This window comes from Terrapene carolina, unplaced genomic scaffold (assembly GCF_002925995.2).
Source record: "Terrapene carolina triunguis isolate 2854851 unplaced genomic scaffold, T_m_triunguis-2.0 Scaffold23, whole genome shotgun sequence".
Classification (NCBI taxonomy): domain Eukaryota; kingdom Metazoa; phylum Chordata; order Testudines; family Emydidae; genus Terrapene; species Terrapene triunguis.
The window spans coordinates 22,248,352-22,320,440 of NW_020664374.1; the positions used below are offsets into that span (position 1 = coordinate 22,248,352).

The 72,089-nt window shown below is 42.2% G+C and overlaps 2 protein-coding genes across 3 annotated transcripts in view; one reads left to right on the forward strand and one right to left on the reverse strand.

The window, feature by feature from the left end:
* Nucleotides 1–8,560: 8,560 nt before the first annotated feature.
* LOC113406163 (putative uncharacterized protein CXorf58) lies at nt 8,561–42,907 on the forward strand. The gene is made up of 8 exons (XM_029910954.1): nt 8,561–8,600; nt 19,178–19,317; nt 20,955–21,049; nt 23,661–23,772; nt 27,362–27,493; nt 28,580–28,809; nt 39,049–39,199; nt 41,441–42,907. The coding sequence occupies exons 1-8, from the start codon at nt 8,561–8,563 to the stop codon at nt 41,636–41,638; spliced, it is 1,098 nt and encodes a 365-aa protein (XP_029766814.1). The 3' UTR covers nt 41,639–42,907.
* Nucleotides 42,908–55,546: 12,639 nt separating this feature from the next.
* The window catches only part of LOC112118064 (kelch-like protein 15), a 33,608-nt gene continuing 17,065 nt past the window's right edge, over nt 55,547–72,089 (reverse strand). Inside the window, exons 2-3 of one of the 2 annotated variants that reach the window (XM_026649882.1) lie at nt 58,002–59,054; nt 55,547–55,930 (exon numbers count right to left, since the gene is read on the reverse strand). In XM_026649882.1, the coding sequence (XP_026505667.1) occupies nt 55,928–55,930; nt 58,002–59,054 (1,056 nt within the window). In that variant the 3' untranslated portion in view covers nt 55,547–55,927. Of the gene's footprint in view, nt 55,931–57,697; nt 59,055–72,089 lie in introns of those variants that run through there. The other variant, XM_026649879.1, reaches the window with a different exon arrangement.

A 72,089-nucleotide genomic window follows, 5' to 3' on the forward strand; every position in this document is an offset into this window, starting at 1 on the left:
AAAACCTCATTGACTATATTATTTCCAGATTGTTCGAGGTTTCTTTTTTCTGCAGTATCTTATTACAATAGAAAAAATAATTTAGAAAAGAAAACACATGGATGCGAGCTATCGGGACTTCAAAGGAACTTGGAATTAGGAACAGTAAGTAGGAGTATTACCACTCTTTCTTTGTTAAGAAATTAGATTATGTAGCCATAACCAATGGAGCACAAGTATTAAATCTAGTATAGTAGATTTAAGTAGAACCTCAAAAGTTACGAACACCTTGGGAGTGGAGGTTGTTCATAACTCTGAACAAAACATCATGGTTGTTCTTTCAAAAGTTTACAACTGAACATGGACTTAATACAGCTTTGAAACTGTACTATGTAGAAGAAAAATGCTGCCCCCCCCCTTTTTTAGTAGTTACATTTACTACAGTACTGTATTTACTGCCCCCTCCCCTTTTTTTTTTGGTCTCTGCTGCTGCCTGATTGCATATTTCTGGTTCCAAATGAGGTGGGTGGTTGACTGGTCGGTTCGTAATTCCCAGGTTCTACTGTAATTTTTTTATTTTTAAAGTGATATATAAAAAGTCTCACCAAAGTATATATTATATGGCCCCATTCCAGCACACCTCAGTTCTCAAATAAGACTCAATATTTATAGGGGTACACACAGACAGAGCAAGGGAGTTAGATTTATTTTTCATACTGTAGTAGTACCAGAAGTGCACCAGGCACTTTCAACCGGGTGTTTTTGTTCTCATTATAAAATAAACAAACTAATTTAAGCTACAGGACTATATTACTCTTCCACTTCTAAAGAGAGGGCACCCTTCAAGTCACAGCAGCACTGTAATGGCCCTATACATCAATAAAGTTTGTACCACACAAAACCATTACTAAAAGATTTTTTTTAAACGTTTTATATACATAGAAACATTATTTACTTTAGATCATGAAAGGTTAGCTTGTCCCATTTTCCGTTTTCAGAATTTACTTTAGAATCTGATTTTGTAATACTGTACTAAGAATAATTCCTAACTTATCTATTTTAGAAAGCATTCTGATATTAATTGTATCTTCAACTTGCGTCACTCTTACTGCTATTCAGTGGATAGCAAAAAAAGATTGCATAAATGCACAGATTTTCTCCAGCCAATGCTCTGTATTTTTATAGCTGACAAAAAAAAAATAAGTGACGCCTGTTGCTTTCGCAAATTGTGAGCAGAGTTCAGCTTTATTTGTAGAGCAAACTATATCAGCAAACTGGTGGAGGAAGGCTATCATATTTCATCTTGCATTGTTTTGTTTTACTTTCTACAGTCTCAAAAATATTTAACAATTAAAAAAATTCCCATAGGAAAATAAATCCTATTCTGTCTCACAAGATAAACAGGAAAAAGGAGCTAAGGGATAAAGTGGAGCTTTTTTCTCTGATGATTTCTTCTATGTAAATTTCCTAGGGCTTTTCTACACAAACACTTAGCTTGGGGCAAGCTGGAGTGTAAATCTACCCCACACCAGCCTGCCACATACTAAGGGTCTGTGTGGACCCTGCTGCTGCACACTAAATGTTCCCTAGTACTCTTTGATCTAACCCATTTCAAACCAGCGTAGATTAAAGTACACTAGAGAACTATTAGTGCAGGGCAGCAGGTTCCACATGAACACAGTGCACTGCAGGGTAGTGCAGTGTACAGTGGAGTCGCATCTTACGCGGGGGCTTAGGTTCTAAAGTCAGTGTGTAAGGAGAAAATTGTGTATAGTCAAAATTACCCTTGAAAATCCCTTAAATTGCCCATAAAGTATAGTATACTGTACATGGTTTTGTGTATACAACCCTGTACAGTAATATGTATATTATATACTGTACATTACTGTATACATTAAAGACTACATATGCAAAATATAATTTTACAGTATTGTGTTTTTAATTACAGGGTGTAATTACAGGGAGTGGTCGGGGCTTGATGTCGATCCAGGAGACGGAAGTGATGGAGACCTTGGGTGATGGAGAATGAGTCGTAGACGAAGTGGTTCAGCTCGAGAAGTTAATTGCGTAAGCTCATCTGCTGCTGGTTGTTTTTCCTTGAAAAACATGGTGATCGGCAACTGTTGCTGTTGTCTCTTGAGCTGCTCAAACATTTCTTGATACGGTCTCAAATCATCTGTAATACTATGTGTGATTTTGAGGCTTCGTTCCATAGAGGGATCGTATTCAGAAATTAAATCATTCAAGTATTTCGCTGCTTGAAACACTTCAGCAAATTTATGAAGATTCCAACTTGCTGGCTCTTCCTGTTTGTTGTCATCATCTTAGGGCTGGTCTATACTTACCCGTTAGTTCGACGGCTGGAAATCGAACTTCCGGGTTCGATTTATCGCGTCTGGTCTGGACGCGATAAATCGATCCCGGAAGTGCTCGCCGTCGACTGCGGTACTCCAGCTCGGCGAGAGGAGTACCGCGGAGTCGACGGGGAGCCTGCCTGCCGCGTGTGGACCGCGTCTGAACCACGGTAAGTTCAAACTAAGGTATGTCGACTTCAGCTACGTTATTCACGTAGCTGAAGTTGCGTACCTTAGTTCGAATTGGGAGGTTAGTGTAGACCAGGCCTTAGTCTTCTGTGGACGATTTTATCAGTTCCTTTAACTCTTCGTTAGTCAATGTTTCTCTATGGCTCTCAATTAATTCTTCAATTTCTTCCTCAAGGATGTCGACAAAGCCATCACCACCCACTTGCCTGGCCACCTGAACAATGCGTTTCACTTCTTTGTTAATGGTCGGGAAACCCTTAAAATCATTCACACATTCTTACCATAGATTTCGCCAACATGCATTGACTGTTTCAGGCTTGATTGCATCCACTGCCTGTTTAATATAAGTGATGCAATCGGCAATGTTAAAGGACTTCCAACACTCCATCACATTAAGATTGGAATCAGCATTCATAGCGCTACATATCCGTGTGAACGTAAGCCTCGTGTACGTGGCCTTGAAACAGCGAATCATGCCTTGGTCGAGAGGTTGGAGGGTGGAGGTGGTATTGGAGGGGCGGGGGGGGAAAGACGACTTCAACGTCGTTGTGTGCAAACCGGAGTGCCGCAGTCTGGCCAGGAGCATTGTCTACGATCAGCAACACTTTAAAGTCAAGTCCTTTCTCTTCAAGGTACCGCTTGACCTCTGGAATGAAACACTTGTGGAACCAATCCAGAAATAATGCTGCCGTCACCCAAGCCTTTTTATTTGATTGCCAGAACACAGGCAGGAGATTTTTGTTCTTGCCTTTTTAGGGCACGGGGATTTGCAGCCCTGTAGAGCAAGCCCGGCTTTATTAAATGCTTTTATTAAATGGCTTGTCTTTCTGATTTCGAAATGTAAGTGCGGTTGGGCATTTTTTTCCAAAAGAGCCCAGTCTCATCAGCATTAAAAACTTTTTCCGGAAGATAGCCCTTTTCTTCTATGATTTTCTTTAATTGTTCGGGGTAGGCTTTTGCTGCCTCTTCATTGGCAGATGCAGCTTCACCAGTAGTCTGCACATTTTTGAGGTTGAAGCGGTTCCTAAAACTTTTAAGCCAACCTTGGCTGGCTTTGAATTCCTTCTCATCAGAAGGCTGTCCCTCTTCGGCAGGAGGTTTGAACAGCGCATAGAGGCTAAGAGCCTTTTCTTGCAACGTGTTGCCATCGATAGGCACAGGTTTACGGTTCATGTCTTCCAGCCATAAGTTTAATGCCTTTTCAGTCTTCACTAAAGTCTTATCACGCACCTGGGTCGTCACCTTAGCAGTTATTGGAGCACTTGATGCCACAGCTTGATGAATTTCTCTCTCTCAAATCTTGATGGCATGGATGCTAGATTCGTTGTGGCCATATTTACGCACCACGTTGGAGACCAACATACCGTCTCTCAATAAGTCCAACACAGTCAGTTTTTCCTCCAGCATTGGAACAGGTGGCTATTTCTTTGGTTGAGCACCAGATGAAGTAGTTGGCTTGTGTTAAGGGGCCATGTTGTACGAAAAATACGTATCTTTAAACACTAGAATCACACTCAGCGTGGCTAGATGCTCATACTATGAGAGGCACACGGGAACTGAGACCGACTGAGGGAACAGCAGATTCACGTCTCCCATCTCACGCTCACTCCGGGGCATATGCTCATTGAGTGGAATGGTGGGTGGAATTGCTCACACTATTTACAGGTATCTTGTTGTTTTTCTTTTTTTTGCCGAGTGCGTATAGTTGAATTCGCATAAGTTAAATGCGCGTATGATGTGACTCACCTGTACATTTGTACTCCAGCAAATCATATGTTCATATAGACAAGCCCCAAACGCTGCTGGATTGCCTGTGTTTTTTTTTTTTAAACTGTCAGGTTCTCAAGACTGGAGAATCTTAAATGCACTCATAATGAAGGGTGGGCAATCACTGCCCTAGTACACAGAGAAGGTGTTCTTTCCCTCTTGTATCCTTGAGTACAAATATCAAGAAGGAACAACTGGCCATTTCCCCATTGCCTGAAGTCAGGGGGTTGGTTTTAGGCACTGGGATTTGCCCACCTGTGATGAGCCAGATACTCATTATCATCTACCATGGATGTATCACACTTCCTCTAAATTAAACATCTGTACTAGCCACTGTAAGAGAGGATACTGAACTGGATGCACCATCATGTGACCTAATATGGCAGATCCTATGTTCCTAAAATATCCCTTCAAACATTCGTTTTCTTCACTGAGATTGGTGTGTCATTATAGCGTCCTCTACTGGCACTGGCTCCCCTCCCCTCCCCCCGTAAACAAATTCTGCAAGATATGTTTTAAAAGAAAACTGCTAACTCTTACAAACAAAATAAAACAGACAAATAATTGAATGGCCAAGAGTGTAACATAAATTAAATGCTATTTATGCGTACATTATACATATTACTGTACAGGGTTGTATATACAAAACCATGTATAGTATACTATACTTTATGGGCGATTTAAGGGATTTTTTTACAGACAGCCCCCAAACCTGAAGCAAATACTCACCGGTAACTACACACCACACAACAGAAACACTAACCCAGGAACCAATCCCTGCAACAAACCCCGTTGCCAACTCTGTCCGCATATCTATTCAAGGGACACAATCATAGGACCTAATCACATCAGCCACACCATCAGGGGCTCGATCACCTGCACATCTACCAATGTGATATATGCCATCATGTGCCAGCAATGCCCCTCTGCCATGTACATTGGCCAAACCGGACAGTCTCTATGCAAAAGAATAAATGGACACAAATCAGACGTCAAGAATTGTAACATTCAAAAACCAGTAGGAGAGCACTTCAATCTCCCTGGACACTCAATAACAGACTTAAAAGTGGCCATTCTTTAACAAAAAAAACCCTTCAAAACAGAAACTTCAATGAGAAACTGCAGAAATGGAATTAATTTGCAAACTTGACACCATCAAATTCGGCCTGAATAAAGACTGGGAATGGCTGGGTCACTATAAAAAAGGAAAATTTCCCTCAGTTGATATTCACCCCTTCTTGTCAACTGTTGGAAATGGGCCACATCCACCCTGATTGAATTGGCCTCATTAGCACTGATCCCCCCCACTTGGAAAGGCAACTCATCTTTTCATGTGCTGTATATTTATACCTGCCTACTGTATTTTTCACTTCATGCATCTGATGAAGTGGGATATAGCCCACGAAAGCTTATGCCCAAATAAATGTGTTAGTCTCCAAGGTGCCACAAAGACGCCTCGTTGTTTTTATTATAATCTTATGACACAAAGTTTGTGTTCTACAATTACATGTATAAATTAGAGATCAAATCTGCTGTTGCAAGCAATTAAGTCTACTGAGACTGTGGGCAGGAAGTGATTATGTAAAGACCAAGGGGGAAAAAACAGCAGTTCAACATGTGATATGAATCTAACCAATGAAAAATAATTTCTAGTTTAGCTGCTCTAAATTTATCAACATAGTACAGTTTGCTCAGCTTTGGACTTGAGAATTTTGTCCTAAAATAATTAAAGGAAAAATAAACTTTCTTAGGTAACACTAGTTTCTTCATTTATATACAATGTAACAAAGTCTTAAAACAAGTGGTTTGATCTAGTGTAGTAATTTAATTGGAAACAAAGTATATACATTTTACATAACCTTCGTTTTTCTAACAGACAATAACTGGCAATTCTTTCTTGTCCTAACTGTAAAGCTACAACTAACAAAATATCATGCAGGCATATTAGCCAAGAGCAAATGGTCTCCTTAGAAAGTAAAAGCACCGAATAAATGTTAACCGTTTTTAAAACAAAACCTCATACTCTATAAGTATCTAAAGACTTAAATATTCCAAAGTTTGGAAATATCACGTGTATTCTGAGAAATGAAGAACAGACAGCCATGGAAATGCATGAATTTAAGAAGCAGAAAACCTCAACAGCACAGCATATTTTTTTCAGAAGTTTAAAAACGCCTACTACTGTGTACACCCTAAACCACTTTGAACCAGTACTGAATGTAGATAACTAGAAGGAAGGAAAATGTGATTAAAATATTAATGTGTATTTAGTATTTTTGTGCTATTTATATTTTAATATAGTTGGTAAAGAGAGCTCAAGGGTAACAGTAATTAACTTTGAGTAGTGAAATTAAAAATCAGTCTGAGCCTGAATCATGACAACTTATCAAGAAGTTGTTTTCACAGTGAAAAGCAACAGCAAAATAACATGCTGGTAAAAGTGTACAGATAATTCCAATCTATCAGAGCTTTTGACTGTAAACAACTGGAATTCAAACAAAAATTAACGAGTTACCACACATAACACCTCAATTTTCTGGAGTGAATTTTACGAGTGATTTTACAATTAAGTCTTTCACTTTTAATGCCAACTTTGCTTATTATCATCACTTGGAACTATGTGGCATATACAGTAGAACCTCAGAGTTACGAACACCACAGGAATGGACTTTGTTCGTAACTCTGAAATGTTCTTAACTCTGAACAAAAGGTTATGCTGTTCTTTCAAAAGTTTACCACAGAACATTGACTTAATACAGCTTTGAAACATTACTATGCAGAAGAAAAATGCTGCTTTCCCTTTATTTTTTTAGTAGTTTATGTTTAAAACAGAACTGTCCTGGATTTGCTGCTTCTTTTTTTTTTTTTTTGGTCTCTGCTGCTGTGTGATTGAGTACTTCTGGTTCCAAATGAGGTGTGTAGTTGACCAGTCAGTTTCGAAACTCTGGTTTCATAACTCTGAGGTTCCAATGTAGTGAAAAATATAGTTTATAAGGGAAATTAGTGCAAATCATCCATTCAAATGACTGTAAAATTCAAAGTCCCCACTTGACTTGGTGTGAATAGAGCTGGTCAGGAATTTTCTGACAAAACAGGTTGTCATCAGAAAATGCCACTTTGTCAAAACCAAAATGTTTTGGAAAAGTATCTGTTTCATGGAATCATAGAAATGTCGGGCTGGAAGGGATCTTGAGAGGTCATCTAGTCCGACCCACACACACTGAGGCAAGATATGAAACCTAGGCCTCCCTGACAGATATTTGTCAAACCTGTTCTTGGATCGCATTGACTCGGATTGCATTGGATAGGTGAATGGCAGCCTATAAGTCCCCCTCCCCAACAGTCTGTGCAGCTGTTTGGAGGGGGTACAGCGAACTCTTGTGATGGTAGTTGAGGGTTCTAGCAAGCCAGGGTAAAGGATTTTTGGATAAATGGAGAAGGAAGAACCAGGACGCATACCAGGTGCAGGGGTCAACCTGGGATGAGATTAAAAAGGAAATGGAGGCAGTGTTAGGGGACCCAGAGGGATGCGGGGTGGCTGAGGAGCCCACCCTCCTTCGGTATATGGGTAGTGGAAGAAGGTCCCTGCCCATTGGGACTGAATGCCTTCCAGGGAAAGGAGGCACTTCAGTCCACTTGTGAGAGGTTTGAAGTAGGGGCAGCATTATGGGAAGCTGCCAGTAATCTTTCAAGTTTGGTGCTGTTTCAGCAAGGGCTGCTGAAGGGTTGTAAATTAGTTGGGGTGGTTAAAGATGATTTGGCACAACAGGGTTTAGAGTCAGAAGCAGAGTTAACAGACCACCTTTAGAGACAGGAGCTGGGACTTGGTCCTGGGGGAGTGGAGAAAAAAAAGACAAGGTTTCAAAGTGAAAAATGGCAGGGTTTGCAGGAGCAGGTAACAACCCCCACTCTTCTCCCAGAGCCAGGATGAGAACCTGGGGGTAAGGGTTCCCAACTGTTTCAACCCGGGGAGCCTACTCTTGGTTCGGAGCTAACTATATCCTTTTCTTCTTTTTCTCAGTTTACTTAATTTGCTGCTGGTAGCCTATACTTTAAACTGACCTGACAGGCTTCATCGGTTTCTTTCTACTTCTTTCCCCTCCGCTCCCCAGGCCTTTCCACGCTTTTATTTTTCTGAAGTTTTAATGGAGGGTACACTTTGGATACTTATGTGAAATGTTTTTGGTTTTTTGTTTTCTTTGGGACAAAGTATGACAGAGGTCTGCTATATTCCACTGGAATTTTTTGGAATAAAAGATCCATGGGCAACCATGAAGACAAACGTTTTACTGCCTTTTGAACAGTCTCAAGGTAAAGACAGCACAGGTTAAGGCAGCTGTGTGGCAATAATTGTACTTGGTGGCTGAGATGTTAAAGGTAGTGCAATTTGTCTGTAAGAACTAAATGTAGTAGTAAGTGATTTAAAGAAGTAAGTGAAAAGTTACAAATACCTTTTGCAAAAATTGATAATACAGGGTTTGGAGGAAAGTAAACATTTGGGAGTTCTGGAAATGGTAAAAGGTAAGAGTTGTGGTATTACAAGAAGCAAGTTTTTGGTTTGATAATAAAACCCAGTTATATAAATGTAACTGTATGTGCAACTCTGTGCAGTCACATTGGATGGAACCTTGGTAATTAAATTATACCAGGGGGTCAGGTAGAGTGGCTACTACCACCACTATGCTTCTGTCCCCAGAAGCCTTTACAGCTATTCTGAGGGAAAATGGGCCCTTTTCCCACAAAAATGGTCTATAAGGGACTGCTGCAGGCAGCAGGCAGAGAAATAATCTGATCAAAATTATTTGACTATTGGGTAATGTAATCAAAATCACTAAAGGAATGTCAGGGGTTTCTACTGGAACTTAACTTGACTGCCCCTGGCTGTCTCTGGTTGTACAAGATGGGAGTGTAATCGGGGTAAAGTAATCACAGTGCAAGGGATGTTAGGCAAAAGATAATTTTGTGTGCGCGCACAGGAAAAAGAAAAGGAAAAGGGGAGCAATGATGGGAACACTGAGCCTTGGGGTGGCTCTGGGGAATCGCACTGTCGCTTTGGTGGGGGTGCATGAAAACTCTGGGCACGGGGGACGCAGTTACACCTTGTGTAGAATTAATATGGCTAATATAATGTTATGGAGGTTAAACTATTTCCCAGGACGTGTGCAGTGTATATTGGAAAAGGGGTAAAAGAAATGCAAACAAAACATGGTACTTAATTAAAATCCTATTAGGGCTCCAAAAGGAGCCACAATAGGTTGTGCTCTCTCTTTCAGATCTGTGTGTGTTTTGGAGCAGGAAATGAAAGTGAAAAGTAATCAGAACTCTGGTTGAAGTGGAATGCGTCCCTTTTAAGACAGTCTCTGAGCTGCTGAAAGCTTTGGATTCAAAAACAAGCCAAGAAAGCCTCTGTGTGGATGCAAATTACCTAGCTGATGGGGGAAGGAGGAAACTGCCCATAAGTAGCAGCACAAAGAACCTGCAAATAATGAATATATCTGGTCAGCAAACAAGCTACTAGAAGACTCAGATGATGGCCCTCCAGAAAAGGGAGGTGAAAAAACAAGTCAAGCCTGAAAATAAGGGGGACAGGTTAACCCTAAGGGTGTGTGTGTGTGTGTGTGTGTGTGTGTGTAGCAGAAATCTGAAGCTGTCTCTCAGCTATTACCTGAGAATGAACTTAAAGCTTGGTACAGCAGAGAAACTATTGAAAACCTGGTCTGTTGTACAAGAGGGGAAACTGAGGTACACTACCTCATGAATTTCATAAATGACCAGTGAGTGGGGTAATTCACTAGCCTGACTATAGAACAAAATAAGGACAGCCTGGAGGTAATTCTTCTGTTTTTCCTGCAGTTAGCAAGGAAATTTGTAAAAGGAATTGGTATTATTATTAAGCAATATTCTGGAAATTGTTTCTTTTGTATTTCAGACACTCTACAAGCATGCTGACGCCAGCGGAAGAATAACCCAGAATACCATGGATCTATGTTTTGTGTTGTTTGTCTGTAGTGTTTGTCTTGTTGCTAGTATCATTGTGTTTCAATGAACAGAAAACCTCATGACGTGGGTGGAGATGGCTTCAAAAGGCTGAGCTTGGGGGGCGGGAGAGATGTGTATGGGAATGCAAAATGCTCAACTAGGAGGCCAGCACCTGTGTAATAGCTACCATGGTGCCTGGAAATAGAATGGCAACTAAGGTGGGCCCCACAAGCCCTATGGGAATAATGAGAAGGGGAGGAGCTCACTGGGAATCAATGGAGGAGTGTGTAAAATGGTGTAAATCCAGAGAAGATGTTTGGATGTACCCCTCTCCTATGACTATGGAGAAGCAGGATCAATGGCCTATGGCAAGGGGAGGACAATTGGGTGTACTGTGTATGAGGTGTTTTGCTGGAAATGTACATATTACTGGGGGCACAATTACACCAGTCCTTAACCAACTACACACATCTACATGCTGCTATCTGGACGTTAGTGCACAAATGGATCTGTAAATTTTATTGCTGTGAATAATGGAACCAGGGCATACTGCCTGATTCCATACCAAGTGGTTAAGTTGGTTTGGACTATAACCCATTTCTCTGTGGACACTAATTGGAATAGGTGTGGTATGCCCGTACGAGAGAAGGTGCAGGGCACTATACTACATAAGGGGCAGTGGGACAAATGGAATATCGACACCTTCCACCTTGATGCCTGGCCCTATCAGGAAATGTGTCGCCATATGTCCTATGCTTTTCCAGGGATACCTGGGCAGGAGGATCCCAAAAGAAAAAGAAAAAAAAAGGGGTGGAGTGTTAGGATATAGATATTCAGGCCTGTCTGCAAAGGCCTATACTTTAAGAATTTAGGTGTATTCTTATCACTTAGCTAGTTATAGAGACATAAAAGAAAGAATCAAAATCACTGTCTGCCAGTGTAAGGGCCCTCTCTTACTGTGACAGTCTGAGGCCCTGTTCTTTGGCTAAGCAGCAGAGGCCAGCCATAACCTGGGAAGTGTATGGTCACATCCTTACATTTCAAACTAGTTGCTTTGAAATAAGGTGCTATTGGGATGTTAGGAATACAATCCTGTCCTGATATTCCTATCACCTCCAGAAAAAGGGAAGAGCCTAGAAGATATAAAAGGAAACTTAGTTTGATAGCATTCTGTCTGGCAAGAACTCACTTATCAATAGCTGGGATGTGAAATCCTCATTTCTGTATTGTTCTATCACTGTAGTCTCCACTTCCCTATTGTTTGTCTGTATAATCTCTGTCTGGTTCTGTGATTGTTTCTGTCTGCTGTATAATTAATTTTGTTGGGTGTAAACCAATTAAGGTGGTGGGATATAATTGGTTAAATAACCATGTTACAATATGTTAAGATTGGTTAGTTAAATTTCAGTAAAATGATTGGTTAAGGTATAGCTAAGCAGAACTCAAGTTTTATTATATAGTCTTCAGTCACTCAGAAAGTAAGGGGACGAATGGGAACAGGGAATGGGGGTGGGGGAATTGGAATCATGTTTCGCTAAGAGGGGGGGAATGGGAACAGGGACACGGGCAAGGCTCTATGGTGTCAGAGCTGAGAAGGGGGACACTGAGGAAGGAAACTGGAATCATGCTTGCTGGAAGTTCACCCCAATAAACACTGAATTGTTTGCACCTTCGGACTTCGGGTATTGTTGCTCTCTGTTCATGCGAGAAGGACCAGGGAAGTGAGAGGGTGAAGGAATAAGCCCCCTAACAGTATCTGTTTCATGGAATCATACAAACGTAGGGCTGGAAGGGATCTTGAGAGGTTATCTAGTCAGACCCACACACACTGAGGCAAGATTAATTAAACCTAGACCTCCCTGATAGATATTTGTCAAACCTGTTCTTAAAAACCTCCAGTGAGTAGGATTCCACAACCTCCCTTGGTAACCAGCTCTATTGCTTAACTAGTCTTATAGTTTGAAAGATTTTTCCTAATAGCTATCCTACATTTCTCTTCTGCAAATTAAGCTGATTATGTCTTGTCTTACCCTCAGCAGACATGGAGAACAACTCTTCACCGTTCTTTTTATAAGAATCTTTTACATATTTGAAGACTCAAGTCCCCGCCTTTGACTATCTTCTTTTCTTTAGGCCAAACAAACCCAGTTTTTTCAAGAGCCAGGTCTATGCTACAAGTTTGTTGGCATAGCTATGCCACTCAGGGGTGTTAAAAACAAATAAACATCCACCCCCTAGTCACCATAGCTATGCCAAGATAAGAGTGTTTCTGTTGGCCCAGCTAGTGCTGTTCCTGGAGGCGGTATTATACCAGGAGCAAACCTTTCTTCTGTCAACATATGCAGCATCTACAGCAGGGGGCTCTGCTGATATAGCTACACCAGTACAGCTGTATTGGCAGAACCCATGTAGCATAGACCAGCCCAACCTTCCCTCAGAGGTAATATTTTCTAAATCTTTTATCATTTTTGTTGCTCTCCTTCTGGCAGAACCCTGCCTAGTTTCCTGCCAGCTTGTCAGAAGCCCCAGGTCTTCCAGGGTCTGCAGCTCTGGGGCAGCCCTGCTATGTGCTGTGCCCCAGTGGATCCGAGAACTTTCAGGATCCCTGCAGCAGAGCTAGAAGGGAAAACCTATAATGGCAGCAGGCCATAAAAAAGACTCAGTTTGGGAATAAGAACCATTCAAGAAATATATGTTTGCTGATGCTGTTTTAAAGAAAGTCACACCAGTAAACTGGTGGAAGTCACTTAAGCACTTGGATTCAGAGACTGTTGAAGTGATAATATCACTTTTAAACAGCAGTAGCTTCTTTTGCCAGTGTAGAAAGAATATTTTCTTCCTTTGGACTAATTCTTTCCAAACTGAGAAATCATTTGGGACCTGAAAAAGCAGGAAAGCTTGTTTTTCTTTTCCAGATTATGAACAAACAGGAAAATGAAGGTGAAGATGACTGAGTTAGCTGCAGAAGCCAATATTTTAAGTTTCTATTGATGACCTGGCTGATGTAGACGATTTAATTTTTTTTTTAATATTTCATTTAACTATTTTAGTTAAAAATAATTTTAATAAAAACAAACCTGATTTTAAAAAACTTGAATGTTTAACTACATTCAAAAATTCATATGCTTCTTTTGTTAAAACATTATATGTTTGCTGTTGAAGAAAAAAATCCAGAATACATAATAATGTTGTTTTAGTTAAATACAACAATTTAAATGTCTGTCTGGTGATGTTCTCCTCCTAATACAGCATGGCAAGAAAATCCTCCAAATATTAATGATTAACCTATTGAATTGGAGATAGTTAACCTCCCAATGACTTCATAAATATATGCTTAAATTACCTTTGGTAAATGAAATAACCAATCATTCATTTTGATACAGCTGTAAAACTAATCTGAAAAGTTTTCAAAATAAATCACTGTTTAAAAATGTATAGTGTGTACCTTCTAAAAATGAAACCTACATCTATATGTATTAAGGTTATAACAACCAAGAATGCACCTTTATGTAAAAATCCATGATTAAATTGAGACTTCCTGACTAGTGATTTAAATCAATCATGATTTAAAGCTATTTGATTTAAATCAAATCCACCCTGCCTGGCTCCAAGGTAAGGGGTCTTGAAGCCCTGAGAAACCCTGCTCAGAGTTTCCTGGTAGGAGCCCAGAAGCCCTCAGAGCCACAGCTGAGCTGGAAGCCTCAGAGCTTAGGTGCCTAGTCACCGAGATTCAACTTCCTTTCACAATTTTTGAAACAAAATACATTTAAATTATTTCCAAAAGAGTTTAAGGTTCTCCCCTTTTGTGAGAAATTTCAAATTCTACATTTTGCTGCAAAACAGAACTAAATTTGTTTTCAAAATTTTGGAATTTCCCACAGAAGGAAATTTTGACTTTCAGCCAGTTCCACTTGTCAATTCCTACTACTTGTCAATAGATGGCACTAGAGACCATTGCTGTCATATTGAAAAAATATTACACATTTTAATGGAAACATTTACAAGTGTGGTTTCTGTAGCAATTCCACTTAAGATTGTAGATTGCTAAATGAATGTGAAAATGCAAGTCATATGACATCTTACATCTGTAATTAATTGTTATTTATCCTGAACGCTGATAATATGCTCAGCACTGCACAATAAATTCATTTAAAAAATCATTTTGAGGTCATCGATTAGCTACAATTCAACACCATATTGGATGTTTTAGGGTACTACTCTGTGGAAAATAATAAAGTTGTGCCAAACTCTGTGGGTCTTGTGACACCATAAGTTTTAAAATATCATGGGGGAATGTGACAGATGTAATTTACTATCATGTTCAATTTAACTTTTTTTTTTTTGGTTAAGAACCATATGAACTCTCTGAAACCTATGAACATATATTCTTTCTAAACATTAATTGCAGGCATAACTGTAACACCCTCTCTCTTTGGACACGAACACGCACGATACTCAAGCTATTTACAAGCTACCATTAACTAACTCCTAATAGCTCCCAATAACTAACTAAAAAGATTGCATAAGGAGAGAAAGTTAGAAAGAACAATGTCTAAAATGCTATCCTGATATATTTAACCTGACACAATTATGTTAAAATATCAGTATGAGCAATAGAAGTCTTGTAAAACATCCAGTGTAACTAATGTGAAATTAATCACTTTAAAAGTCAGTTATCTTCAGTTAATTCTGCAGCACTAGTTATAAAAAACATTTCCAAAGCTGTAACTGGATACATGAATAAAAATGCTTCAGGCACTACAGAGGATGGTAAGCAAAGACATGGACATGTTAATTTCACAACCATACAAATGAGTAAGAAACATTGTAAACAAGCAAATAGAAAGTAAAAGATAGGCATTGAAAGATTTGTATAGTACATTCATAAATTTCTAAGATCTTGAAAACTATTTCAGTATTTAAGGGCTGATCTTTGTAGTTCATTAGTAGTAAGAAAAATATCATACAAATGTCTTAGGCTTGGTCTACACTACAGAGTTAGGTCGATGTAAGGCAGACCTAATTATGTCAGTGTACACACTACAGCCATTGTAAGTGCCCTACTAGACCGCCATAAATCTATCTCCACAAGAGGCATAGGGCTTATATTGGTGTAGTTAGAGCGATTCAGTGTCCCTGTAGCCACTATACTTACACTGGCTGTTGACTGACAAGAAAGCTGGGCTGTCACAGCTGCACGCCCTGGTGCTGCACAGAGGCTCCCAGCTACCCACTCCCTGTGAGGAGTGCTGGTACTGCTTGGAGGTTCTTGGCTCCCGGCTGCTAGGAGCCCAGCTTTCCCCCCTGCCCCGGCCCCGGCCTCTCAGCTGGGATCCCAGCGGGGGAGTTCTATGTCCTGAGTCTGGGCAGCTCCCAGCAAAGAGCCTTGGGGCAGCCGCCGGGGAACCTTGGGGCAGCCACCAGACTCCCTGTGGGGAGCCCAGGGCGCAGCCTGGCAGGGAGCCGAGAGCCGGGCTACCAGTGCCCACACTGCCCCTTAAGTCAGATTGCACACCACTCACAAGAGGAAGGTAGCGTGGATATCAAACACGGCACTAATCACTGCTGTGGTTGTATGTCAACCTAACATAGGCTGACTTATATTTTTTAGTATATATGTGCCCTTAGACTTCATACTTGGCAGATTCACATGATATGCTAAGCCTGGATATTTCCCTGTGCTGCTGTATTTTCTTTTGAACGAAACCAAACTATTCTAATACACCTCCAATTAATTCATGCTGTTTATTACATTTGGAGCAACAGGTAAACAAATAGCTGCTCTGGAGGGATCTGTTCTGTAACCAGTCAATCCTGGAAAGGCTACATATGCATAGAGTTAAGCACTTGTTGAAATTTACATAATAATGGCCACACTGGGTCAGATCAGTGGTCCATCTGCTGTGGCAAGCAAAAAAAAAAGCCCAATATCCTTTCTTCTGACAGTGGCCAATGCCAGGTGGTTCAGAGGGAATGAACAGAACAGGCAATCATCAAGTGATCCATCCCCAGCTTCTGGCAAACAGAGGCTAGATGGTGTTGCATCCCTGCCCACCCTGGCTAATAACCATTAATGGATCTATCTTCCATAAACGTATCTAGTTCTTTTTTGAACCCTGATAGAGTTTTGACCTTCACAACATCCTCTGGCAAAGAATTCCACAGGTTGTCTGTGCATTGTGTGAAGAAGCACTTCCTTTTGTTTGTTTTAAACCTGCTGCCTATTAATTTCATTGGGTGATCCCTAGTTCTTGTGTTATGTAAAGGAGCAAATAAACACTTCCTTATTCATTTTCTCCACACCAGTCAAGATTTTATAGACCTTTGTCATATCCCCTTTAGTCATCTCTTTTCCAAGCTGAAAAGGCCCAGTCTTTTTAATCTCTCTTCATACAGAAGCTATTCCATAGCCCTAATCATTTTTGTTGCCCGTCCGGTACCTTTTCCAATTCTCATATATCTTTTTTGAGACAGGGCAACCAGATCTGCATTCAGTATTATATGGGTATACCATGGATTTATATTATAGAGGCATTATAATTTTTTTAATCTTATCATCTATCTCTTCCCTAACAGTTCCTAACATTCTGTTAGCTTTTTTGACAGCTCCCGCATATTGAGTGGATGTTTTCAGAGGACTATCCACAGTGACTCCAAGATCACTTGCTTGAGTGGTGATACCTTATTTAGATTCCCTCATTTTGTCTGTATAGTTGGGATTATGTTTTCCGATGTGCATTACTTTGCATTTATCAACACTGAATTTCATGACATTTTGTTGCCCAGTCACCCAGTTTTGTGAGATCCCTTTGTAACTCTTCACAGTTTGCTTTGGACTTAATTATCTAGAGTAATTTTGTATCACCTGCAAATTTTGCCACCTCAATGTTTACCTCTTTTTCCTGACCATTTATGAGTATGCTGAATAGGACTGGTCTCAATACAGACTCCTGGGGGACACCACTATTTACCACTCCCCATTCTGAAAACTGACCATTTATTCCTATCCTTTGTTTCCTATCTTTTAACCAATTACTGATCCATGAGAGGATATTTTCTCTTATGACTGTTTACTTTGCTTAAGAGCCTTTGGTGAAGGACCTTGTCAAAGGCTTTCTGAAAATCTAAGTCCATATGTTTGCTGAACCCCTCAAAGATTGATAAGGCATGATTTCTCTTTACAAAAATCATGTTGACTCTTCCTCAACAAATCATGTTCACCTCTGTGTCTGATAATTCTGTTCTTTAATACACTTTCAACCAATTTGCCTTGCAGACTCACTGATTCCAAGCCTGTGCTTGAGCATACATAGACGTGAAGCCGGGCTCACAATGGAGGAGGAACCAGGTCTCACAGCCATGCTAATGCCTCCCTCCTGCTTGTAGCGCTACCCCACACAGACACACCTGCAGCACCTGCCTCAGAGTCTACTGTCTGGCTCAATTCACTCGGCTGCAGTGAATTGCAGAATTGAGACCGCAAATAAAATAACAAATGCTACAAGTTATCAGATGCCTAACGTTAATGAATTTTGCTTGCCACAGCTTTAGCCTGTAGCACCCTCTGTTGACGGGCTGCACATAATAATAAAGCGCCAAATGGCCCGTACCCAATATTTTCAAACGCGATTCACACCCGTGTACTGAAGCGAAGGGTGGCCTAGGCAACACTCAGCGAGCACAGGCACCTGAGCTCAGGAATGAAATCCCTGACGCAGCAGGCAGTTAGCAGGGGAGCAAACGCTTTGCATGGGGACCTGAGGCAGATCTGTAACGAGGCCACCGGCCCTCCCGTGCACCCGGGGAGGCTGCCAACGGGTGCCTGGGCACAGGCTGGGCTGCTCCCGCTCGTTCACGCCGGGTTACCCAGTGGGTGCCAAGGTGCCGCTCACTCTCCTCAGCCCCGCCGGCAGCAGCGCGCCGGGCAGCGGAGGGCGAGGGCCTGAGCCCGGCCACGGGTGACATGGCGGCCGGGCAGCGGCCGGGCGCCAATAGGCGCTGCGCCCCCGGGACGGGACTTTCTCACCTTGAACATCGCGGCGCCGCTCCCAACCGCGTCGCTGCGCGATGATGTCAGAGCCGCACAGCACACGCGCCGCTACGGAGGCCGAACGACAAAAACGGCTGGGAAAAGGGCGGGGATGGCGTGGTTTCCCCTCTCCCCCCACACACGTGTCCCGGTCTCCAGGCAACAGGGACGCGGGGGCGGGGCCTCTGAGTAGCCGGGTCATGCTGCTGAGCGGAGCCGCGCGCCGGGCGGGAGGTCTCTCGCGGCCGTGAGTAACCGCGGCGCCCCCCCCCACCCCCCCGCGTGTTCGGGAACCGCCCGGCCTCGCGCGCTGCCCGCAGGAGGGAGGAGTTAGCGGGACTGTGAGATCCGGTCCCCTCCATTGCCAGCCCGGGGTCCCCGCCACGCCGTGCGGACGCCCAAGTAGGGGCCTGGAAACAGCGAGTCCGCACGGCCGGGTCCCCTCCCCCCTCGGCTTACGTGCTGTGTGGACGCGCACCCCGTGTCTGTCTGTCCCCGCAGCTCGCTGCCCCGGCGGCTCCGCTCCCTTCCCCCCGAACGGCCCTGGCGGTGTCACCCACGGGTCCGCCTGTCGGGACCCAGCTGCTGTGAGCTCGGGTGACCATATTTCCCAAAGCGAAAAGGGGGCCCCCCCTACTGCTCGCCTGAGCGCCTCCCCGCCCCGCGTGGGGCTGGCATCTCCCCTCCCCCACCCCCGCATGTTCCTCCGCACCCCACTTTTTTGATAAAAGTGAGCAGTTGCCAACTGACCGAGTCGGCAGGAGCACACTGGACAAATGCCCCCTTCTGCCACACACACAAAAACAGGTCGGGACGGCTGGGACAGGGCTTTAGAAAAGGACCTGTCCCGTCCAAAACAAGACATACGCTCCCGCTACAGTGAGCGCAGGGGCTGGTGCTGATCTCGTGTCTCCTGCCAGGGCGGACGAAGAGCTCGCAGCTAAAATCCTCCAGCGAGCCTGGTGGAGTCACATCAACAGGAGGCTGTTCAGGCTGCTAACACACACCATCCGGGCCGCGGTATGCTCCTCCGGAAAAACCCTGCCCGTCCGCGCTGTAAACTACCCAGGGCTTTGCTACGGGGGGAACCTTACCAGCACAACTCTACCAGTGCCTGGGATACTGCTGGGGCAGTTACACCACTCCAGCTTCCTAGGGGGAGACACTTCTTGTGGAATGAGCTCAGAAAGCAGTAAAACCAAATTGAAAAAAAAAGACCCTCAAGGAGTTACACTGGTATAACTGGTGGTATAGTAATATCTTAACAGTTATGTTGGTAAATTCTCTAACAGTGCATTAAATAACCATAAATTATCTTCTCCAGGGTAATGCAGTTAGGGTGAAAGTCTCTCCTGTGCAAATAGCCAGCACAAAGTCTATGCACCCTTTAAAGCCCATTAATCCCTCAGAAGTGTTCTGGCCCTCTTCACAGGGGTGCACAACTGTTTGCTGTAAACTTCACATAGTCCCTATTGATCTATCCAGGCATAGGATGTCAATAATTGCTGTCGTTTTTAGAGTAAACGTGCTGTCCATAAAAAGGCCTACAGTACGTAAGAAATTGCTGTTTATGAAGGCTTCCAGTTTCCCAGATATGGATCTAACTGCTCTTACACCAGTTTTTTCTCAAAGAGAAACCAGCCTGATGTATCACTGTGCCACTGTCCAATTAGAAGCACCAAATACAAATGGTGATTGCCACAGTCTCTTCTCCTTGCTTATAATTCATGGCTCCATTTTATCACATAAACACATCAGAGGAATAATTACATATGCTCAGGAAGATCCCCCCTACTCTGCCAAAGGTGGAATGGGCTCCTGACTGATCCATCCCTTCTGAAGAGGAAAGTAGTATTTCCTGGAGAAGTACCAGTACCCAGGTCCAAATTAACCAGCAGGCACAAAAGGTTTGGCCTTAAGACCCTGAATTCCAGTGGAGCCCTACGCTAGAGTGATGAAACCCCTCAGCTGTAGCTTTTGGAGTTAGGGTAGTATCACTCTTCTGAATCTGCTATGCAGGCAAGCAGACAGGCTAGCTCCTATCTTCTTGGACAGTTCTCCACATTCTTTGCTCTTACTGTCTGTGTGTCTTACACTGAGCAGAGCAAATATTAGAGTGGATTCAGAAAAGCTGTTTTTCCTCCTGCAATAATGTCACTCCATTGAATGGAATAAAAGGCAAGAGACATAGGGAGGTGTTCAGAGAATGGGGTGGAGGGAGAGATTGTTGATAGTTTAAGAGCAGACGAAAGACAGATGGAGAAGGAAAGAAGATGAGCAACTAAACAGTTCGGGGATTTAGTAAAAGGGAGGAGCTAAAATTGTATGTGAGATGTATTTCCTAATATTTGTTGTTCTTATTGAAAACTACTTTGGTTTTTTTGTAGTGCAAAGATGAGAAAATAAAACTCATAACATTGGAAAGAAAGGGCAAAAAGATAACTTCAGTAGAGAAAAGAGTAACATTGGGTAAAAGAATAAAATGAGTAATAAAAAAGAAACAATATTGCAATTCTATAGTAACTGCCATTTAAGAATTTCAAAGCACTTTAAAATATTAATTAACACTCAACTCCCATGTGAAACAGGTGTGGGGTGTATTATTATAGGAACCAAAACTGCTCAATTTTACTGAATAATGCCTGCATCTGTTTCAGGAGCATTGCATTACATATGAGATTATGAGGAGAGTGAGTCCTTTAGAAGCTGAACTTATAAAAGATCCTAGTATGCAGTGTAAAGTCAGATTCAGGTAAAGTAGGCATATTTGTTTATTCAACCTAGCATATATGATGACTTTTTCTAAAGTTAACCAAAAGTGCCATCAATTGTTTTTATTATAGTGTCACACTAGCAATGTTAGAGTTGATAGGGCATGTTGTTTTAGGTCCCTAAGTTCAGTAATACTCAAACAAATACCTTTTGGGCTAATATTTCTCATGTATTTTTACCTCACAGGTGAGTATTTTTGGAAAGTTTGATAAAGTTTTACTTGTTCATCTTAAAGTCACTGAAGCGCAGAGTGGGGGAAATGATTTTTTTGTTTGTTTGCTTTGCTTTTTTGGGATGGGGCATTATTTTTGCAATACAGTAGAACCTCAGAGTTATGAACACCTTGGGAATAGAGGTTGTTCATAACTCTAAACAAAACATTATGGTTGTTCCTTCAAAAGTTTGCAAGTGAACATTGACTTAACACAGCTTTGAAAATTTACTATGCAGAAGAAAAATGCTGCTTTTAATCATCTTAATTTAAATGAAACAAGCACAGAAACAGTTTCCTTACCTGATCAAATCTTTTTTTAAACTTTCCCTTTATTTTTTTAGTAGTTTACGTTTAACAAAGTACTGTACTGTATTTGCCCTTTTTTTTTTTTTTTTCTGCCTGATTGCGTACTTCCAGTTCCAAATTAGGTGTGTGGTTGACTGATCAGTTCGTAACTTTGGTATTCATAACTCTGAGGTTCTACTGGAAGTGATTGTTTTTCTTGTTTTCTAAAAACTGGAATTTTTTGATATGTGGTGATTAACTTTTCATATTGAAAGCCAGACAGGTAAGTAGTCCTATGTATAGTAGAAAAATTTCAGATACTTTTATTGCACACCATAAGCTATGTTTTCTTTTTAAAAATGCAAACTTACTATGGACTTGGATCTCATCTAGAATTAGTGCTCAATACATGCCTGAGGAAATGTAATTTAGAAATAAAATTATCTATTTTGCATACACATACCATTATTTTTGCTATTTTTCTTTTTTACAACACACCAACATGCAGCACTCCAGATATAAATATATATTTTTAGACATTCAAATAAACATACTGGGCATAAGTTGTGCCCTGTGTGGAAACTGACATTGAGGGAGGAAGCTGGTGGTATTTGCAGTTTTCACTACTACGTCCATAGCTTCAGGCAGAAGAGAGCAGCTTTAAATTGCAGCCAGGCTTCCACAGAGAGCCTTTCCCCAGTGAAGCCTGACCAGAGGATGAGCTGAATCAGCATATTCACTAGCTGCATTGTTCATGTCCCTTCTCTGGCTAGTCTGCACTAACCAAGTACAGGTACCTTAACAAAGGGGTATGATGGATACCTTGCATTTCTGCAACTCCCATGCCCTCTGGGCAGACTTACTGCCTCCAATTGCTCTGCATACAAAATCTGAATCTCGTATTGTTTATTCATTGTGTGATCAATCAAACAAATGCATTTGATTTGAGTTTGTCCTTTAAAAAAATTAATTAAATGCTAAATGCAAATAGCCATGAATTTCCAGACTTGTTTCTACATTTAAATAAGACGTTTTAAAAGAATTATTGTGTTTAACAATTTTTAAACTGTCAGCATTTCAATTATATTATTCCATTTTGGCAGGAATTAAGATTCCAATCCTGCAATTTACAACACGTAGGTGGGCTGACTAAGGTTGCTAGGCATCCAGTTTTCGACCAGAATGCTTAGTTGAAAACGGACCCTGGCGGCTCCTGTCAGCACAGCTGACCAGGCTGCTAAAAGTCCAGTTGACTGCAGGCCAGCAGCGGGGCAGGCAGACTCCATGCCCAGCTCCGCAGGGCTCCTGGGAAGCAGCTGGCATGTCCCTCCAGCTCCTAGGCAGAGGGGTAATCAGGGGGCTCTGCGCGCTACCCCCACCCGCAGGCACTGCCCCGAGCACGGTTCCACAGCTCCCATTGGAGCTGCCGCTTCGTGGGAGCACCTGAGGTCAGCACCACCCGGAGCCCGCACCCTGAACTCCCTCCCACACCCCAATCTCCTGTCCTAGCCCTGAGCCCCCTCCTGCACTCTGAACCCCTCAGCCCCAGCCCAGAGCCCCTCCTGCACCCCAAACTCCTCATCCCTGGCCCCACTCCAGAGCTGCACCCCCAGCCGGAGCTCTCACCCCTTCCTGCACCCTAACCTTCTGCCCCAGCCAGGAAACCCCCTCCCACACTCCAAACCCCTCGACTCCAGCCCCCCAAGCCCCTCATTCCCGGCCCTGTTACTAGTTTGGAAGGGATTCCAGGGATGATTTTTTTTAACATATTAGTCTGTTTTAAATTTATATAAAGAACTAAACGCAGCTAAAGCACACTTTACAAAAACACACTGGGGTCATGTTCTCTTCATAAAATACATATGTGACCATCCATGTTCATGCATTAGATTGTCTCATGAATTTGGGCAGCTGCAAGATTCAGATACAAAAAGAGAGTTAAGATACCATGATTTGGTATTTCCATACTGTCTAAAGTATAGGGTTGGTTTTTTTTTTAAATGTTTACCACAACTTCACATTTCCTATCTTTTCAATAAGGAATCTGCTCTTTATAGTGCCAGATAGTTAACTTTGTTCCTTGTTTCTTTAGATTTGCTGGTCATGAGTTTCCACCTTTCATTGTGTTTAAGATTTTTCACCATACTGGAGGCCAAGGCAGCAAGTACATAAGTGGAAAAAGAACAATAAGTCCAGCAAGTGAGGTGACTTACTGGATGTTTGTGTGATCATTTTCTCTTCACTTCATCTATACCTTGGCTCTGAATTTTATTTTGTAAAATCCTATAACATCTTTATCCTCAGTCACACATATTTCCAATTCTAACAAGCAACCGCTTCATTCATTAAACAACATTACTTTTGTTAGCAAAGAAACAATGATTCTTTCAGCATAGTACATAAAAACTCTTTGTATATCTATGCCCATATTCTCTATTTGGATTAATTTATTTCTAGGAAATTTAGTCACTATAGGCACTGTTCTGTATAGCTGTCTTTCACAATTCTTTTGTCATTCAGTTCTGCCTTTATTTAAATAGACATTAAAACTATATTTTTAGGCCCCTGAAATTAGTTACGTCAAAAGATTTGTTTTTATAAATTTGCTGAACAGGATTCCATTAACCTTGTTCTTTTGACAGGTTATCCTTCCAGTGATGATGTACTTAAAAACAAAATCACAACTTCCGATGCATTGAACAATAAGTTCTATTCTATATAGATTTCTATACTATGCTCATCTCTGTAGTATACAAATGCCTATAAAGATAAGCTGTGCGCACTTAGATTATAAGCTCTTTAGGGTCTGGATCGCCTTTTTGTTCTGCGTTTGAAAATTGCTTAGCACAGTGGGCTCCTGGTCCATGACGGTGCTACAATAATACTACTAATAATAATACAGTGTTTTTCTTCTTCAAGCATTCAAGCAAGTCCACACTCTAATGTATGTTATTCCTGTAATACAAGAAGCAAAAATTATTTTGGACCAAAACAAGAAGACTCCTGTAGCAATTGTGTGGTGCAGGTTGGGTTTCAAGCTGGATTTCTGAAAGCACATACTAGTATTTTTTTTCTTTAAAACTGCCTATTCTTTATTGACTGTAGTGTCTTGAATAAAGGAGGTTTTAAATACGTACCAGGTACAGCAAACATTTTTTACTTAGTGTATTAGACCCTTTGATTGTAGGAGAATCATAATGTGAAGAATGCTTCAATAATCTTCACCTATTCTCTCACCACTTTCTTCTGTTTCCTTGGAAATTCAACAAGGCAGCTAGTAGAAGAATGCAGACAATGAGAATGGTACAGATTTGCCATGTATCTGCCAACCCTTTGGAAAGTATGTAGTGCATGACAAATCCTTGAGGGAGATTTGACAAGCCTGCTGCAGCTGGTTGAACTGTATAACAAAATGGCAAATGGAATTCAATGTTAATAAATGTGAAGTAGTGCACACTGGAGAAAACAATTTAAATAGGGATTTCCGACCTTTCACATCAATACCCTTATCACTGTACTATGGGAAATTCTTATGTGGATCTGTCTCAATCTCTCTTATTAAAGCCATTCCACTTGGTATTAAGTATGCATTGGGCCAGAAAAATAGAGTGAGGATGACTCTATAGTCCTGTGGTTAGGCAGTCATCTGAGAGGTGGGAACCTCTTCTCATCAGGCAGAGAGGGAGTTGAAGTGGGGTCTCCCACATCCCAGGTGAGTACCCTAACCACTGGTTATAACTAATGATTATAAGGGCAGCTGCTGCCTCCTCTCTCTCCCCTCCCAAGTGTTTTGTGTGGAATTAGGCATGCTCTGAACACACCTACTGGATCAGACCCTACAAGCAAAAGGTGGGAGAATGCCTATGGTTAGGTGGCAGTAGAGCAGGGGTTTTGTGGATCTGGGACTTGGGTTCTTAACTCCCTTTGTAGATCTGGGATTGTCTACTTTATAAACATCAACTGTCAGAATCTTGGATCACCCTTGGCCTCAGAGCAGGCTGCTCACCTAGCTTTCCAGTTAGAAGAAACACACTGCCATGGTGGATACCAAACTAGAGGAAATAGTTTAAGAACACAAAATGACCACACTGGTGTTTCAAAAATGATGGAGTAAAGAAGAGTCCCATAAACTGCCTAAATTGGTCTGTAAGCACTATCCTAAAAATCCAAATTGTTAATTTCTGCAGTATTTCACTTTCAGATACAGTAGTATATTTTACAGAAGTTCTGTCATTGCATCAGTGCTGCTTGATACAGTTTACTGCATCATGACATTACACCTCATTTGATATGATATGTCTTAATATATTTATAGCACAGCATGATAAGTCAGAAATGCAAGTGGTCAGTACCTACTGATCTTCCAACCTATTCAGTTTAGCTTATATTTAACATGAGTAAGAACATCTTTATATTTTAAGCAAAGAGGCCCGTTTTTTAGGTTTATTCCACCCAGGTAAGGAAAAAGTTGCTGTGTCAATATAGTGTTATTGACTAATTCAGTCACTCATGAATGAATATAATTTCCTTTTTGTGAAATGAAGGAGGGTGGCAGCTTTGCAAGAAAGAATTTTTCTGGTGTTTGCATGTAGCTTTCATTTTTAATTTTTAAAAAATTATTCTTAATTCCATCACGTTTGGTGGCTGCTGTGGAGGCAGTTCCTCAGCACTCTTACAACAGAAAAATTGGGTATGGCCAAAACAATTATTTTTATATATAATAACTTTACCTTTCTTATAACATCTTTAATACCAAGAGATCCTAGTAATTATACACCATTGAAATACAGACATTTCTGTATCAGAGGGATGTTAAAGTTCTAATGTCTACTCCAAAGTACTAATGTGTTAAAGCTGTTTGAAAAAGTTTGCAACATTTAGAAGAATCCATTTTTTTATATTGGCAAAGTGGGGTTTTTTTATATTCAAAGAGACAGATCCTTAGCTGATCTGTCATAGCTCCATTGACTTCAATAGCACTATAACAAGTTATACAAGTTGAGGATGTGGAGCAAAATCTTCTGAATCAATGCTAAACAGAGTCTCAAACTTAAGCAACCACCACCCTTAGACAAAAATCAGACTTGACAAATTTCAGCCACAGAGATGAAGGTTTTAAAAAGCTGTAAACATCTGAAGAAGACCCTAACTACAGATCTTGTTGCCCATTCCAGCAATAATGCTGTCAGAGGGATGAGGAGGCAAATGTAACTGTCATTGTGAAAGCTTATATGAATGAAATAAGAGTTAATTAGATGCTGAGTAATTAACTTTTAATTTTCCATCTAAAAGGTAAATCCTAGATTAGTTACCTGGTGCATCTGGGGGAAGCAGCTGTGTCACTAAGCATTATTTTCAAATTTGTAACTGAAATTGTTTCACCATTATGCTGACCACTATTTTCTCATTGTTTACTTGCATTCCTCTGACTGTCTGTATCCATTTGTTGTCTCTTGTCTTATACTTAAATTGTAAGCTGGCTGGGACAGGCTTTTCTGTTTGTACAGCACCTAGCACAATGGCATTCTTGGTCCGTGACTAGAGCTTCTAGGTGCGACAATTGTATAAATAATAGTATTAATAATGCAGAGTTAGTGGACAATCCATCTCCAATTGCTGTGAGCTTTCTGTGTACTAATTAGAATGCCTTGTTTATTTTATTTTTTTTGTTGAGCACTGGGATTTCAGGAGGATTAAGACTTTTCCCTGAGTTGAAGTATGAGGACTCTAGGAATTTTGTGTGTGGTTTTTTTTTTGGTTTTTTAGCTACAGCATATTTCCTGTTTTTTATAGGCAGCAGCTGATGCTTGCAAGTTGATGGGACATCGGAAATATTATGATCAAATGATATGGGATGAACTTCAGTACCAAAACCACAAAATAATAGACGAAATAGATGTTGCTACAGTGAAAGATTACATGCAAGTAAGAAATGTTTTCAAATATTTTCTTACAGGTTTTGGTAATAAAAAAAAAACTTCTTTTGAGGAAAAAAGATTATGATATGATCTAAAATATAGATAGTGAGTATGACTGCAAGACTAAAATTTAAAGACCTAATTCTCAACAGCTTACACGTTGTGCAGCCATTTATATCAGCTCAAAATGAGTGTAAAGGGTACCTCAAGCACTTCCGTGTGAATGCAGAAATCTGATTTGGTAGCGTTTTACATCCACCTTGAACCGATGTAAATGACTACAAATTACAAGGCAGCGGAGAATGAAGCCCTATGATTGTGAAGCTCCAGAGAAGTTATTGAAGTTGTATGGATTAATTCCTATAATGTGTATTGTCAGGGTTACACAAGGATGGTAGAAATCTTTAAAAGATCAATCTGATAACAGTGATACTCTTTAAATGGAAAAAGTGAGAAGAGAATCAGTACCTTTTTTTTTTTTTTTTTTTAGACCAGTGTTAGTATATTGATTTTGATGGAATTACAGCTGATTTACAGTGGTATAAGTGAGAGAAGAATCATCACCAAGAAGTGCTGATGCTTGAGTAGTGCAGTGAAACCTTTTCTGGTTAATTCCTATATTTAAAAAATTAGGGCCAAATCCTGGATGACTGGCTATGCCACCCAGATTTAGGAAGGACGGTGACACATAAAGATGGCTATAAACAATACTCTAATTTCAAGTAATTATTTGTTACTATAGAGCAGTGAAGGAACTCAGGCTATTAATGTACATATGCATATTTTTGTGATCAGTTTAAATTTAGTGATTTTATTATAATTATATGTATATTTATGTAATAGAGGTAGATACAGATATCCAGAGAACAGATATCATCGTATTATAGGAATTTTAAAGCAGAGTAGGTCATTTCAGGGGTTCCAACCATTTGATTTACTCTGAATAAGGTTTTCTTTAATGTGCAAGTTCATCATTAAAATGATTAATGAGGACGAGAAAATATGAATAGGGGAGACTTGGGACCTCAATAAAATGAATTAGGTTTATTGCAAGCATTTTATAAATTAATATTATTATTTTGTGGCCTTATAGTATATCAGTAACCTGGATGAGACCCCAGCATACTTTGGTGGCAGGGATAACTGCTGGAGAAAATTGTCTCTGGAAAACTTTCCCAGGACAATAATAATGTATGACATAATGGATTATGCACAGTCTGGGACACTGTCAAACCGACTTAAGGAGAAACTGACATTTCTGCTCCTGAAGCCACAGAATGAAGAGCTACGGCATGATCAACTCATGACTGTTTCTCGAGCCAGGTAAAAAAAAATACCCAACAACTTATCCACAATAACAAGCTTAATTTTTATTTTGAATTTCTATACTTTGTACTTTATTTTAAGGATCTCAAAATACGTATTAATTAATGTTTACAAAACACCAGTGGTAAAATTATCCCCATTTTACAGATGGGTAAACTGGCACAGAGGAGTTTAGTGACTTGCCAAAGTTCATACACTAAGTCAGTATGGAGTCAAGGATAGAACCTAGGAGATACTCCTAGTGCTTTGCGTTATCCACTAAATAATATTGTCTTAGGGATTGTCCAACAAGTCAACATTTTAATTTTTAGTAGAAAAAGATTTGCATTATCATTTACTGGCAATATAACAACAAATATGTACCACAAATCTCAACATATAGTGGAGAAAATTGGATTTTCTTTTATATTCCTATTTAAACTACTGCTACCATTTTGTAACTTTTGCCATTAAACATCAATGTGTTTCTCACTAACACATACTGGGAAATAATTAGTGTCAATGCCAAGGGGCTGGCATGTCTTGATATTCTCTTTTAAATCACAAATCTACTTGATTTTAAAAGAGGCCTTACTCCAAATCTTTTCTCTAAGTATGTTCACTGAAATGGAAAACACAACACTGAGTCATGTCATTCTTGCGTTGATTGTCAGCACATCTTTTTTTAAACTTCCTTTTCTGGTCTTTTTAAAGTTAACTGATTTTTTTCAGTTTTTTTCATTTTAATTAAAGGAATATTGTCAAAATTGGCAGGCCTCTGCCTGTCCCCTAGAAAAAGTTACGTTCTCAGCTATATTACTGTATTGACAGCCATGAACTATGAAGTCATCTGTTCAACCAGTAGTTCACAGCATAGGTGTAGGCCAGGGGTTGGCAATCTTTCAGAAGTGGTGTGCCGAGTCTTCATTTATTCACTCTAATTTAAGGTTTCGCGTGCCAGTAATACATTTTAATGTTTTAGAAGGTCTCTTTCTATAAGTCTATAATATATAACTAAACTATTGTTGTATGTTAAGTAAATAAGGTTTTTAAAATGTTTAAGAAGCTTCATTTAAAATTAAATTAAAATGCAGAGCTCCCCAGCCTGGTGACCAGGACCCGGGCAGTGTGAGTGCCACTGAAAATCAGCTTGTGTGCTGCCTTTGGCATGCGTGCCATAGGTTGCCTACCCCTGGTGTAGGCAGTGATCATGCAAACTTCCCTGTGATTCCCCACCAATATACCTCAAGTATTTCGAAGGGACCATGTCTACTAGGTGAAATGGTAGTTGGATTTCTATTCCCATTCAGCTGTCATTTTTATTTACGTTGTGGCAGCACCCTGTATGCTTAGCTGCTTCCCCCAACACAGATGACGACAGTCTCTGCACTGCAGAGTTTATAATCTAAAATTATAAAGGCAGATGAAGGGTGAAAGAAATCCATATGTCATGCAAGCAAAGTAATCCACCTGATGACAGACACACATCTAACTAGTCACGGTTTTATTTTGACACTTTTGTTTAGTTAAGTGCATTACATTCTTGGTCTCCCACCTCCTTATTTTTAGTCCACAGCAATCCCCAGCTTTAATTCCAGAGTTCTTATGCCACTCCCTCCCTGCATTCAACACCTTTCCTTTGCATAATTGAATAGCTCACTTACAAGGTACATAGATTGTTGACACTGCTAGCCAGGGTGTCAATTAGTGCTACAACTGGTAATTTTCTAATGTGGTCATCTGTGTATTAATAATTAGAATGAGATCACATAGCCCACTGAACAGCTTTCTGTTCATGGCAACTGGCAACCATGTAGTCCAACTCCTTGTGAAGGTCAAGGGAGTCTTAGACTATGTCTATATGGTCCCACAGTTTGGAGCACGGGGCTGTGAATTACAACATCCACTAGCGCAGTGGTTCTCAACCTTTGTTTTCGCGGACCACTTGAAAATTGCTGAGGGTCTCAGCGGACCACTTAATGATCTTTCCAAATGTTGTTTGTACCGTTAGCTAACTATTGTAAAGCGCGCTGGATAAAAGCTCTATATAAAAAAAAACTTTAATAATAATTAACGGTTTTTTGTTCTACAAATAAAAGCACACAACTCATTTCGATATCAGCAGTCTTACCTTTCTAATGCGATGGCTGTGCCCTCTTTCTCCCGCTGTGGCAGCCCCGGAACTGGGGCTGGGAAGGAGGGGGGTCTCCCCCACCGTGACAGCCACTGAGCTGGGCTGGGAAGGAGAGGGGTCTCTCTCCCGCCACAACAGCCACAGAGGTGAGGCTGGGAAAGGAGGGTCATCTCTCCCCGGAGCCCTGGAGCTGGGGAAAGTCACCTCTTTCTCTGGCCGCTGCAGCCCTGCAGGTCCCAAATTCGCCCCACCCCCTCTTCTCACCCCACTGCCCCCTCCCACCTACGCCCTATTCCCCCCGAAAGCCACCCCCTTACATGTGCATCTTCTCCAGGGTCCAGGCACCTAATTAATGAAGCCATGCCTGCATGGTTCCACTAATTAGGTGGGTGGTCCTTCATTCCCTCATGTGCGGCCGCCCAGGCACGCACCTTAGAACTATCCGCAGAACACCTGAATGGAGCTCGCGGACCCCAGTGGTCCGCGGACCACAGTTTGAGAACCTCCACACTAGTGTGTTGTGCTGTAACTCCCCCATGTGGCTGCTGGTGGCGCAAACTAAAAGATATCTAGTTCATGTTAACATATTCCTCTAAGGACTAAGTGAATGCGAACCAGGACTAAGGCCTGGTCTACACTATGACTTTAATTCGGATTTAGCAGCGTTAAATCGAATTAACCCTGCACCCGTCCACACAACAAAGCCATATATTTCAAAATAAAGGGCTCTTAAAATCGATTTCTGTACTCCACCCCGACGAGCGGAGTAGCGCCAAAATCAATATTGTAATTTCGAATTAGGGTTAGTGTGGCCGCAATTCGATGGTATTGGCCTCTGGGAGCTATCCCACAGTGCACCATTGTGACCGCTCTGGACAGCAATCTGAACTCGGATGCACTGGCCAGGTAGACAGGAAAAGCCCCGCGAACATTTGAATTTTATTTCCTGTTTGCCCAGCGTGGAGAGCACAGGTGACCACAGATAGCTCATCAGCACAGGTAACCATGCAGGCCAATAATCGAAAAAGAGCACCAGCATGGACCGTATGGGAGGTACTGGATCTGATCGCTATATGGGGAGAGGATTCAGTGCTAGCAGAACTTTGTTCGAAAAGACGAAATGCCAAAACTTTTGAAAAAATCTCCAAGGGCATGATGGAGAGAGGCCACAATAGGGACTCAGATCAGTGCCGCGTGAAAGTCAAGGAGCTCAGACAAGCCTATCAAAAAACAAAGGAGGCAAACGGTCGTTCCGGGTCAGAGCCGCGGACATGCTGCTTCTACGCCGAGCTGCATGCAATTCTAGGGGAGGCTGCCACCACTACCCCACCTCTGACCGTTGATTCCGAGGCGGGGGTAATCTCATCAGCCACACCTGAGGATTCTGCGGACGAGGAAGAGGAGGAGGAGGACGAGCTTGCGGAGAGCACACAGCACTCCGTTCTCCCCAACATCCAGGATCTTTTTCTCAGCCTGACTGAAGTACCCTCCCAAGCCAGTATCCAAGACCATGACCCAGTGGAAGGGACCTCAGGTGAATTTACCTTTTAAAATATAAAACTTGTTTTAAAAGCAAGCGTTTTTTAATTATTACTTTGCCCTGAGGACTTGGGATGCATTCGCGGCCAGTACAGCTATTGGAAAAGTCTGTTAACTTGTCTGGGGATGGAGCGGAAATCCTCCAGGGACATCTCCATGAAGCTCTCCTGGAGGTACTCCAAAAGCCTTGCCACAAGGTTTCTGGGCAGTGCAGCCTTATTCCGTCCTCCATGGTAGGACACTTGACCACGCCATGCTAGTAGCAAGTAATCTGGTATCATTGCATGACAAAGCCTGGCAGCGTATGGTCCCGGTGTTTGCTGGCATTCAAGCAACATCCGTTCTTTATCTCGCTGTGTAATCCTCAGGAGAGTAATATCGCTCATGGTAACCTGGTTGAAATATGGGAATTTAATTAAGGGGATAGAGGTGGCCGTTCCTACTGGGCTGTTTGCCTGTGGCTAAAAAGAAATCCTTCCCTGCAGTTAGCCAAGTGCAAGGGGGGGGGGGGGAATTGGCCCTGAGCTTTTCGCGTTTGGCTAGCAGGGATCTTCCCTGATACCAGCCACGCGGTGGGGGTAGGGATAAAGCGATCATCCAGAGAATTGGATGGGGGGGAGGGTTAGTTTGTTTTCTGCTGCTGAAGGTTAATAGGAAAACCGCAGCACTCAACGGGCTTTGCTTGGTATGTGGGAAAGGAGGGTGCAGAAGCCGAAAGACAGTGGCTTACCATGGCCACATGCAAGCCGAATTCTGTTGCCCGGACCTGCGTCTGTGATCTCTAGCAGCAAAGCCACAGGCACTCAATATTAAGAGGCAAAATGCGACCTTGCACAGAAATCACATGTGCTATGTAATGTGAATAGTGTTGGTCACCATGAAAGAGTATAAGCATTGTTCTGTAAAATGTATCTTTTTAAAAAATTCTCTCCTTTTTTCCCTCCCTCCAGCAGCTGCAAATTTTTCAAGCCTCCCTCCTCCGTCCCGAAGGCTATCTCAGATAAGGCGGCGTAGAAAGAGGACGCGAGACGAGATGTTCACGGAAATAATGGAATGCACCCGCAATGAAAGAGCTCATTTGAATGAGTGGAAGGACGCGGTTTCAAAGTATAGGAAAGATGCCAGTGAACGTGAGGACAGGAGGGACCAACGTGAGGACAGGAGGGACCAACGTGAGGAGAGGAGAGATGCTCGAGATGAGAGGTGGCGGCAGGAAGATCAGAGGAGGCAGGATGCAACGCTGGGGCTGCTGCGTGAGCAAACAGACATGCTCCGGCGTCTGGTGGAGCTTCAGGAACGGCAGCAGGATAACAGAGTGCCGCTACAGCCCCTGTATAACCCCCCTCACCATGTTCCATAGCCTCCTCACCCAGACGTGTAAGAACGCGGAGGGGGAGGCTCCGTGCACCCTCCCATTCCACCCCAGTGGACAGCCCAAGCAAAAGGCTGTAATTTTTTTAACCTTTTTTTAGTGGCCTTTTCCTTCCTGCCGATCCTCCTCCCAAACCCCACCCGGGTTCTCTCCCTCTTTTCATAATCAATTAATAAAGAATAAATGATTTTTCAACGATAGTGACTTTATTTCCTTTGAAAGCAAGCTGTGATCGAAGGGGGAGGGTGGGTTCCTTACAGAGAATGAGTCAATACAGGGGGCGGGTTTTCATGAAGGAAAAACAAACAGAAATTTCACACTGTAGCCTGGCCAGTCATGAAACTGGTTTTCAAAGCGTCTCTGATGCGCAGCGCTTCCTGGTGTGTTCTTCTAATCGTCCTGGTGTCTGGCTGCACGTAATCAGCAGCCAGGCGATTTGCCTCAGCCTCCCACCCCGCCATAAAGGTTTCCCCCTTACTTTCACAGAGATTGTGGAGTACACAGCAAGCAGCAATAACAATGGGGATATCAGTAACGATCGCCAGCGACCTTTTAAACGTCCAAACGCACATTCTACCACCATTCTGCACTTGCTCAGCCTGTAGTTGAACAGCTCCTGACTCCTGTCCAGGCTGCCTGTGTATGGCTTCATGAGCCATGGCATTAAAGGGTAGGCTGGGTCCCCAAGAATAACTATTGGCATTTCAACATCCCCAACGGTTATTTTCTGGTCCGGGAAGTAAGTCCCTTGCTGCAGCCGCTTAAACAGAGTAGTGTTCCTGAAGACGCGAGCGTCATGAACCCTTCCCGGCCAGCCCACGTTGATGTTGGTGAAACGTCCCTTGTGATCCACAAGTGCTTGCAGCACCATTGAAAAGTACCCCTTGTGGTTTATGTACTGGGTACCCTGGTGCTCCGGTGCCAAGATAGGGATATGGGTTCCATCTATCGCCCCACCACAGTTAGGGAATCCCATTGCAGCAAAGCCATCCACTATGACCTGCACATTTCCCAGCGTCACTACCTTTCGTAGCAGCAGCTCAGTGATTGCTTTGGCTACTTGCATCTCAGCAGCCCCCACAGTAGATTTGCCCGCTCCAAATTGATTCCCGACTGACCGGTAGCTGTCTGGCGTTGCAAGCTTTCACAGAGCTATCGCCACTCGCTTCTCAACTGTGAGGGCGGCTCTCATCTTGGTATTCTGGTGCTTCAGGGCAGGGGACAGTAAGTCTCGAAGTTCCATGAAAGTGCCCTTACGCATGCGAAAGTTTCGCAGTCAGTGGGAATCGTCCCACACCTGCAACACTATGCGGTCCCACCAGTCTGTGCTTGTTTCCCGGGCCCAGAATCGGCGTTCCACGGATAGAACCTGCCCCATTAACAACATGATCTCCAAAGCACCGGGGCCCGCGGTTTGAGAGAATTCTGTGTCCATGTCCATGTCCTCATCACTCTTGTCGCTGCGCTGCCGTCGCCGCCTCCTCCTTGCCTCTTTTTTTTGGTCCTGGTTCAGCATAAACTGCACGAGAATGCGCGAGGTATTTACAATGTTCATGACTGCTGTCTTGAGCTGAGCGGGCTCCATGTTTGCCGTGGTATGGAGTCTGCAGTGTTCACCCAGGAAAAAAGGTGCAAAATGGTTGTCTGCCATTGCTTTCATGGAGGGAGGGGTGAGGCTGTACCCAGAACCACCTGCGACAATGTTTTTTGCCCCATCAGGCACTGGGATCTCAACCCAGAATTCCAATGGGTGGGGGAGACTGCGGGAACTATGGGATAACTACCCACAGTGCAACGCTCTGGAAATCGACGCTAGCCCCGGTACATGGACGCACACCGCCGAATTAATGTGCTTAGTGTGGCCGCATACATTCGACTTTATACAATTTGTTTCCAAAATTCAAATTCTGTAAATTCGGATTAATCCCGTAGTGTAGACATACCCTAAGTGAATGCGAACTAGGTACGCATTAACACCAGGATGTATATCAGGGGAGTTACAGCACAATGTGCTATTGCGTGCTGCAATCCACACCCCCTTAGTCTGAACTGCAGAGCTGTGTAGACAAGCCCTTAACGTGTAGTGGAGTTGGATCAAGCTGCTTCTTTGGATTTGAATTTACAGCATAGCTGAGAGGCTCTGCATCCCATTAGCAGCCTCTCGAGTCATCCAGTGTGTCATGGTTATCTTTTTAATTTCATAAAAATACAATTTAAAAAATCATTTTCAAAATCAAAACTATCCCTCAATAGTTTGTTTCCTAGGAAGAGGAAAATTGAATATTACTTTTAAACAAATCATAAACATAAATATGTTGATTGTGTTAGGCACTCACTGATATAACAATCTACACTGGAAATGCATACACACACTTAAATAGATGATGGTGCCTGCAAGTCTATCCATTTCTGCTCTCTCATTTAAGAAAGCAATCCTTTCTTTACTATTAAGTGCTACCTTTTATATGACTATGTAACTTTAGGCTGGATTACCATGTTCATGTTACTTTTGACTTTGAGTTTGACTTTCATGTCTTTTTTTTAGAAATTTTTGCTAGTGCATATATATATATATATATATATACTCTGCTCTCTCAAGGATTTGAATATGTTGGCTATTACATTTTTATATAATACTAAAAGTGTGAGTGCCCTACAGACAACTAGTTTCCGCTGAAAAGAGTTTACATTCTAAAACCCAGATTATAAAAATACTGTACTTATTCTCATGCTTAACTTTAAGCATGGGAAGAGTTACATGGAAGTCAATGGAACTACTCCCATGCTTAAAGTTAAGCATGTGTTTAAGTGTTTGCAAGTTTGGGACCTAAATAAATACATCTAGAGAATGGATGGGGAATGTCACAGCAATGATTGTTTCCATCTGTCTAACTGGTTCCATGATACTTTGTTTGTTGTTGTTATCATCAGTTAACATTTCCTTGAGAGGTGGGCTAGGGTTTATAGGCCTTGTTAACTAAATTTGTTTTAAGGTGGTCACCTTGGAGGAGGAGAGGATTGAGGCATGACAGAATAGGCTAGAAAAGGAGTTTTAGTCATCAGGGGCATGTGGAAGAAGGTACAGAGATGAGAGTAGGAAAAGGAAACAAAGGGTTGTTAATCATGTGACTTGGGCAGAAACACGAGTGAGCTAAAGGAAATGAGCAGACAGGTAGGTAATGGGGTTGCCAACTTTCTGATTGCAGAAAACTGAACATCCTTCTCCTGCCCCCTTCCTCAAGGCCCCGCCCCTACCCCACCCTTTCTCCAAGGTGCCGCCCCCTGGTTCACTCCATCTCCTCTCCCTCCATCACTCGCTCTCCCCCACCCTTGCTCACTCGCATGGATCGGGTTGAGGGAAGGGGTATGGGCTCTGGGCTGGGGATGCAGGCTCTGGGGTTGGGCCAGAAATGAGGGGCTCAGAGTGCGGGAGGAGGCTCCAGGCTGGGACAGGGGGTTGGAGTGTGGGGGAGTTAGGGCTCTGCCTGGGGGTGCGGGCTCTGGGGTGGGGCTGAGGGGCTTGGGGTGCAGGAGGAGGCTGGGCCGATGGGTTCAGAGTGTGGGAGGGGGTGCGGGCTCTGGGAGTGAGTTTGGGCGCAGGAGGGGGATCAGGGCTGGGGCAAGAGGTTGGGGTGCAGGAGGACATTCAGGGTGTGGGCTCTGGGTGGCGCTTACCTCAGGCGGCTCCTGGAAGTGGCCAGCATGTCCCACAGGTGCGGCCAGGTGGCTCTGCACGCTGCCTCCGTCTGCAGGCACCGCCCCCATAGCTCCCATTGGCCATGGTTCCCAGCCAATGGGAGCTGTGGAGCTGGCACTGCGGGCAGGGGCAGCACGTGGAGCCTCCCTGGCCGCCACTGTACCTAGGGACCGCAGGGCCGCTTCCAGGAGCCGTGCAGAGCTAAGGCAGGCAGGAAGTCTGCCTTATCCCCACTGCGCCACTGACCAGACTTTTAGCAGCCCGGTCAGCAAGGCTGACCAGAGCCCCCAGGGCATTCCGGTTGAAAACCAGTCTCCTGGCAACCCTAGTAGGTAAAAGCTAAATTATGAAGAAACAGTAGTGCTATACTTCCATTTGTATCACAACCCTGATTTTTAAATAAAGTTTCTCTCCTAATTTTAACAAAACTGAACTAACATGGCCTGAATACATTTGTGTGCTTCTCGGGTTTTTTAAGGAAAGTTTGGTGGTAGACAAAGTGTTGGAGATATAGGAGAGCTTGAAAAACTAGAGGTATTTATCTTTTTGCAAAATGGTGTGGTTTTATGTTTTGTTTTGGTACCTTAACTCCAAGAAAGGTAAGCTAGTTCTAGAAACTCAAGTTTGAAGTATTTGGGTATGTCTACACTGCAGAGAAAAAACCCTGGTACTGACTCTCAGAGCCTGGGTCAGTTGACTCAGGCATGCAGAGCTTTTGCTGTGGGGTTGAAAATAGCTGTGTAGACATTCCTGCTCAAGCTGGAGTCTGAGCTCTGAGACCTTCTCCCCTCTCAGGGTTTCAGAGCCTCGGTTCTAGCCCAAGTGGGATTGTCTACACTGCTATTTTTAGCCCCACAGCCTGAGTCCTGCAAGCCCAAGTCAATTGACCTGGCCTCTGACACTCAGCGCTGTGGGTTTTTCTTTGCAGTGTAGACATACTGCTTCAGTGTAGGCTTCAGTGAGCCCTGAGGCTTCTGACTGTTTTTTTGGAAAGACTATTTAGTTAGGCACAGTCTGCAAAATTGTAACCTCTGTGAGGTCTGGAACATAGCCACAAGAGAGGAACCTTAGAGGCCAGGAGAGGGGATAGTGAGGAAGATCTGTGTGTCAGAAACAACATAATTGCCAGATTGCCTGATGCACCCATTATACCATCTTTAAGGTCTGATGTGTGCACTCCGATCTCATGCAAGCTGTGTCTGGGGACACTAATACCTCTGGGCTCTGCTATGCGGAAGGATTATGGGATGTACTAAGAGAAGTGGGGCTCCTGATATAAAGAAAGGATTCTGAGGATTTAGAACTAAAATAGAATTTTCTATTTTTTAAACATATTCTAACCATTTTTTCCTGAAATAATGGATATGGCTTCATAACTTGCATTCATGTATGTGGTCTAGGAGGTTTTGGTTTTTTTAAATCTTTCATTGGTTTAAGCATTCAGCATTGCAGATCTGACATAACTTTCAAGATGTTTCATATTTAGGTTCTTTACATAATGCTCACATTTTCTAGGTCTCCTACACCTTGTCCTCCAACAGCCACCTCTTCATCTAGGTCTTATCAACCCTCTTCACTGCCTAGACCCTCAGTGCGTCGCTCTCGCCAAGCTCGACAGAAAGTAGCAAAAATGAAAAGAGTTCATGCACTTGAAAAAGAAAGAGAGGTAAATCAATCATTAATGATACAAAATAGAAAATGCACTGAACGTTTTTTCAGGCGAATACTCTACCAAGTCTGTACTGGAAATACTCATTGGCCTGCAATTATAGGCAGGTACCCAAGCAGCATGGGGGAGAAAGCCCGCTAATTCAAATGCAGCCTGGACAAAAAACAGACCTAAGGCATTGCAGGGACTAAAGGCTGGGAGCTGTAGGGAGGTGAGGCAGGCAGAAGAAAATCTGATCAGGAGCGGGAGGTGGGACTGATAGGGCAAAGAGACTGGGAAATAATGGCATAGGAGAAAGTAGAGAGAGATGTGACAAGCAGCCAGGATGCAGGGGGAGATCTGGGCCTAGCTGGATAAAGATACTGAACCAAGGAGCTGTGGGAGGAGAGGACACATTAGATGAGAAGGGCAGGAAGGGAGACTGGAACTGGGAGCCAGTAGAGAGACAACGTGGGCAGGCAACTCGAGGCTGGGGAGGCAGAGAGAGACAAGTCAAGGAGGAGGGAGGAACTGGGACTGGCTGGGCAAGGAGCCGCTGGCAAGAAGCCTGGAGGGGCGAGACTAGGACTAGGAGTAGAAATCTGAGGATGGAGGCTGGGAAGATTAGGTTAAGAGAATAGGACTGGGATGAGGAGCTATGGTGGGGTAGAGAAAGAACTGGGAGAGTGGTTGGAGGGATGGGGCGGAATGGGTCAAGCTGGTGAGGGGAATGGGCAGAAGAGTCTGTACCCGTAGAGCACACTTACCTCCAGAATCTGGACTGGAACCCAAGATTTCTGAGCCTCAACATTCCTCTGCTGTCAGCAAATATCTGTGAAATTCAGCGACAAAATGTCCAATTCTCTTCTAATCCCAGCACCCTCTAGTGCTGGTCCTAATAGAGGATAAAAAACCTACTATTGCTATCGGTTACTCAGCTCAAATGGCAGAGGTCTTTGCTATGGATCTAAGGTTTCAACCCTGCAGCTGTCAGTATAATGTCACCTAATGGAATTGCTGATTTTTTCTGTTTGTTTTTTTAGACATCTAGGAAATTATATACACAAGAGCTATGCTGAAATATTATGTCCAGCACACAAAAGTTAGGAAATGTCAGAATTAAAGTTGCCTGTGAAACCTTAATACACCTCTGTGTGTGTATGCAGTGTGATATAGTATTGAGCTACATGATCACACATATTTTCCACAGGACCCTAGCCTCATTCCTTGCATATGATGGACAGTAGTATCTTTAACTCAGTGGTTAGAGTGGTCACCTGCAGTGTGGAAGATGTGGGTTCATATCTCTGCTCCACATAAAGCAGAAGAGATATTGGAGCCTGGGTCTCCTAATCCTGGGTGAATGCTCTAACCACAAATCTACAGCTTAGAACAATTTGTGACTCTAGCCCTTCATTTCCTTTTGCTCTTATGAAAAAGGTTAAAAATACCCGAAGTGTTTCACTTTGAAGCAAACAAAAAAAACCCAACATTTCATTCAACCCAATTTTTTCCCCAACTAGTTGGAGTCATGAAATTTAAAAAAAAAAAAAAAATTAAGTAAAACCCAAACCAAAAAATTTATTCAAAACACAAAAAAAAAAAAAAAAAAAATCTGTTATTCACCCAGCTCTAATCAAAAGTCTTTCCAGCTCTTCATCATCCTTGCTTATAGCCTTCCCTCCTGACTCACAGTCCTTTGCAGACCTCCTAGCTTGGACTTCTCACCCAGTAAGCTCCTCAGTTAAGTAACAGTGACAAATACTAACAGTTAGAAATAGCAAATCTATTAAACAACAAGGAGGCCGGTGGCACCTTAAAGACTAACAGAAGGTGCCACCGGACTCCTTGTTGTTTTTGTGGATACAGACTAACACGGCTATCCCCTGATATAAATCTCTAAGGTAATGGATAGCAACAACTGAACAGACATACTAATATTTCCTTTATTTCTTAAAACTTAAATACACTTAAATATTTCTTTCAACAGTGGTGTCCAAAACCTTTTAAACGTATCTGTCCTAACATTCATACTCTGAATTAGTAACTGCAACACAATCCTGTCACAGAATTAGCTCCTCTAGATTTGAAAAATGCATGTCTTGGCTTTGCTTTGCATTCATGTAACAGTGAGAAATAGCAAATCTCTAATGTTGAGTTCTGTTTGGTGTATCTGAATTTACTACAAAGCTATATAATGTGATCTGTAGTAGACAATTCTTCCTGCTTTGATATAATAGTGTGTATAATGTTGTTCAGGAACAGAAATTGGATGTTACAAATAGAAGCCACTTCACTGAACATCAAGAAACTATAACTGCACCAATTGAAGACCTTGAGGAGCATTCTGTCTTTTCAGATGAAGAGTGGGAGCATGAGGCAGCTAAATTGTATGCCTGGTCTCAGGCGTTATCTCTTGAAGACATTGGAGAATATTCGCTCACACCTAATTTCTGAATTTTAATAATGGTTATTTCACATTAGCAGTAGTGGTAAACAGAAAACATTTTCAAATCTTTTCTACCCTGCTGTAAATATGTTGCAAATTTTAATCATAGAGAACATGGATTACATACATATAATTGCTTTCACCTTGGCTGTAACAGATTTAGAATTTGAGCTACGGACAGGTTATCTGTGAACATTGTATATTTTGTGTACAATGTATGATTACAGTAATTGTTTTGCTGTGCCATTGTTTATTTCATTTTCATTATGGAATAGTACTAGCTACTTAATGGTGAAGATTGCATCCCACAATAAGCTCAATTTCCAGCCTCTGCTCCCTACTTCCCAAAATGAAACCAGTCTGCCTGAAAATTCACGTGCAGCATTTCATTCCGGGGTAGAATTTTTCTGGGAAGGTTGAAATGAAATACTAACAGCAATTTTAAAGTTATAGGGCCAGATACAGGGCCATATTAAGGTTCTTTTGAACAGCTCTGGGAACAAAGCAACTTAAAACCATCTTAATCAATTATATGAAGATTCTACCAGCAAAGGACAATCCCCAGATGATGTGGAGCCAGCAAGCTAGCTTTGTGTCACAGTTTGCTGGTACTCTCAATGGACATGTCCATGCCCTTTTTCTCGATGAAGAAAGTGCGAAAATGTATAGAATGAATACAACTTTACCCTAAAATTTTATTCCATTTGAAACTTGGACACTTTTTAATTAAACAAAAAATATATAAAATCAACAGGCTATTTCCATTGCAGAACAAGACTGGGCAAAACTACGGTTAGGTGAGTGATGTAAATTTAGTGACTTTTTTTGGTAAGGTGTAGAATTCCTGTAAAGAAAGAAGGGGTTGTTTATTTTGATTTTTAAGTGCTACCTGAACTGCACTAAAACGTACTTCCTGAATGTTTTTTGTTGGCAAATTTAGTTTACTTAACTGTACCTAGAGCTCAGTCTTGTTCCTGTTGGCTTCAGTGGGTATAGTATTGAGCCAATTAAGCCCAATCCAACTCCACTAGGAATCATTGGAGAAATTCACACTCAGTTCACTGGGAGTTGGATCTAGTTCCATGCGGTTTAAGAACATAAGGATTTGTTCAATTAAAAGCTGAAGTTCAATTTCACCAACACCTGTTTTCTCCTCTTGAGTACTGTTTTACAGTGTTTGGGTAACCTGTCACGAAAAACAGCAAGGACAAAAATTATGGATACTTGGATAGTGAGAAGCATGCCTCCCATACTTCACAACTGGCACCAAATGAACACTAAACATCCAAGCAATTGTTTTTATATTCTGGAATATACTGTTGTATTTTGATATTTCATGGATGCAAGGTCTAAGGTTATTTTGAATTAACACTAAACATAGTTTGACTACCTAAACTGAAGTCTCTAATCTGGGGACTAGCTGAAGCATATGATGGTGATACTACTATTGTTCAGCTACAAATCCTTTTACAACTCCTAAAGCAGCTCTTCAGTTTTGCCTAAATTGTTCAGTACACCGGCCCCTCGCTAGAACGCACGTCTATATAGCGCGAATTCGCATATAACACGGTTGCAGCCATGGAACCCAAATTTAATTACTTTAATTGCAATTCATTTTAACACGGTCCCCGCGTTAACGTAGTACCACTCATGGATCCCAAATCCCACGTTCTAGCGAGGGTCTGGTGTATTTAGGTTGATTGGAAAATTATTCTGATTAAGACGTTGCTTTGCTGTTTGTAACTAGACTTAGTCCTACACGGAACTTCTTTCATTAAACAGTAATACTGCAGACTAATTTGTATGGCTCCCACTGGAATGTGCCACAGGGACCATAGACTCCAATGTAAATTGGTCCCAATTTTAAATTCCAAAGGAGACTAATTGTCTCTTGCTGTGAGATACATAGTAGAGGAGAAGATGGCAATATAGTCTTTTCACTTTGCACATTTATGTTGGATAATTTTCCATGGCTTGCTCAGACTCAGAAAATCAGTGTTTTTTAAAAATGTGTTAACTAACATGTTTTATTCCAGTATAAAAGAGTGGCTTTTTGCAGGTTAGCTTGCCACTTTGGAAGCGGTTTAAGCTAAACTAAAAAAAAACATTCTTACTCCAGAATAAGACTGTCCAGTGGTGGAGTTATTCCAGTATAACGATAGTGCTTTAGTTATTGTACTGCTATAACTAAAAAAATCTCCCTTAGACAAACCTTAACAAAGGTACTTAAATTTAATCAGCTTTGAAACTCTCAACTTTGATTTTGGAAATGAAAAACTGTTTCTAGAAGTATTAAGTGAAATGCTGGAACGATACCACCTTAGACTGTGATAGCAGCATATTTCACAAGCGAGGCAGTGTTAGGCCCCCCAGAAAATCAAAATACTGCAGAGGAAATACCAATGATGCAACTATCTGAAGCTTTTCCTTCCATCACTAATGAGCCACTGCATCAGCACACTGCTAGGGGAATTGTGGGCAGGCTGCCCAGATGTTTTGGGGGGACCAGAGCAAAATTTGAAACTCGGGCCTTCCTCCACCTAAAAAAAAAAATGTATGGGGGGGTGGGGAGGATGGACTGTTGAAGAGTAAGTCTGCCCTTCACTTACCCCACAGCAGCAGCTTGACTCCTGTCCCACAGGGCTGGGCCCAGCTCCCTGCTCCAGGTGTTGTGACCTGGCATGTAGGGTGCACCTCCATTCAGGTTTGGCCCAGCTGCCCCTCCAGCACCAAATGTCAGTGAGTGGCATTCTGACCTGGTATGCGGGGTCACGTCACCACTCAGGTTTGGCCTGGTGCCCACCCCCCTCCTTGTGACAGGGTGGGGAGGGTGGTCAGGCCAAACCTGAGTGGCACTGTGTCCCTACTGCCAGCTCACAGGACTACTCTGAGGGCCCTCTCAGACAGGGGTCCCAGGGAAAACTGCCCCTTTTGTGTGTCCTTTTCCCCACCCCGCCACCCCAATTGGTCCTGACTACAAGATGCTCTTTAATATGAGGTGTCAGGTTGGTGGTGGTCAAGGTAGGGGGCCTCAAGCTGGTTCCTAAAAGAGTTGTGAATTTATAATCCATGGGACAGTCATGCATCTGCCATTCTGATTTTTCATTTTTGCTTTCGCTATCTCCTTTTCTGAGACAACACAGATACAATCTCTTTCTCACCTGGTTGCTTCCTTCCCGAAACTTTAATTTTCCCCACTAGTAGTAGTAAGAATCGGGGAAGATGAAAGTTTGCCACAAGTATTGATTTTAAATGTGAATAGTACAGTGTTTTAGCATGGGGCAGGGTCATGTTTATACTACATCAGTTAATCATGTTACAATGGGGTCCCCCAACCTAGTTCTAATTATAATGTAGATAGGGCCTAAACTGAATGAACTTGCTTAAATTAAGTCAAGAACGAGGAACCTGTGGATTATAGGTTTGTCAGTGAACACTAAAATCAGGAAGTTTTTCTTTCATAATAGCTGAAAATGGCTTGCCTAGGAGAGACTAGGAGGTGAGAGTTGGACAAATTATATTAGTAGAAGCTAGGTGTTACTGTCTCAGGTTCAGAGTAGGTGATCCTGTTTTCCCATGTGGTCCCTTGAGGGCAACCACTTAAAAGATTTCTGGCTCCCAGCTGTCACCTTTCCTGAGTAGATATCTACAATCTCACTCCCTTTGTGACTGGGAGTTTTATGGCTGCACAGGTCCCTGCTTACACTCTGATAACCCCAGCAAACCAGACTCCCTGAAAAGCCTGGTGGCCTGCATTTTCCTCTCCCTCCAAAGGCTACAAACAGTGTGTTACAAGTTACCACCCAGCTCTTGGTGAGTAAGCACCTTTATTAAGGTGAAAGCATTACAGAGGAAAAAATAAGTTCTTAGATGCATGCTAAAAGTTTACCAGAGGTCACCCATCAGTCTTATGAGGCCCTCTCAGGTCAAGTCCTTCCACCCCTTCTGCAAGGACTGCCCTGCAGTCCCAGACAGTAGGTCCTGTCCATTTGCTGGATCAGAAAGCAAGCCCCTAGTCAGTTTCAACTCAGGCTATTTATCTAAAGCTACTTTCGTTGGCTATTGGTCTCTGGAGAAACCAATATATGTGAGCCTCCCCAGCTAGCAATACCTTTCTGAGGGGATTACAACCTGGTTGGATTTGCCTTAATCACAAACCCACTGTTTTTTGTTCCTGGAGGAGCTGTTGTAGTCCTCCCCCTGGAGTAGAATACAATCATACATAAACCAGTCATTTAACACGATGGATCCCAAGGACACTGCATGGGATAGCAATACCTGTCATAGTTATCAAAGAAAGTGATAGCTGTTCCTCCAATACTGTACCAAGACTGGTTTTTAAAGTGGCTAAATCTAAACTGAATATGTAAAAATGGTACTTTCTTACTACTAGATTGGGTTCATGTGTGTGTATTCAAACTCATATCCTCTAATTGCAATTATTAAAATAAGCTTTTTCTCCTTTTTTTGTCCTGCTGAGCCAACACAGAGAGCTGCAATTCTTTTCCTAGTTGGGCCTTATCAAGTTATAGGGAAGCAGACCTCTGCAAACCCACTGAAAATAATTAGTCTTTGACCACAAGGCCTGTAGAAGCTTGTTTTCCATGTATCATTGCCAGTAATAAATTAATCTGGTTTAAGTGTCAGATCCCCAGTTGAGTTTGCAGGGCTAACAGCAAGTAAAAATGTTTTTCTAGTGAATTGAGCACAACTGGTACAATTTTGAAAACAAATAAACAATGTCTTTTCTACAAGTTGATATTCAAAGTAGAACCACACTTTAGTTATCAAGAGCCCAATTTTAAAATGGAACCCTTGGGCTATTGTTACTGACTCCTAAAAGAACATCCCCATCCCGACTACTCGACATCCTTAATCCATTACAATAAAAAAAAGGCACAGAATGGGCTGCAGCCACATCTGCAAGCTCCAGAGCTTAAATGCAGTATGTATCACTAAGGGTAAACTCATGCGTTAGGCCACAGCAATGTGATATCCTTTGTAGCTGCAGCTTTGTCCCTTGCTGGGCATCCAGTACTATAATTAAAACTGTTCATTCCTTCAGTTGGATAACAAATTTGCACCAGTTTTGAGCACGTGTATAATAGCCCTGTACATCCCTGTCTGAAATGTTGTGCAAATTCCTGAGTGTTTTTTAAGCCTTGGTAGACAAACACTTATTTGTCACAACCCAAGTTCTGAGGAGACTTTCATTCAAAAACAGACTGGACGTGTAGACTAACTCCTAGAAGTTGAGAGCGTGAAGCTGGAAATGCTGGTATGCTTGTGACCATTTCACCAGAATGTTAGCTGAAGTACTGGGAATAGCCATCAGAGTTCCAGTTTCTCATGTGAGAGTTGAGACATTTTAATTCTTTTGAGTCAAGCTAATGTGGGCAGAGAGGTGGTTCCCCACTGCCCTCCTCTTCATCACAGCTGTGGTAAATGTGACAGTGGATAGCTCCATGTAGTGCCACCCCTCTCTCACCATGGGGCTTGAAACCAGTGATGATACCCTTCCATGAAAAAGGCACATGCTGTAGCCCATCCAGCCCTTTAGAGACTACGATCACATCTCCAGCACCTGATTGGCAGGTACCTCATGTCTTCATTATTGCCAGATTTAGACAAATCACCATGTAATACCTGGCCTTTGCCAAGCAACCCCATCCATGCGGCCTTAATACTAAAACACACACCTAAAACCAACGTTAACCAGTTGCAAAGCAAGCTGTGGGATCCACATGTTGAGGGAAATGTTACCAGCACTGGCAACTGCCAAGTGCTCTGCTTATTCTATCTATTGTGTGTAGAGAGCAGCACTGACATCTAGCCCTCACTGCTTGCCTCAGTTAACTGCAAAAGAGTTGTGCTTACCCCCAGAGGGAAAAAAGCAAAAATTAGCAAAGGATACTGATTTTTTGAAAGTGCCAAAATACACACACAGCTGTAGAAAATAATATGCAGTTTCTGAAAAACTACATCTTCAAGTACAGTAACTCCTCACTTAAAGTCGTCCCGGTCAACGTTGTTTCGTTGCTGATCAAATAGGGAACATGGTCGTTTAAAGTTGTGTAATGCTCCCTTCTAACGTTTGGCAGCCGCCTGCTTTGTCTACTGCTTGCAGGAAGAGCAGCCCCACGCAGCTAGCTGGGGGGGGGGCTTGGAACCAGGGTTGACCGGCAGCCCCCTATCAATCAGCTCCCCGAAGTTCCCTGTGCAGCAGCTGCCTGCAGTTCAGCTGTATCCCTCCCCCCACTGCCATGTGCTGCTCCTGCCCTCTGCCTTTGAGCTGCTCCTCGAGACTCCTGCTTGCTGGGGGGGGGGGGGGGGGGGAGGGAGGGAAGGAAGAGGGGGCCTAATGTCAGGGTGTCCCCCTCCCTCCTGCTCCTGCACCCCACTTACTCCATCTTCCATAGAGCAGGGCTCAGGACAGAGGGAGCTTGCAGCAGCTGCGGTCTCAGCAAGTTGATCTAATTAACAAGGCAGTGTACTTAAGGCAAATGCACATATCTCCCTCCATTCCTGCTGCCTTGCAGAGTGAGAGAGTTAACCCTTGAGGGCTCAGCCAATTGCTAGTTCATCATTTAGCAGTAAGGGAAATATCCCACCCTCTGACTCCTCCACCTCAACCAAGCTTCACAATCATCATCACTGTGTACCAGTATTAAATTGTTTGTTTAAAACTTATAGTGTGTGTGTGTGTATATATATATATATACAAAAATATAGGGTTTTGTCTGATGAAAAAAATTTCCCTGGAACCTAACCCTCTCATTTACATTAATTCTTATGGGGAAATTGGATTCGCTTAACATCGTTTTGCTTAAAGTTGCATTTTTCAGGAACATAACTACAACGTTAAGTGAGGAGTTAGTGTAGGTACCTGTCTCATATACAACAGAAAGTATCTGAGGTCTTTTGTATTAGCTATGAAAACAATCTAAGGGAGCTCTAGCAAAAGACTTTACCACTTTATAGTTTGCTTTCCTGTATCTTCCCTCCCTTCCAAATAATTTCACTGGTTCTTATTTTGAATGAGGTAGTATTATTTGATAGCGTAGTTATGCAAATTTCTCTTCTCTTTCAGAGGGGGAATAGCAGAAGGGTAGGTCTCATTATGTCGGTTTCTAATTTCAGAATTCTAGTCTCAGCCACATATAAACAAATTCCACTGAAATATACTAGAGTTGTGCAAGCATAGTTGAAAGAAGAAGTTAGTCAATTAAATTTATGTTCAGTATCAGAGGGGTAGCCATGTTAGTCTGAATCAGTAAAAAGCGACAGAGTGTCCTGGGGCACCTTATAGACAGACGTACTGGAGCATAAGCTTTCGTGGGTGAATACCCACTTTGTTCATCTGACGAAGTGGGTATTCACCCACAAAAGCTCATGCTCCAATACGTCTGTTAGTCTATAAGGTGCCACAGGACTCTCTATATTTATGTTGTTACTAATAATAGATAATGCAGCATTGTCTCTGAAGTTGCATTACCACTAAAATAAGTATGGCTGTAGGAAGTGGCTCTGACCACTCAGCTTTGTTTTTCCACCTGCAGTCTACAACTTTTAAGTAACTAGATATGGAAATAAAGGCAGTAGATTAGTGTTTGTCACAAGACATCCAAATATTCTCTCCTGTATTCTATTTATGGCAGTATTGTTATTGTTCAAAGATTCCTTTCTACATTATAACTAATGATTATTCCACCTCTGAGTTCTTAAATTTTAAAAATTAACCTTTCAGTTCTTTTGTTGAGATTGTGATTCTATGAACAAACAATTAATGTTCCCAACAGCATGGAAAAGAGCAGAGATGGAGTGAGCCAGATTGCTTGGATGCAGAAAGCATCAGGGCCTCTCTCAAGGGATTCACATTTTTTCCTGCATAGACAAAATCTGCACTGTTGAAGGTAGCTGGTGGAGTTCATAGGGAGTGAACAGAGTGAGTTAGAAGTATGTCTGATCTAGGCTATATTTGTAGCATAGTCTCTGTGTGTGGCCGAGAGTGTCTGCCCTTGAAGGAGAAAGACACATGTAAAGGTGTAATATCCCATCTATTTAAATAAAGGAGACAAGTAATGATGCCCCTGATAAAGCACAGCGTGATATGGAGAGAGGAAGAGAGCTGACAATTGTATATACAAACTTATCAAATATGAGTTTCCTACAAATGGAACATTTCTATTATTGTTTCTTGATATTTGCTCAGCATTTCTGGAAATCCCTGACTAATACGTGTTATCAAGATTGTCTTTATACGGCTTAGCAGTCCTTGAGGAACATAAATTAACCTTGCAATGTTGGTCAGACAACACAATCCTTTGAGTTTCTCTTACAATCTCACTTCATTCTAGTTTATCAATGCAAAACAGATCAGTGGGGATAAATAGGTGCCCATAGATGCATTGGGCAGGGCAGCACCCACAGCCTAAGGTAGAGAGCTGAAATGCTCTTTGGGGCTGTAGCTCCCTTTCCTACTTTATGTATAACATACATGGAGTGGGAAACAGAGTGCTAATCACAAGAATTGCTGATGGACCAGATTGGGTGGTTTTGGAATAGCATGGAGTATTCCCAAGTAGCAGGTAGGGAATAAATACTGGTCATGAGTGTGAAGTACTGTATAGAAGAGAGGAAAAGCAGCATTAAGTTCAGACACTGCACTTTATTGTACTGGAGATTGGGGCTACATCTACTGAGCTGCTGCAGTAAGGTAAATATACCAAGTAGCTGAATGAGACTAGCAGGCAGAATGAAATTAAGAAATGAGTGGGATAAGACAAAAGGGGAAGAATAAATCCCAAGAGGGTAGGAGAGAGTAAAGCTAAAGAGAAAGGGAGAGTTCATCCTGGTACATGTCAGTCACAAACAGGAGCGTGCCCTCCTTAAAAGGCAATTCAGATATCTAAAAGTGGCAGCATGACATGAAAGATCCAAGGGAGGAACATCGGAAAAATTAAAATGGAAAAAGTTAAGATGAAAAAGAAGGATGAGGAGAAAGGAAAGGGGGCAAACAGAAGGTCCACAGACAAAAAAAGGAGTTGAACAGAGTCTGGTAAAATACTGTGGGGTTTGTTTTGGTTTTGGACAGGGAGAGATAAGGTTTGGAAAGTGAAGTGAACAAGACTGACAGGGAAGGCCCCTAATCAGGCTACCCGAGCAGACAAAATGGCGAGACCATGATCTTTATTTTTAGTAAAGTAAATTTTGATCCTTATTTTCCAACACTGACAGAACATTGACCTACTTTAACAAATTTATTAAATTAATGCTGAAATGTACATGGAATATTGCTGATGGAAAATCTTCAGTTCTTTTAAATCAATTAGACCTCTGTGATCTTTGGGGCTCCAAAAGCTTGGTATCCTAAACCAGACTGAGCATATTGATAACTAAGAACATTGTTAGGTGATAGATTCTCTTCCCCTCTTGGCCTCTGGTTTGAATATCCAGGTTGGCTTTATTTATTTCTTTATTTTTTTAAGTTATTAAAGTACTTACAGGTCTAGACATTTAGTTACAAATGTAGTCCTTGATAACTCTTTTTAGATATTGTTGTTCAATATATCTTATTCGGATAGATTCCTGTATATTGTCCAAACCCAGGATACAATTTTTGTCTAAACAAAAAACCCCAAAGGCAATAATGAGCCATGATGACAGACAAGAGAGCTGGGTTCTAGAAAATTTCAGCAGTCACACCCTACAGGAGCAATCTGGGATGAGGAAACAGCAACTATGGAAGACACATTAGTCTACACTTGAAAAAGCTGGTCTGAACTGGGAGAGCTTTTGACACAGTAGAGGCCTGATCCAGTGCCTACTGAAGTCAACTGAAAGGCACTATTGTCTCAAATGGGGATTAGACTAGGCCCTAGAGCACATGAACACACTGGAGTACGTCTTGGGTTGTGGGGGGGATTTGAAAGGGGAGAATTATAAAAAAATTGTCAAAAGGCAACGCCTGTACTCTGTACAAACCTATCCAACTTGACTTATTGAAACTTCTTAGGGTGTTAATACAGCTTTGTGAATTGCATTTTCCTCTCTCTTTTTTTTTTTTTTTTTTAAGATAGTACTTACCCAGTTGGATCCATAAGTCTTGTGTGCAAAAAAAAAGATCTCCGGGTATACTGCATTTAGATATTGCAGAGATTACGCAACTGTGTGCTTAAAGATGAAAAATATTTTATTTACACTTTTCTTATACACACTTTATACATTTTTTCAGTTTAAAAACAGAACAGAGCACATACACATGTCTGAACATATTGTATCCATAGCTAGGAAAAGTTACCTTCTGCCAAAAACCAAAGGCTTTTTAAAATAGTTATAAAAGGCAAACCTTAAATTATTCTAAGAATGTTATAGCAGCCTTGGGGTGAATATTAGACAATTAACCAAAAACATACATAAAAACTCTCTATATTTGTTTTTAAATAGGCAGAATACTTCCAATTGCTACAGCACACACAGAAGAATTTGCAAATAACTTTCCATTAACTTACAGAAACATTCTTTTCAAAACACAACCATCTCAAACAGGACTGGAAAGTAATGAAACTACAGTGGAATTACATTCTTCAACTTATGAGAATTCATTTTTTAAAGCTCTGCAAAATAATACATAGGAAAAGAGAAAATCAGACTGGGAGGTTTGCTATTCCCTCCATCTAGTCCCATAACCTGCATTAAATGTTAGTTAGGTGGGTTCACTGAAGAAATAAAAACCTTCTATAAAATATAGCTACCACTGCAGTTCTATGTAACATTTCATTTTTTATGCTTACACCAATCTTTCTTCCCCCCCGTGCACTATATAAGGAATAGCACTTGCAAGTAGAAAGTGGTTTTCCCCCAGCTACCAACTCAATTATAATCTAAATATTATTTGAATTTGATCCTTAAAACTTTTTTAAAAAGCACAGAAACGTGAACTGAAATTTGGGGAGAGGGGAAGTCCAGGGAAGCAGTGCTCAACAGTCTATTTTTCTGCCAGCTGTTTAACAGTACTATATTTTGTTAAGATTACAGATGCCATCAACATAATTTCTTTAGGTTTACTTCAAACACAGTATGTACTTATTTTAACATCTTACACATGCTGAAATTGTAGATTATTTAGCAATCCAAGAAAAATAAAATACAGATGCCATAACAAAAGTAGTCACTAGTGTTTATTTTAAACATTTTCAGATTGTCTTACAAACATTAAAATCTCAAATTGTTACTTATAAAACATTGGTAAACTTAGTTTTACATAGCTGACATCTCTTTCCTTTTGTGTTTCCTTCTTTACCCTTTCCACACTACTTGAGTGAGTGTTGCAACTGTGACATAACATGCTTATTAGAATAAATTCACAAGGTACTATATTGGATAGAGGTGGGGAGAAAGCAAGTTTTCTCTAAGGCCCCAATCCTACCGACATTTTAGCACACACTTAACTTTACATGTGAATAGACTTTTAAATAGTTGGCACAGCTTTTCATTTTATTTCAATGGACAACTCATCTATGTAAAGCTAAAAACATGCCCATGTCTGAAGAATTGGAGCCCAATTCCCTATTTTTTTTTGGTCAAGAAAAAAATATTTCAATAAAGGCAAAACATTCCTGTAAATGACATTCCTATTTTAAAAATGCATGATTTTTCTTCAGTTAGTCCTTTATGAAACAAAAGACATAAGGTGCAGAATTGTGTATTTCAGAAAGAGCAGCTGATATACCCTCAAGCCAACCCTCACTTTATGAAGAAGTGGTCACGTTGAGTTAAAGACCAGTATTGGTATATGTATGGTTTTTAACCTAATTTAATTTGTACTTGTTTAATCCTTTGCTTCGTGAGTGTACGGAGAAGCTCCATCTATGATGTGGATGATTATTATAGTATCAGTAAAAAGGCAGCATTTGCTGCTGCAGAAAAAAGGTCTCAAGAGCAAGACAACAGGACTGCAAGTCTCAGGGGCCAAACGGTATGTCTATGCAGGGATAAAAAAAACCTCACAGCTGGCCCAGTTCAGCTGACTTGGACTTGCGGGGCTCAGGTTCCAGGGCTGAACAAAATCTCTGTGTAGAGTGGAAGGTCCTAGAGCTCGGGCTTCATCCTGAGCCCAGATGTCTACACCATGATTTTTAGCCCCGCAGCCTGACCCCGAGTCAGCTGACCTGGGCTAGCTGCGGCCATGCTATGGGTCTTTTATCCCTGCGTAGACATACTCCGAGAGTGTTAAAGTCACAAACCACCAGGACTAGGAATTACTGACTGCTATATATCACTGAAAAGCAGGGATTCTGTTTTCCAATGGCATAAAGCATATGGAAGTAGACAGCAAATCATCAGGCCTTGAATTGCCACAGGTCCCTGAGGCTAGTGAGCTTTCTGAAATAGTAGCTGCCTCCCTCCAGCTGAATCTATACAGCCAGACTTTCAAAAGTGCTCAACGCACCCAGTGCGAATGGCTTAATTTTGAAAATCTGGCCACTTACTTTGGTGCTTAAATAGGTGCTGAGTTCTTTTGCAAATCTGCCTGAACTGGCAAGGTATTGAGCATGCTGGGCTTCCAATGGGAACTGATGGTGCTCAGCACATTTCATGAAGTGCTCAGCACTCTGCAGCTTCTGGCCCCTAACAAGGAAACAGGGTTCCTCTTAGGACCAGGAAGGAAACCGAGATAGCTAGACAAGAACCCAACACTAACTTTTTTTTCAAACTGAGAAACAGAGATTGGACTAAGTATGTCTATCCCTTTTTACAACATGAGTACTGTTGCTGTTTAAAAGCAGGCTGTGTGCCAAGTTTTAAAAAGTAAAAAAAAGGAATGGGGGAGATAAACGAGCAAACTTACTATAAAGGGTTAGGGTTTACCTTTTTCCTCATTAACTAGGGGTACATTTAAGTGGTAAAAAAATCCTCGAGTTAATATAATAATCGTATTCAAAAGATCTCATAGGTGATATGCAAGTCTCTGATTAGCTAGCCTTGATTTTTTGTTCGGTTGGTTTGTTATTGTTTAAACACTGACTAGGGAGCATAGCTACTAAAGGCAAATGCACACAAAATGGTTTAGTGAAAAAGAAAACATCCCTCTAAGCTATCTCAAAAATGTAACATTTTTTTTTTCAAAAGCTACATCACAATTTATAGATAATGTGGATTAATTATGTATTTATTGACTGAAATAATGAGCATGGTAGAAATGTACATTACAAAACATTCCCAGCCTCCCAGACATTATGAACCAAGCAAATTCCAATAATTCTAAATGCTCAAAATGGTTACGGCCAACACATCAGCTGAAGCTGAAACCAATAATTAGTTCAAGTTAGAATTTCACAAAGTAACTAGTATTACAGGCCTTAAACAAGATTTTTAAAACTGGGTTCCTGAAGTTAAAGGGGGCATAGGCACCTAAATAACTAGCCTTGTTTTCAAGAGTACCAAGCATCCAGCATTCCCTTTCCCTTTAGTGGGAGCTGCTGGGTGTTCAGTACTTTAGAAAAATCAGGTCACTTACGTAGGTGCTGAAGTACAGATTTAGGAACATAACTTTAGACACCCATTTTTGTAAAATCTTGGCCTTCTCTCTTTAACCTGTTATACTTAAATCATGGAAGACCAAATTTCCAGATCAACAATGGTTCCCCAGCTCACCCCTAGATAGCAGGGTGAAATGCTCAATATTACTCATGATAGGCTTGCATAAGCCTACCTAGACAGCAGGACTACTAATCTTTGCTGCCCCATTCACATAACATGCCAGAAAATGGGCTACTAACAAAAAGAGCAAAACAGGAGTAAAAATAAGGTAACTTGTCTTGAACCCTGATTCTGCAATGAAATATACAAACACAGAAGCCCTGAACCTGAGCAGGGCCCATCAAAGTCAACGGTGCCCCATCTGGCTGCAGGGATCCATCTGCACACATCTCATGGCAAGGTTGGTGCCTTGTCTTATATCAAAAAGATTGTAGTTCAGATTACTAAAATAAAACAAATTAAATTCTGTACTTGTAAATTGAAAAATATAGGAAAATAATAAGCAAAGAATTACATTGAACTGCAACCTGTGGTCTGCACCAGAAGGCTGAATGTGAACATTTGGTCCAGCCATCTCTGGCTTAGACATCCTTTATCATTCCAGCTATGGTGGTGTAAATTCTCTCTTTTGATCAAAGATTACAGTAATCAACTCTGCTTTGCTATATTATTGCTAATTAAAGAAATAAAATCTGCTAACTTGCAATATAACTCCATGTCCTCCCATCTCTCTCAATCCAGAATTTGAAAGAACATTACTGCAAGAAAACAAAGATACCATTAAATGTGAGCATGGTGCATTTCGCAAAACATTTTAATATCCATTATTAATTTCTAATTTTGTTTAGCCAAACAAACTTGTTACCATTTATCATAGCAAATGTAGGGTGTATTTGGTCCCTTATAAGTGCATTCTTTTGAACTCCCTGAGTACTGTACATTCCGTTTCTACAGTGACTTCTGGCTGGGAGATGCAGAAACAGAAATGGATTCTCAACCATTACTGCATATCTTGTAAAATCTAATGCTACAGAGTTTCATGTAAGCAGATGATTTTGCAAGCTTATATCTCAGCAGTTTGTCCCTGCATATTTGAGCTCAGTGTTGGCCTCAAATTTTAGAGAGGAAATCTTTTCCCTCTTGACTCCAGAAGAGGCTAATTTCACACCAGTGTGAAAGAACTAGGATTTTAATGCTTTACTTTTATAATTGTGTTTATCTTGGTGGATAGTCTCACCAATCTACAGTCAGTAAAAGTCAACAAGTTAACAAAGTGCTCAAACATGGTGCAGTTATTCAAGCCCTCTTGGATCACAAGTCTTATTTCAGGAAGTATGAGGTCAGTAGCTATAGTTTTGTAGGTTTCTATTTTAAAGATTACAGAAATGGTAAACATTGTCCCCAATTGCCTAACCCCACATTTTTAGAACACAGCAGTTCATATCAGTTGATGCTTCAAAAAAATATTAGATTACATCACTTCAACACAACTACAAGCGATGCCATTGCTAAAAATAATAGTATATCTAGGTCTGACAAAAAACTGCATGTTAGTGCAGTGTTCATGCTTGCTTACTGATACATTTCTGATTTTTATTAAAAACAAGGCAACACATTCAAAAGTGAAGGACTGTAACTGGGTAAGATATATTTACTTTTTTAAAATAATATATAAAATGTCAAACTGTTAACAGTTCATTACATATTATTAATATAAAGAGTTTAAATATTACTGAATGAATCAGTGTATACCAAAGATAGGCTTCTTTGATAACAAACTAGGCCTCCAGTTACTTAAGAATTTTGTAATATTTAATTCAAGAAAGAATGCTACTATATCTAAAATTCAACAGATATGGCTGAATCTGTGCCCTAGTTAAAAATATAATATCCTAATTGCACATAAAAAGATGCATTATATATAGATCTTACAGTGTATGCATGTGTGTGTATATATCTTACTCACCAACAAACACAATGCAGACAATAGAAGGCAGCATAGAAATAGTGTTGGAATATAAAAATGCTTCATTATCAATTTAATAGAAAATGTATAACTTGCATTTTTTGGCAGACTTACTGATACTACTGTACAAATCCAGGGAAAAGCCATGCACAAAGGTTAAGATCATTTTAAAATGTATTTATGGGAAAACAAAAAACAAAAAAAAAATACCGAACTGGACTGAGTACTCATAAATGGAGAAAATAAAAATGTCCACCACAACTTAAAGGAACAAAATGAAACCCTTGTCAATAGAGTTTAAGTCAGGTATTCCCCCAGTAAGGCTGCTGAATCCTATCTTGACACTTAATGAAAATGCACAATATATATTTTTCTGTCCCCCTTCTTCCCATAAGTAGATCATTATATTCAACTGGTTCCAAGAAGGATGCTGCTGTGATGGCCATTATACAGAATAAACTTATTGCATGGACATAAAAGGCCACAAAGAAAAAGGGGAAAAAAGTAAACACACTGAAAAATAGATTTTTCTGCCCCCCCTCCCCCACTCCACCCCACATACAGCAATATTTGTTTAAAAAAAATAAAAAGCAAAACTTTTACAATACCAGACCACAGTTATTGGCATTTCTAATAAACTTGGTAGGTGCATTCCCTGTACATCCCGTTTCTCTATGCATCTAATAGCTGTTTTACATACAAGCCAACGTCTTTAAATGAATTAAATCTGCTTTGTTTTCCTGTCAAATTAGAGATAGTTTTTTGTGTTTCATTGGGGTTAGAAGGGGGTTTTTTTGTTTGTTTTTTTAGTTGCAACGTCTAACATGCTCCAGTACATATTCGGGAAAGTGCAGGCTGCAAACCTGTAAACCATCCAGCTTGCAGGGCATTCTTGGGTATTCATCTTCTTTCCATTTGTTTTCCTCTGGATCAAAGGTGAGAATTGAATCACTGTAATGACCATTGTAACAAAGGCCTCCAAGAACCATTATCTGTTTGTCCAAAACAGCTACACCATGACCACTTCTTCCAATTGGCATAGAAGCCAAAATAGTCCACTGATCAGTGTCTGGGTCGTAAACCTCTGTAGAAGGACACCCTTGCGACTCAAAGGAGGCCCTCAAGATCACACAAACACCACCAAAGACATAAAGCTTACCATTATAGGAAATCATTTTGTGAAAGCATCTTGCATAATTCATTTTGCATTTGTTCTCCCAACAGTTAGTGACCACTTGAGTTCTCCTCGTTCGCTGTTCTACCGTCCCTTCTTTACTGGGGTCAAACACACACACTTGCTTCGAAGTGGAAGATGAAGTAATTCCCCCAGTGATATACAACTTGTTACTGAGTACAGTTCCTTCATGTCCATATTTATTGACTGGATAGGGATCCACAAATTCCCATTTGTCTGCAGTGATATCATATCGTTCAGTCGAGTAAAATGTTTCATCCCTTGTTCTCCCAGCCACCGCATAGATGTATCTCCCAATAACACCAACAGCAAACTCTGAGCGTGGAACAGACATGTCTGCCATTCGCAACCAAGTATTTTGTCTAGGGTCGTATCTAAATACTTTGGAGGAAGCATGAAACTCACCATCTGGGCCCAGTTCTTCCCCGCCTAACAAGAATACAAAGTTATTGACAATGGCAAGGCAGTCTGGTCGTAAAGGTACTTGAGGACCCTCTAGCTCCCACCAGACCCTTGGTTTGTGCAAGAGAAGAATTTTGCTATTTACCATGCTGTGTCCTATCATTCCTCTAAATACTGCAGTCTGGGGTTTGGCAGAACGAATACGATTGGATTTCATTTCCATCAAAGGCTGTTGGTGAACACTATGAAAGTAATTCATGGCTTGGTCAACTTCATGCCGCAGCTGCCGAGAGTATCGATAAAACTCTGATGTTTTTACCTATGGATACATTTTTAAAAAAAAGTTAAAATTTTGACCAAGGAAAAACAGCATAGAGAACCATCTAATTACTGTAAGTCATTAAAAGATTATAATGCTTAATTTTATTCCGAGAAACCTGAAGGACAATTATGTTCAAGTATTAAGACAGATAAGCTACATAAACTGTGTTCTTAAAATGTATGCAGAGGCAACACATTATTTCTTCCCCAAGATATTATTGAGGTTGAGACAGAGGCCAAAGATTTCAAACCTACTCCCTAAATCCCATGTGCATACCTAAATAAAATTGGGTTGATTTTCAAAAATTCTGACCACCTTCAATCCCACTGACTTTGACTGGAGTTGTGTCAGCACCTCTGGAAAAAAAAGGCAGCCCACTTTTATTTAAGTGCCTAAATATAGGAGATAAGCATCTAAATTTGAAAATGTTGATAGTTCCAAGCTTCAAATTTTTCTTACATAAATAACAACTGCAAGGCAGTGCTATACTTCACGCCAGACTAGAAAGGAAGAAAAATCAGTGTCACCACTGGATTACATGACGTGAAATGCAATTTGGAGACAAATGTTGTTATATCTTGAGAATCAAGTAGATGTTCACTTCATAATTTTGTTAGCTTTATATTACTATTGTATCTCTTCCTTTCATTGTAAATAAAAAATGCCACTACAAGGGGCATAACTGTTTTTTCCAATCTTTTGGGTCTTTACTAGATTAAATTATATGGACATAGGTTTCAAGTGTCTGTATAATATACATATGAGTAAATTATTAATATTGAAATACATGCACACAAACATATCTGTAAAATAGCAATATTACTTGCCTGCTTTTGTAAAGCACTTTCAGATCTAAGAACTATAAAGTGCTGAGTTTTTCTACTTATGCACACTTTTTTATCAAAGAAAAACAATCTATATTAAAAGAAAGTTAAGGTTGCAAAGTCAAGCCCTGAAAAATTAGAAAGTGCCATAATTAAAGTTTCCTGTTCAACTCTAATTCACTCTCACTGTGAGTGTGCATTATGATATAGTCTGTAATTACATGTTCACACTTTTTTCCTCCCCAGAGACAACCTTAATTCTGGCTTTTCTTAACTTTTGCATATTTGACTTTGCAAACATAATAATGTTCTTGTAACAGTTTTTTTTTTTTTGTTTATTTCCAATGATTTTTTTAAAAAACTTAAAAAAAAAAAAAAAAATTCCATCATGTGACATAATACATGGGTCTTCAGAAGGGTTAGAACTTTCATACCCACAGCATAGATCTCTACCACTTCAGCAACTAGTAAAGATTAATATATACTTCTACTGCTATGTGGACCACCCATTAGAAAGAGATAAGACACACTTTGCCAGTGGGTTTCATGGCTATTTGCTGATAGCAAAGGAATGTTGGAACTCAGGAAATCTTGATTCTATTCCAAGTTCTGGAAGAGAGTATTCTAGTGGTTACAGACCCTACTGTCCCGCCTCAGCCTGTCCTCTTTTCTTCTATCCTTGCTTCCTCTGCTCTATCACCCCTACAGCCTATGCCTGTCCCACTTGTTCCTATCTCCCCACAGCCTGCACCTACTACCCTATCTATCCATGTTCTCCTCTCACCTATGCATTTGAGCAAGTCAGTCTGACTCCTTCTCCCTGTCGCTGCCTAGGCATCAGCAGGGGTAGCCTTAAGGGCATAAGACAGTCATTCTCCCTGTTCTCAGTTTTAAGGCCTGCCACCACTGTGGCCCTCAGTTGTTGGAAAGAGCAACTGCAGAAAAAGTCTCGCTCAGCCTGGCAGCCCTGGAATGGACTGTGCTCAGTCACTTTGTGGGGATGGTGCATTCTCAGTCTGGTCAGCACATAGAAGCCATGTGGGAATGAAGCATGTTCAGTGCTGATAATCTTAGGAGAATAATGCTGCCAACCTTTCACAAACTTCTATTGAGCATGTCCAAACATTTTTCAGAGGCCAAGCCTGACCAAGTATAGGTGGATTTTTATGGGGACTGCAAAAAGCACATCCCATGCACCAGAGTGACCCCTCTGCTAAGTTTCATGTCCCTCCTCTCCTAAGTATGGAGGCTTGAGGCCTTCCTTAATGAAATGGCTGTATAATGTACTTTTACCTAATCTCATTGTTGGAAATAGATGACCTATTTTTGTTGAAACATTCCAAACAAATTTAGCCTGGGGGCAGATATACAACATGGAAAACAGTTTGTCAAAGTTATAAGCAACTAAAAAGCAAGGTCTTACAATGGAAAATGTTAGCTAAACTAGGGTTACCATATCTAACAAATAAAAAAAAAGAGGCCCCCCCCCAGGGCCTGGCCCCCCCCAATTCCCTCCCCCCACCCCCGCCCCAACTCCGCACTCCCAGCCACGCGAAAAGGGCTGCCCGAGCGCTACCGGCTTCAGGTTTGCCGGGTAGCCCCCAGACCTTGCGCCCCCGGCCAGCGCTTCCCCAGCGCAGCGGAGCCCAGGAGGGGAAGCGCCCAGCCGGGGGCGCAGGGTCTGGAGGCTGCCCGGCAAACCGTGAAGCCGGTAGCGCTCGGGCTTCGGGCAGCCCCCATGCCTCCGGACCCTGCGCCCCCGGCCGGGCCCTTCCCCCCCCGGGCTCCGGCAGCGCAGGGTCCGGAGGCATGGGGGCTGCCCAAAGCCCGTAGCGCTCAGCTCTTAAACAGAGCCGAAGAGTCAGGGGAGGAGCTGAGCAGTCGCGGGAGGGGAAGTGCCCGGCCGGCATTTTTCCCCGGACATGTGCGTCTTTTTGGCAATTCCCCCCGGACGGGGGTTTGATTGCCGAAAAGCCAGACATGTCCGGGAAAAACCGGACGTATGGTAACCCTAGCTAAACTCAACTATGAGCAGTGCTACCAGCTCCACCTATAATTTATATATAACACATGTATGTAACATATAGACACATGATGACTAGATCCATGTGATAAACTGCATTTATCATGCATCTTCACCCGCCTCACCTTCACTTTGCCATTTCCATCACTACTTCTACTGAGATTTCAAACTCTGAGCAGCTTCAAACAGAAATTAAAAAGTCAGCCTAACATAGAATTTTCTCTATCCCTTCCAAAATTATACTAATCCAAAGCCCAAATTGGGCAATTTTCAGTCCACAATCAGAGACAGATTTAAGGGTTTAAGGTCTGATATCTTACAAACCCCTTCAGGGCCGGAAATGGGAGAGATTCCCAGCTTTCCATTGAGGGACACAGCACTTGCAAGGTCCCAAAATATCAGACTTAAAAGTTGTGACTTGTTTTTCCTGTAAATAAGTTAGTTTAGATTAGAATATTTCATAGACATTTTAAGAATACTTGTTTTATTTTTTCCTCTCCCTCTGTGCTGTGTACAATTAGACTCATGGTAACTGAGGCACCAATAAAAATAGTGCCAATACAATTTTTAAAATCTCTCCAAAATTGTTTTTCAGCAACAGATGTGGAATATAGAGAATACATTATGACAGGATAAAGATTTTATCAGTACTCATTTGGATGATCTGCATAGCTCACCTGCAGTTTCCTCATATTCCTGAGTAATGTGACCATTCCAAGTTAATGAAACCTTTATACCAAAGTGCCATGTATGCCATTTTACATAAGCACATATTTATAATATGCATACATAAAATAACTGAACATGAACATTATGCCCATTACAGAAGAATTTAACTTAAAAATGCTATCCAGAGAGATGGATAATACAAAGAACAAAGGCCCAGATTTTTAAAGGTATTCAGATGTTGCTCTATTTGGCGCTGTAACATTTAACTGACTTAGAAGCCCAATTCCCATTTTCAAAAGGAGGCTAAGTCTCAATGAAAGTGCCTTAGTCCCCAAGTCACTTCTAAAAGTGAGACAGGCTCCTAAATCAATTAAGCAATGCAATACTAAAAGGAGCAATGCCTAAATACCTTGAAAAAAATCTGGGTCAAAGAAACTTTATAACGAGACTCCTTTGCTTGTTTCTATAGTAAGTAATTATCTCCAAGCTGCATGTCCAATCATCTTGTGACTACAGAATTACAAAATGCAGAAGCTACAAAACTTACATTTAGATAAATTCAAGAACTTGGATCCATGCTGATCCTACCTAACTCAGTATGAATAATCTGCCATCTAAATGTAAGATACGAGATTTTATAAAAGCTAATATATATATAAAAGTTAGACAGATCTAGAAAATGCTACAGATTTGCATAGAGTACACAGAATAGCTATATTTTGTACCAAAGCTTAACCTCAAGGAAGCAGTTTTTCAAAACCAATATTTCAACACCAAGTTATCTTTGCTATTTTAAAAATGTAAAAAGACCAAAGAAATGAAACTCTCAGATACTTCCCTCATTCTTTCAGTACTATGGCTGAATTTAAAAAAATAATTTTTCAGGTAAAATGAATATATAATGTGCATTAGCTGCTCCCACTAATTTTAAAAGAAAGCTGAGAAACAACAAAATTTGATTAGCAATGCATTTTTTAACAAAACCACAGTTATGTTGGAGTAGTTAGTGTACTTACTATGAGAATTTGAAGAAAGGTAAAAATAAGTTAATACCAACAGTAGGTATTATTATTATTGTATTTAAAAACACAGTGCTATCAGATTATCCAATGTTTGGATAATTGCACACTGATAAAAGATCACAAGAAATAAAACACCTAGGAATACTACATTTTCTTCTTATTTCCTCTCTGACCCTCATTATTTCCTTTTAAGCAACGGAATAAAAATACTCAAAGGATATTGTAAAAGCAGCATCTTGTTTAACAGATTGTAAATAGTGAGGTCTGTTACAGAAAATATACCTTCCTCCCATTCATCTAAACAAGAGGCAGGATTATGAGAACAGTTTGGATTGATGATGTAAAATGGTCTGTGGTGACACTAGCTTCCACAGAAGATACCTCCCTCCCCTAAATTTCAGTATAGATCTAGATAATTACAGTGCTACTTTTGATCAATAAGTCAAGAGAAAGGAATATTTGGGAAAAAATGAGTATCAGAAATAAAACACGAAAAGAAAGACCCTGCAGGATCAACACATATGGATTAAAAGCTGCAAAGCAAAGACTGACAAAAATAAAACCAGACAAAGGTTAATAAATTTGTCATACTTATACTATAGAGTAAGACGAGAAAATAGGACATACTTGAGAAAACCTTCATTTAGCCGCTCTCTTAAAGGGAAACAAATTACAGGTATACACAACCTACAAGATGGCTTTACCATATTTTAAAAATACTTTTGTATATAGTTAAAAAAGGAAAGTGCTGTACAAGTATTAATGAATTTATCCTACCACTACTATGAGAAGAATTACCACCATTTTACACATATGGAAACAGAGGCAGAGATAATGTAGGGTATGTCTACACTGCAACGCAAGCCTGCACTTAAGCCCTGACTCAAGCCTAACCCCCCTTGCATCTATACCACAATTGCGCTAACCCAGGTCTCGGACCCAGGGTCCAAGGACCCTGCAGGGCTGGAGGGTCAAAGCTCAAGTTAGCCAGAAGCCAGGGTTCAAGCCCTTTTGCTTTGTAGCGTAGATGCAGCCTGCTTGACTCAGATTCTGGGAGTTAGCCAGAAGTAACCCAAAATTCTATGGGACAACTCTCTTAGTCCTCTCTAGCCCAACAATCCGCAATCCACACAATTGAATACCGCAGCCACTCCCCTTTGCCAATGGCAGAAGCTCAGGTCAGCGTTAACCCATCCTCTTCTGATCACACCTAGATACTTAAAATAAATAAGGACTTGAAGATTGAGTCAAGTTTCTGGAAAATTAGTTTTCCTTACACTTGCAATGAACTCTCAGATTTTACTACAGATGAATCTGAATCAAAACTCCAGATCCAAATAAGCCACTAACTGTGAAAATATTTGGGTCTGGATCCTATCTGTGTGTCTCAGGCCAAACTCTAGATGCACTTATTAACTTTGATGTCACAATAATATGGGAATTGTTAACATACCTATTTAAGTTTAAATTCAGTTAAAAAAAAAAGTCTCTAAAAATATAGTGTCCAATATTCTCTTGCAACCACAACTGTCAATCTAAGGGGCTTTGGGCAAGTCACTTCACCTCACCTTCCCCATTTGCAAAATGGGAATACTTACCGTCTTCACAGGAGTCCTATGAGGATTAGTCAATGTTTGTACAGGGTTTTGAACAGAAAAGAATTACAGCATTTTGTCACTGTTAAGCACTATCATCGTTGTTGCCAAGTGTCCCAGCTTGAGGCCAATGCACATTGTAATACCATCTCCTCCCCATTCCTTTCCTTGAAACTTATGGAGTTCTGGACACCTTCCAAATAAATAACATTTAGAACATATATAATTCATAACAATAAGTAAGCCAAAAGTTGTGATTTCCCACCCTCTCAATTTTTCTTTAATTTTCCTCTCGAACCCCAATCTTTGTTTCATCTGTCTTGCCACTTTTTTTCTGCCTCCCTTATGTTTATTTTATCTTTCCAGCCTTTTGTTTATTCTCTCCCTGAGAATAATTTTTATTACTATTAATTAGTTATATTACAGGAGCACCTAGATGCCTCAACGGAGATCAAGGCTCCATTGTGCTAGTTCCTGTAGAAACACATAGTAAAAGTCTCTGCCTTGAAAAGCTTACAGTCTAAATAAGTGAGGGGGGAGGAGAATAGAAACTAAGGCACGAGGTGAAGTGACTTGCCCACAGTCAAACAGGATGTCAGCAGCAGAGTCAGAAGTAGATCCCTGGTCTCCTGAATCCAAATCCACTGAATGCTGCTGCCTCCCCACTCTTATTTTAAAAAGGATTCCCCCCCCCACCCCTTTTAAAGACAGAGTGGCATCACCATTTCATTTTTGTCTCTACCCCTTTCTCCTCAGTAATCTTATCTCCTTCCCTCATTCTTAGGCCTGGTCCACACTACCAAGTTTTGTCACCAAAAAAACTGCCCTTTGTCTACCAAACAGTGCATGCGTACACACTGCAATGCGACTTTTGTTGGGAAAGATGCCCGGTTTTGATGACTAAATACATCCACCCCAATGAGAGACTTAGGCCTTTTTCCTCTCTGTTTTACTCGACAAAGTGCCAGTGTAAACCCCACACTTGATTTCATTGCTTTAATTGGCCTCCAGGAGGTGTCCCACAATGGCCATCCCCATCATGACCACCCTGGTCAGCGGTTTGAACTCCACTGCCCTGCAGCCAGGTAAACAACCATCTGTTCCTCCCCCTTAGAAGTCCTGGGAATTTTTGAAATTCCATTTCTTGCTGGCTCAGCATGGAGAGGTCTCATCACATCTTCCCAGGTGACCATGGCGGGTTATCGCACCAAATGCTCTCCCACTTGGATCATTGTGGAGCTGTTGGATCTGATCAGTATATGGGGAGAGGAGACTACAGTACAAGCTGTGCTTGAGCAGTAGGAATTGGGATACCTACGGGCACATTTCTCAAGGCTTCTGTGAAAAAGGGCTGTGATCGGGACTCAGTGCAGAACGAAGATAAAGGAGCTGAGGCAGGCGTATCATAAGGTGAGGGATGCAAACCGTCGCTCCGGTGCTTCACCTAAGACCTGCCAGTTCTATAAGGAGCTGGACGCTATCCTCAGTGGTTACCCCACCTCCATCGCCAAGAGCCTTGTGGATACTTCAGAGGAAATGGAGGCAGCGGAAAAGGACCTAACCCAGCGGACGAAGTTATTGAAGAGGTGGAGTTAGATGAGGATGTGCAGCTCCTGGCGGGGTATTTTTAAGTAAATCATGGTTCTCTTTTCAAGAGGATATAAAGTGAGTTTTAAAAAAAATGGTTTCCCACCAATGGGGGTGGCCCTTCCAGGAACAGTTCTTCACTCCAGAGGTATCTAGCCAGTCTCAGCAGTCGCTCTCTGGGGAGCAAGAAGCAGGAGATGAAACACCTGGTAAGTGGCTGTAGCTTGTGTAGTGCGGGAACGGCTTCAGGGCATAGAAATGTGGGAGGCTGGCTGTGTTTCTGTGAGGTGGACATTTCCCTGTGTAGCTAATCAAGACAGCGGAACAGGGTGTTGATGCACGCAGAGATCGCACGGGAATCCTCCAGACAGATCTCCAGGAAAGTTTCCTGAAGGTACTCGGTAATCCTCTGCCGAAGGTTCCGTGGCAGAGCAGCTTTGTTCCTTCCCCCATTGTAGGAAACTTTCCCACACCATTCAGCAATCACTTGTGCAGGGACCAAAGCGGCACATAGGCAAGCAGCATACAGAGCAGGGCAGAAGCCACAAGCCTGGAGTAGATGTACCCTCGTTACCCTGCTTACCCTTAGCAGTGAGATGTCTGCTAGAATGACTCCCACCTGTGGAAAAGTGCAGGAGAATTTTAGAATTTTTTCCATAGAAGGCTGCACCAGGACCCTTGCAGAGAGTGAGTGCTCTATTCCCCATATGGAGCGCCCTGCCCCTCCCCCAACACTCATCATGCTTTGGCTGTTCGTGGAGATGTGTGCCTGGCTAGAGTCAGTGAGAAAGTGACTGCAATGTTGCAAAAGGTGTATTTAACTGAAATGTTATAATGCTGAGTGTGAATTTAACAATCCTGCTTCTGTGCATTGTCACCTGTGCTTCACCAGACGTGGCATTCAGGAACACCCCATGCACCCCTGCCGAGCACCTCTGCCAGATAAGAAAGCACCCAAGATGCAGCAAAAAAGACATGTTCCAGGAGGTACTACAGTGCTCCAATGCAGAAAATAGGGAACATAAGGAGTGCTGGGAAGCCGAACGGCAGGACAGAAAAGAGAATCAAGCATTTGTTAAGGACACAACTGAGAGGATGATTAAAGTAATGGATGAGCAAACGCAGATGCTGCAGTCCTTAATAGTGCTACAGACTGAGCAGATCTGTGCTCGCCCTCCCCTGCAGCACATTCAGAACACTTTTCCATGCTCCCCCACAAACTCCGCCTACACAGTCCTTTCCACTTTCCGGGACTTCTCATTTCCCCTTCACTCCACCCCCTCGGACAACTTTCACGATAGCTGGACCTACCCACAGTTGTGAAAGTCAGTCCTTCCCTGGCTCCTCCTTTCCCAGCAGGCATCTGTGTATCTGTGTGTGCTGTTTCTTGTTTAATAAAAGCCAAGCTTTTTAATGAATCACCTTTATTTTTTTTCTACAAATTGAGATTGCAGGTACTACCAGTACATACACAGGCATTATAATCATTTCTTACAGGAATACAAGACCCAAAATGACACCACTGCGTCCTAGGAAATCTAACAGTGACAGAGATATACATTACTGGTACTCATTATCAAAGGGCTGCCTCAAAGCCTCCCTGATTCGAATTGCCCCCCTCTGGGCTCCTCTGACAGCCCTGGTATCTGGCTGCTCAAAATCAGCAGCTAAGGGTCTGCCTCAGTCCTGCACCCCTGAGCAAACCTTTCACCCTTAGCTTCACAGAGATTATGCAACGTACAACACACAGCTATGACCACTGGAATATTATCCTCATTAAGGTCTAGCCTGCCATAAAGGCATCACCAGCATGCCTTTAATCTGCCAAAGGCACATTCAACTGTCATCCGGCACTTACTTAGCCTGTTGTTGAACCGCTCCTTACTGCTCTCTAGGTGTTCTGTGTAAGGTTTCATGAGCCACTGCCATAAGGGATACACCAGACCTCCAAGGATCACTATGGGCATTTTTAAACATCCCCTCCGGTAATCTTCTGGTTTGGAAAGAAAGTCCCTGCTTGCAGCTTTCTGTACAGGCTGGTGTTCCTAAAGATGCGTTCGTCATCCACCTTCCCAAACCACCCCGCGTTGATGCCAGTGAAACGTCCTCGGTGATCCACAAGCACCTGCAATACCATGGAGAATTACCCCTTCCTATTGATGTACTCTGTTACAAGGTGGTCTGGTGCCAAAATTGGAATGTGTGCGCCATCTATCGCCTCTCCACAGTTAGAGAACCCCTTTTCTGCAAAGCCGTCCACTATTTCATGCATATTTCCCAGAGTCAGGCCTTGGCTACATTTGTGCGTTATAGCGCAATAAAGCCGCCAAGAGCGCTCTACCTCACTCCCCGTCCACACTGGCAAGGCACGTAGAGCGCTGACTCCGCGGCTGGAGCACTCCTGGTACTCCACCTCCCCGAGAGGAATAACGCTTGTTGTGCTTTCGCTGGTGCCAGTGTGGACACCTAATGTGCTCTGATTGGCCTCCGGAAGTGTCCCACAATGCCTGTTCTAGCCACTCTGGTCATCACTTTTGAACTCTGCTGCCCTGTCCTCAGGTGACCAAGCGTCAGACCAGCCCTTTAAATTCCCTGGGAATTTTGAAAATCCCCTTCTTGTTTGTTCAGCCAGGCGTGGAGTGCTCTCAGCGCATCTTTCCAGGTGGACATGCCTCCACATACCAGGCGATCCCCAGTATGGAGCAATGGCGAGGTGCTAAACCTCATCAGTGTTTGCGGGGAGGAAGCTGTGCAGTCCCAGCTGCGCTCCAGCCGTAGGAATTACGATACCTTCAGGCACATATCAAGGGCCACGATGGAGAGGGGCCATGACCAGGATGCGGTGCAGTGTCAGGTTAAAGTAAAGGAGCTGCAGAATGCCTACCGCAAAGCCCGCGATGCAAACGGCCACTCCGGTGCTGCCCCTGCAAATTCTACAAAGAGCTGGACGCGATACTTGGGGGCGATCCCACCTCCACTGCAACGACCACCATGGACACTTCCGAGCCCAGCACAGCGGGGGGGAGGAAAGCGCGAGCGATGGTGCTGAGGCGGGGGGAGACACCCCAGAATCCCTAGATGCATGAAGCCAGGAGCTCTTCTTGAGCCAGGAGGAAGGCAGCCAGTTGCGGCGTCCGGTGCTTGGGGAAGGACAAGAGAGGAGGTTACTGGTAAGCGGCTTTCTTTTCGGGAAGGAATTTTTTAGGTATGGGCTCTTTGGGCGATGAGGGGGGACCATTGCTGCACACAGGCAAGCTGCGTATGGGCCAGGGCGGAAGCCGCATTGTAGGAGAAGACCCTCTCTTGCTTCCCTGGTCACCCTCAGCAGTGAGATATCTTCCAGGACGAACTCCTGTAGAGAATGTTGAGACAGTGTTCAGTGTAGGTGCCCCCTGCAGCTGTTGGCTCTCCCCAAGGCACAGAAACCCAGACGACAGTACAGCCATGAAACAGTCAGTCCCCATGAACCCTGTGCTTACTCATCATTTCTGGGGCTCCCGTGGGTTATGTGCGCTTGCTTTGGGACAGGCAAAGTATGGTTTTTGTGATTGCCCTCCTTAAGTGCGGGGGAATCATTGCTCTGTCTGGTGTGTACAATGCTGCCTCTGTTAAGTGTTGCATTTTGCCTGTATAGGTTGTGACAAAGTTCCTCCTCTATCTTGGTGGGTCCTGCGCTTATTGGCGGATTTTCTTGCCTCAGAGATTCGCCATGTAGTTTGGAGAACAGCCCAGAGACCTTCCCCTCTGGGAGAACCCACAGTCCAGGTCTGGGAGGTTTGGGGGGAACCCGGGCCCGCCCTCTACTCCGGGTTCCAGCCCAGGGCCCTGTGGACTGCAGCTGTCTATAGTGCCTCCTGTAACAGCTGCATGACAGCTACAACTCCCTGGGCTACTTCCCCATGGCCTCCTCCAAACACCTTCCTTATTCTCACCACAGGACCTTCCTCCTGGTGTCTGATAACGCTTGTGCTCCTCAGTCCTCCAGCAGCACACCCTCTCACTCTCAGCTCCTTGCGCCTCTTGCTCCCAGCTCCTCACACTCCCCCCACAAACTGAAGTGAGCTTTTTAAAATCCAGGTGCCCTGATTAGCCTGCCTTAATTGATTCTAGAAGCTTCTTCTTAATTGGCTCCAGGTGTCCTAATTAGCCTGCCTGCCTTAACTGGTTCTAGCAGGTTCCCGATTACTCTAGTGCAGCCCCTGCTCTGGTCACTCAGGGAACAGAAAACTACTCATCCAGTGACCAGTATATTTGCCCTCTACCAGACTCCTGTACCCCACTGGTCTGGGTCTGTCACAAGGTGCAACCTTGAGATCTCAGCCATCATTCTTATCACCGGCCGACAGACTGGGAAGACTCAGGAAGAGGCTGCGTAAAAGCAAAGAAGACATGCTGCATGAAGTCATGCAGCAGTCTGTAAATGAGAATCGAAAGGCACAGGAGTGGAGGGAGAGCGAAAGGAGGATCTGCCAGGAAAACACGACGCACCGGAGGCAAAGCACGGAACGGTTGATTAGCATAATGGAGCGCCAAGCAGACTCTATCCAGGCGCTCATCGCCATGCAGGCGGAACACTACCGCGCTTGCCCCCCCTGCAGCCCTTGTCCCAAAACTCTTCCCCTTGTGCCCCCATGTCCCCTCCAACCCACTTTCCCCAACATCCGGGTTCTTACCACCCCCTACTGCCTCCTACACCCATAGCTTCACCACCCACCCACGAAAACTACGACCCTTATCCACTGCACTCAACCTCCCCCGCCCCCAACATGCCTTATAGCCATCCTGAAGTGCAGCACTCAGTGCACAGCACTCCAGACAGGATTCGAGAGTATGAAATCAGGACATACTCAAGCCTATGAGTGAACTGGTCCCCACCCCACCCCCTTGCCCTTTTGGTATTTCTGTGTTACTTCATTTTTTTTCAATAAATGAATAAAGTTTTTTCAATAAACAGATTTTTTTACTTTGAAAACATACTTTATTAGTGCATAAAGCAAAATATACCTTAGCCCAGGAAAGCAACAAGCACTGCAAGTCAGTGTACCAAACACAGCCACTGCACTTAACTCCCGTGCAGAGCACCAGACATTACTGGTGGCTTTCAGCCTCAAATTGCTCCCTCAAGGCATCCCTAATTCTTGCAACCCCACGCTGGGCCCCTCTAATAGCCCTGCTCTCTGGCTGTGCAAATTCTGCCTCCAGGTGTTGAACCTCCGAGGCCCATGCGTGAGTGAAGCTTTCACCCTTCCCTTCACAAATGTTATGGAGGGTACAGCACGCAGATATAACCGCGAGGATGCTGTCTTCGGCCA

Bases quoted from the DNA above. Each gene is read 5' to 3' on its own strand.
- LOC113406163 (XM_029910954.1), top strand. From the start codon at position 8,561: ATGAAGACAAACGTTTTACTGCCTTTTGAACAGTCTCAAG. The intron at 28,810-39,048 runs GTAAAAAAAAAT...CACATTTTCTAG, and splicing joins ATGACTGTTTCTCGAGCCAG to GTCTCCTACACCTTGTCCTC. The intron at 39,200-41,440 runs GTAAATCAATCA...AATGTTGTTCAG, and splicing joins CACTTGAAAAAGAAAGAGAG to GAACAGAAATTGGATGTTAC.